Raw genomic sequence first — 60,948 nt, 5'->3', positions numbered from 1 at the left:
CTCCGTACGATGAATGTTCATGGACAGAGAATAAGAGAACAATTAGATTTGAATTTTTTTTGTTCATTCAATTTGTCTCACAATTTTTGCAAAACTTTAATAAAAGAAGAATTTATTGAAATATATACATGTTCATTTCAGAAGTTGTTTTATCAACGTGAAATATTTTTTCGCATAGAGTTATTGTTAAAAGCCAGGGTACGATATAACGTTAATTGTTCTTCGCATGTCAGATTGCCGTCCGAGGAAATTCGTGTACGTCATCATTCTTAGCTATATTCAAAACCAACCGAACCGCATTATAAATGCCACTTTCTGCCTAGTTGCACCATCAACTGGCAAGCATAGACTTGATACGCGTAAAAACAACACATCATATAACTGCGGAGATCAATCTGAACGAGTCAATTAGGTACACAATGTTTTACTTGAATCAATGAAAAAATTACTATAACAAAAGCACCGATATCGTTTTGTGTGAATTACTGGAAATTTTTAATGCAAAATTCCCTGCAGTGCATCGAATCAACGTCATACTGAGAACGCACTCCTCAACATTCTTTTACTCATTTCAATGAAATAACATATCAACATTTACTCATTCAATTTACTCCTCAACATTTACTCGTTCAATGAAATAGCTAGACAAAATTACTAGAGGAAATCGTAAGGTAAAAAGTAAACAAAAGATGAAACTTGGCACGAAGTGAAGTGGCTGTTTCACGACTTAACATCCGAGGAAGCGTACCAATGTATAAGGACTTATACTACGATCTCAGTGGTTTGCAGCTCAGACACAGTGCCGTTTGAAACACAAACACAACAGACTCTGAAGGGCAAAGCCGTGCATCAGACGACCTTCCCTACCCTCTCTTTGGTCTATTGACCGCTACACAGAACCGTCAATATGCTTTAATTTTATGTTAGCTCCAACATTTGACCAGGGATATAAAAAAAATATTACCATAAAGATTTACTAGAAATATTCGAGTATTTACATGACCTAGAAGTAATTGAATGAACAATTTCGCGAGTCATTCTGTGGACTCTTTCAGCGGTACGATACAAGGCGAATTTCGTCACTTTTCATTAATCGAACAACTTACGTTCATGTGTTAGCTGCAGTACCTCAAAACTTCTGTCCATTTTACATGAAAACATGGGTACATGTGAGCTTGTTCATGAAATTTGTATTCGACGTATGGTAAATTACAATCCTAAAAGCACAAAGGATGCCAGGCAACTGAATTTATGGGCCATTTCCGAAACCGCCCTACAGCAGACCAAGCTATAAATATATACGAATTCAATACTTACAGCTTATTTGACAAGACAGATTTCTACTAAGAAGAGCTGACTGATGAGCACCTGAAAAATGCCTTCCAGCTAATGGTGGAGTTATAGTCAATAGCCTCCAAGTGAGGTTGATTTTTCCTTACAGAAACAGGTTACTTTATGACCTAAGGTCCAGGAAGAATAATGTGGACATTGGACAATTATGAAATGAAAACCAATGCAGAGATTATAATACGTCATTTAATACACTACTGTTGTGTTGCCGTTCAGTGCAGAACAATTGTTATGCTTATACTCGCATATAAAATAGCTTGATTTGCAGTTAATAGCTGAACGAGTTATTCTCATTAGTATACCTCTAATATCGCAACCACGTCGGGCATTTGTCTTGAAGCCTCGAATTTCCCTGGAGTATCAATCAGGGATGAATTTCTAATAATGTAATAATAATTTCTAATATGAGAGATTAGGTTATATTGACAGCAAAGATGGAAGTTCACACTCTGCTAATAAAAAAAATTACAGGGCAATAAATTTACAATCGGCATAAGTGCGCACTATTTTGTAACTATTGTACCTAATATGTTGACAATTTATCTCTAGAAAATAGTAAAGTCTAAATTCAACTTGTTTGTTTGGGACGACTTGACATGTCTGTAATACGTACAAAATTATCACTTTTGATGATTAGACCATGGAACTTAATTTTGCTGCTCTCATTTTCTTATTAGCACATTTTGACATCACAACGCATTCACGCCAACATGGAAGCTACAAAAAATTACTATAAAAAATGATAATTCATACAACAACACAAGTAAAACGTCATCTAATGAAGGTGGACGTAGACACACAAAAATATAGAAAAGCTGACAAGAAAAGCAGATTGCGTCCCCTTTCAGTGCCGTGAAGAGCGATGTGAAGAGGCTTCTCTTTCCTCTCGAGTGCGTACGTCTCTCTCCCTTTCTCTGTCCCGCTCGCGCTCCCTCTCTCGTTCCCGCTCACGATCTCGGTCCCTCTCGCGTGGGTCTTCTCTGGGCCGCACTTCTTCTGGAGGGGGACGCTCACGGCTCGAGGCGGGGCGTTCTTCCAAAGACCGCTCGGAGCGAGCACTGCGCTCGCTACGGTAGCGCTCTTCGTAATACCTGCAGTGATCATAAGATACGCTTTTAATACTGCACTCAATTTAGTATTTACTAATGCCTAAATTGATATTTTATAAATATTTTTTTCACCCAACAGAATTATTAATTGAATCTCACAAATAAGAAAACCCATCAATGGTATACAAAAGAAATTTAAATTTTGGTCCTGACACCCAAGCCTCTGAAACTATCAAGTACGCCAAGAAGTAAATAATTTAGGTACATTGTCAACCACCAAGAACGACAATACCGTCGTCCTTGCGTGCTTTTACTTCGCATCGAATTTAGGGGATTTATTCTTAACTCATTTTCCCCTGTACCTAACATTCAAGAAGTCATCCCTCGCCCAATCGACAACGGCCTTTGTCGATAACCCATAAGTATTGCATCACAGTTAGAATGATTGATCTCACCTCTCTCTGTCCCTGTCGCGCTCTCGTTCGCGGTCTCTGTCCCTGTCCCGGTGCCTGTCGTACTCGCGCTCCCTGCTGTACGAGCGATGACTGTCGTAGTCGCGATCTCGGGGCTCGCGCTCTCTGTGGCGGCTGCTCTCGTACTCTCGGTCGCGCGAGTGGCTCCGCGAACTACCATAGAAAAGATAATTTCATCAAGTCTCCATTGGAGCACGGAACACAAGAGAAAATAAGCCAAGAGTTTTTTTGTCGATATCGTGAGCAGCGCGAAAATAGACTTATTAAAAAAAGAGACAGACGAAAATAGACATATTCGAAACCAAGAAAGTGAATTGCTAAAACGCGATTTAATATTCATGAACATAACCATCCAGGAGTTAGATTAGAAACCCATGGAAATATTGAATCAAGACTAAGTCTAACCAAAACCAAGTGACACATCCTTAGCGAAACAAATTATCAATGCGACAAGAATTTCGTTTTATCAGTAGGCTATTTTTGTGAATTTTGAGGAATTAGAGCCAGTTATACACATACATAGTACCGAAGAATTGAGTTCTAATGGAAACACATGCATTTCCCAAGAAGATATGATTAATGAGACGGTTGAGCGCCTCGTGCAATGAATGTCCATTACTGACCGGTAGTCGCGTTCACGAGGAGACCGTGAACGGTGTCGCCGCCGGGGCGAGCGCGAGCGACGTTTGCTGCTGCTGCTGCTGCCACCACCATAACTCTTAGCCTCGATGCCACGAAGAGTGTCCTGCGATCAGATAAAACTTTGGTAATGGCTATCTACGAAAACAAGCCTATAATGAACAATACTCAGAAGCATTCATTAATACAAAAAGCATTCATTCCAATACTTTAAAATCTTTTCGTAACCCTGAGGACAAGATGTCGATTAGATTCAGGGGCAGCGAAAGCATTCTCTCTCGAGTTTTCCGCTCATTTTATTCGGATATTTCATTTTTCATTCAGATCTTTACATTAAAATTTAGTGCAGATTTATGAATGAAAATTCCGGTAGCAAACACAGAAGAAACAATATAGTTTTTATATGTTGTTCTTTTGGTTAGTCGTTACTTGATTGAAATGAGAAGATTTCGATAGCCTCATATTCATTCCCCAACAGTTAATGCAATCTCATTTACTCTTCAGACCCTTGTATAAGTTAACCGTTAGATCGAGTGTTTTTTTTTTCACCGCAACCATTCAGCACAGCAAAATTTTACTCTCCTCTCCAATTTATAATTGGTTCTCGGTGGGACAAAATCTATCATGACATTCAATCATATGTTTTCTATCATAATTGGACAAATATGCACTTCCATTAGCCATAAGCAGACGATAAGGCATTTCAACATCACACATGGCGGAATAATATGGAGATTGCACTGACCTGGAGCGAGCTGACAAGGATCTTGCACCTGTCATCCTGCGCCACTTTGGACTGGCGTATGAGTGAGATGGCCGTCACCAACGTCTCGATGGCGCTCGCGTACTCGCCTGCAACAACAGTGAATAGAAACACCTGGACCCATACTTTCAAAACTCGCTAAGTGAACGTAAGTACTTACGCTCTATTTTCTTGTCTATGATTGGTGGACTTTGCTTGAAAGGCAGTCAATAATTGGACGATGAACTTACAATCTCTTAACTTTTTTTGGAAGTATAGGCCCTGGGCTTCACAGTGAGAAGCGACACTCATGTTCACTAGTAGGGCTGCGAGAGCAACATAGATATAGACGTGGCCTCTCAACCACGGTTATATTCAAAATTATTTTCAGGAAATAGAAATTAATGTAGATTCATGGAATGCTCTCAAATTGACAAGAAAAGAACGTATTCGTTGCGACCTTAGAAGAATTTATTAGGTTGAAATTGGCTAAGTCCTGAATTTCATCAAGATAGGGTAGAAACATTAATTGCAATTATCAAATTGTGATTGAACTGAATTCAGTTCAATAAAAATCTGCACAGCATGGTTTCCTTAGTACGTCTTTTAACAATATTTGACTATCAACCATCACATGATTACAATAACAATTTTTGTACCATTATTGAAGGTCCCTTTAAAAGTAGATATTTTTTGCGTTTTTTTACATGGCTACAAATTAGATCGATGTTCCCGAGATGAGGCACCGGCAACAGCTCTGCTGCTCACGGTCCTGTTCCTGCTCACCTGAAGAGGCGTCAGCAACCTGTCTCTTATACACATCTAGATGTGTATAAGAGACAGAGTCAAGACGGTACAATTGAGCTATAAGCGTGACTGCGTGAGTCAAGACGGTACAATTGAGCTATAGGTGTGAGTTAAGACGGTACAATTGAGCTATAGGTGTGAGTTAAGACGGTACAATTGAGCTATAAGCGTGAGTCAAGACGGTACAATAGAGCTATAAGCTTGAGTTAGGATGATTGAATCAAACCTAGTGTCACACAAAAGGTACCTGCAGCCCCAGCAGTAAAGAGATGCAGGGCGGGGAGCTCAGCTAAGTGCTGCGAGACTAGCACGCCAGTGGGGCCTGTCACCACTGCTGCACACAACCGTGTCCCGTTATCATACAAATATTGCCATGGACTTTCTTAATCTTACTATCCCCAGTTTAATCGATCATTTCTTAAGCCTGATTTCCCAGTGTAATAAGATTCGTAGTAATTGTTTTAGACCTCGCTATTGCTTTATGAAAAAGCAAATAGTTGCATATAACTAAAGTGTATTTAATAATCGTAACCAGCTCCATGTGGTACCGAGAAAGAAACATTACGCGTGATCAACGATTATTAATTATACAAGTATTAATACTTAATATACATCTTATATGCATCAGCGGACTAGTAGTACGTTGAAGTGGTAGCTTCTTCCAAGCAATCTTAGAGCAGTTTGTGGTACTCTATGACTATGTCGAGTACTTACCAGGAGTCAAATCTTCTCATATGGGAAGGAGACCAGGAGTATTGCCTCTTTTCATCCTGAAGCCCACTACAGAATTTGATCCAAAATGACAATCGGCTCGTCGTACTTCGCGAGTTGTAGTGCTTATTAAATTAATGGGTGTAGTTTAATTACTCTAATATCAGTGGTTGTTACCATATGCCGCTACCTCTTCACACGTTTCGACATAAGAATTGGGTTTTCCTACCTCAAGTCTTTGACATGAATGTTAAAAGACAAGGTCGCTGATAGAGCAGGAGAATTTATCAAGCTATGCTCTTCGTAGTTCGTACCTGACGTGTAATTTGAATGATGATAACTACTGCGTCGGGAAACGAGCCCAAGGAGAACTCACCTTGGATACCATATCCTGGGCGAGGAGGCGGACCTCGCTGGTCCATCGCCGAGGGTGGCGGTGGGTGACGCACGGCGGGATGGGAGTGTGGGGGAGGTCCCATGTTGGGAGGTGGGCCCCGTGGAGGGCCGCCTTGTTGCTGAGGTAATGGGTTTCGGTGTCCTGGAGGAGGAAGACCATCTCGAAGTTGGCCTGGGGGGAATGAGTCTAAAGGGGAGTTGTTGGTCTGCCCTCCACTGTACATACTACACTCAAATTATCCGGAACTACACCCACTGTGCTGCATCCAAAACTCCACCCACTGTTACACCCAGATTACCCAGAATGTGAGCCAGGATCTTTTTCAATCATTTGAAGAAGCTGCATTTAATCACCGAATCTTCACGCCATTCACACTTCACTATTTTTTCTTATTCATTTACTAACCACAAGCAGCAGAAACAAATAAAAACATATTGATGATGTTTAAACGGCTACTATTTTAGAAGCATTTTCATGAGAAAACTAATAATAAAGTTTCTATTGAACAGAAGTGGGCAAAATAAAATATATCAAGTAGAAAAGAAACTGACAATGATTATTTCAAATCGTCAATTATATATATTTAAAGATTACTTGGTCCCAGGTAAAAATATTAGTATAAAAGCACAACTCGTAAAACATTAAAGCCTTCAACGTAACTAAAAATACATCAAGACTCAGAACTCAAACTTTCTTTGCTGAGTCGTAGGAAACCATAGTTCATTGTATACTCCACAGGCAAAAGTTTCAATTACTTCCTGTGCTCAGATGGAGACGATGTTCCCCAGGTGCTAATAATGGCACTCGAGTGTTGAAGAAAATCCCTAGCTAATTATTAATAGAAGGCAGCATTGACGGTTAAATTACCAGGCATGGGCTGGGGCGGCATGTTGCGTGGTGGTCCACCCATGCCAGGATGATGGTTGCCAGGAGGGCCATGAGGGCCTGGGGACCCATGAGGCATCCCATGAGGGTGGCCCTGAGGAGGGCCATGTTGGTGGCCCTGAGGACCGTGTGGATGGCCTTGGGGCGGCCCATGTGGATGGCCTTGAGGAGGCCCGTGCGGATGACCCTGTGGTGGTCCATGTGGGTGGCCTTGAGGAGGGCCATGGGGTGGCCCATGAGGGGGGCCATGTTGCTGGTTATGAGGTGGACCGTGAGGAGGACCATGAGGCGGACCCTGAGGTCCATGTGGTCCATGAGGATGGCCATGAGGTGGGCCAGGAGGGCCATTAGGCCTTCCATCCATGCCTGGATGAGGCATGGGACGTCCCATGTGCGGAGGCATTCGGGGCCCGCCGTGCCCATTTGGGCCAGGAGGTCCATTAGGGCCTTGACCAGGTGGGCCATTAGGGCCCATCCTTGGAGGAGGACCTGGTGGGGGCGGCTGCTGCCCCTGCTGGGGACTTGCGCGAGTCTTGCACTGAGACTCAAACTGCAAAAGAAGTTTTGAAGATCAGAAATTTTTATTCAGCAACAACATTGAACATAGGTATAGTCTTTCAGCATTAAAAATAACATTCAAAATTTTTGAGTTTTGAAGTAATAACTCTAAACCCAGTTCAAAAAATTGAAAATTGAGCCAGAGCCATTGTCTAGAATAAAAAATACAACTCAGTACTCACTGCAGTGAGTGACAGAGAGCGCATTTTCTCATCGACGAAAACGTGGTCACAGACAGACAGATGGACATGGCGAGCACAATAGTGCATTTTTTCCATAAATGAGAACATGCACTAAAAAGGTGGAATTGATCAATCAAGAAGAAAGTAGAGATAATAACAGACCTGAGCAAGGGCTTGCTTGGTGGGATAAGCAACCATGGGCAACATGCCATTGAGCTCCTTGCGGCCGAGCTTATCCATGAGGATGCGGCTGCTGGTCTCGGAGCCAACAGTGACGCCACAAAACCCTTTGCTCTGACCATTGCTGCGGTTCTCAAAGAACTTGATCTCGACGAGGTCATTCACACCCAGTGATTTGATGGCACTGGCCACGTCCTCGTCAGTTGTCCACTGAAATAAATTTATCTAATTATTACTTAAATTTGGGCTGTAAAAAGAATTTACTAAATGAGCACAAGCCGCAACTCTCCGATATTTGGCTGTAACTGCCTCTTATTGCTTAATATTTCTTGGATGATTTGAATGTAACAAATAAAAATGCTTATTCCTTTAAATTCATCCACACCATACAACATAGAGTATAGACACCTTGAGTAAAACTGAATGAACTGAAAACCTTGAGTAAGAAATATGTGAAATGTAACCGCCAAGAAGACAAACTCACCCATGACAGGTTGCCAACATAGAGCTGGAAGCGTCTGCCCGCATCACCCCGGCTTGATTGATAAGTTGGACGCTCTTCAGATGAGGATGGCCGTCCTTTTGAGGACTGACTGCCACTGCCTCTCTTAGGGCCTGAAGGTCCAAGCGATCCATTGCGAGACTCGGATGCTTTTGGAGTTGAACTCGGTGAGCCGCTAGCACCTCGTTTTTCTGCTGGTCGGTCACTGTTGCCGCTCGTCAAAACGGCGTCATACAAGTCACCTTCAGCAAAATCTTCCTACAGAGTGATAAAAGACACACACAATCATCATAAAAGTCATTAGTCGTCTCGGTATACCGTTAATATGATAGGATTGGTACAGCATTATCCATCATATAACATACAGGACCACTGAACATTTCTACAGTTCAAGATGCAATAACTGACTTCCCATAGTCCGAGTTCAAGTACACGAGCTTTCTTTATTACAAAACTAAAACGAAATAATACACATAATACAGTCATGGATTCTTGCAGAACACGCTTGCAAATTAGCCTTACAATTGAAGTTATTTCATGGTAGCTTATTCTCAAGACATCACTTGCCCAAGTATAGATACATTTACGCTTATTCTCAAGACAGCGCTTGCCCAAGTATAGGTACATTTACAAATATGAACAAGGAAATCAACTAATCAAAGCAATGAGTATATTCTATCTCCAGGATATCATTGGCGCAAGACTACCTACGCAACATAGAATCATCTTGCAACATAAAGTTCTACACGCATTAAGTTCAAACATCAATGTATGATCCAAGATGATAATTTGATCACAATAGATGTCAACAAAATCATATGGTGTACGAAATAGAGATATACTGGAACTTACTCCCTCCATCAGTATGTACCATATCACAATTTTTTTGCTGTGTTGTTTTAAGCATCAAATCAGAGATTCATTTATATGAGAAAATCTGTAATTATAATCGATACGTATGGCATGGAAAAAAAAACTTCCTACATTAGTGATGGTTTTATAGAAATTGCTAACATACCCGCAGTACATGTGTTTCTTTGCAATAAATCCGATATCTAATAATATTCTAGATAAAGGTATTAACAAATCAATACTGAATAAAAACTAATTCATTATAATCCTGAGAAAATGTGCAAGAATCCATGACTGTTGACTCCAACTTCAAGTTGGAAAATCAGGAAAATTATATATAATATCTTACAAATAGATTGAATCAGAATATCATGTTAAATTGGAATATCGTGTTGAATTGGAATTAGGCCTATTAACTTGATATTGCTTACATAACCATAAAATAATTAGTAAGTCATTGTGCCAATCACAACTGAAATTATCAAGAGGTATATATACTAAACTGCATGTATAACACACAGCAGAAATTTTGCAAAAAGTTTATTCAACAAAATGTCATCTAACCCACACCACCGAGCACAGAAAATTTTTGCAGTTAAAAAAATAAAAAAATTGGGCCATTGATCACACTAGGTTGACATATATACAGGTTTCACGGGAATAGTCAAGGCTAGATTGATCAGTGCTTAGACCAGTGCATTGAACTACTCATGAAATGTATGCGCAAGTCTGAATAATTAATGAATTATTTCGGCATGGTAACATAATAGTGCCTATATCGGAACATAACAATTGAGAAATTGTCATTGATGGCATAGAATAAATTGCTTTTGTTTTGCAAACACCCCATTCTATTAATTATAAAAAAGCAACCAAATATGACAAGAAAACCTCTATTTGATTCCAACTTTTTGCATAAAATGTTCAAAAGGTGAGAAAGCATTGCCAAAACTTGCATCATTGGAAAATGTTATTAGGGATACTCAATCTCCAGAAAAATTTCCTGGAGATGTGAAGGAACTTTCACAAAATAACCAATGAACATAATGCCTAAAGTCCCGGATGTCATTTCTAATATTCTTTAGGAGCTACAATTGCAAAGAAGACCAGGGTAAACCTGTATTACTCCTGTGACAATAACAGCAACTCTCGAGTCAATAGTGCTGTGACCAAAGAACAAGATGGAGCCATAACAACACAAGTTCAGTCCTTTTTCACTTATTAACAACTGAATTGAAAACTAATGCTTTTATCTAAAATAGAAACTCGGACGCTTCATGATAGCCTGGTTTGCAGCAAACCGCGTTGGATCATTAGGTAGAAATTCAATAAGAAATAAGACCAAGCTACACACAGCTGTCCTTTGTGGGGAAAGAAATGCTAGATGTGCAATAAAAAATGTGCAATCATTCAGTACAGCATGGGCAGGAAGGCTCATACGGAAATAATTACGACCCAATGGTAATGTTTTTTAGTCATAGTCATTGAGACTCGATTGAGACGATTCAAACCTAGATGATCAAAACAGATTATTCTAAGCATAACATATAGTAGTGTAAATACATTTAACATACTCTTATGGGCAAAATGATATGCAAGAAAATCAATGTTACAGTTAAAAGAAAATCTTATAACCAGACCACAGAAGTATACATACTGCAGCATGATACAAAACTTGAGGCTGTGTGAGAAAAATACATTAGTTCTTGCTTGCACATAGTCAATATACAGGTAGTGAAGCAGCCATGGTGGAGAGCTCGTTCAGAACCTGTTAGACTAATGCTAAGGTTTTTATGATTCATTATCCAGCATAATCGAGATAAGCGTCTTGACTGTAGAATAAGCACCATGACTGTTGAACTATCAGAATAAGGACTCCTTAGCACATCAAAATACAGATCTGAGTACAAAAACAGGTACTTGTTCCAGAAGACCAACTACCATACACTGTTAGAAGAAACGGTGAAAAAATGGTCCCACCGGCATCCTAGTGGCCAGTCACCCCGTGAAAATAAACCGTTTCGCCGTTTTTATCAGATGTCTTACGGATTTCTGGTGTTAAATTGGAATAAAAACGGTGTTTCTTTTCACGTGCCGACCGGCCACTGAAACGCCGGTAATACCGTTAACGGTCATTTTTCTAACAGTATAGAGTTGCAAGCAATACAAGACATAATTCTCATCCATTAGAATAATTAGTAAGAACTTCAGCAATGCCTACAAATGGCAAGTAAATGCCACACAAAATTTCCACTATTCTTATACATTTGAACTTGTCAATAATCGCAATTGGAGTATAGATTCAAATAGAAAATAAAAGTACAGTAATACCTACCTCACGTCACTAATCTTTGCATAACCAAAAATATTATCAACATTAATAAAAAGTTATAGAGCAAGAATTCATTAGTTTTTAACTTCTTGCAAAGCATCTAACCAAAATAACATTAAAGGGAATCTAGTTGGCAAGTGCTCGTGGCAACTTATTTAAAGTAGCATTGATGTTAATTTAAACTTTACGACCAAGCACAAAGCGAGTGCGTGAGCGAGGTATAGCAGTACAAAGGTTACCAAGAATTGGTCGTCTCAGAAATCTATGGATGCTATTTATTATCAGTGAGCTTTTTTCCAGTCTATATATAAGCTGACACAAGATATTTTACAATGCATCATGTTTATATCATCAACAAACTTATCTGTGCACAAACAAGAGTGATACTTCAATAAAGGATTTAAGGCAATTGACCGTGAAAAGTGAAAATGTGACAGGTCAGTTGTTGAAGACAGCATTCTGAATATTTCATCATTTTTTAATTAGTTTGATAACATTGAGCTTTATATCAGAGCAGAAAGCTTTTCGTTTGTCCTGTGACTTGTTAAAATTAAATCTACAATTGTGAGTACTGGTACCTAAAATGGTTGCTCAATTTTTCTCAAAAAAGGTCAATGAAATAATATTAATTTGAATGCAGCAAAACTATAAGTAAGAAAGGGCCTACAATGGCTTCTATTACATTGACTAAGTCTCCCATTGGCACGTGTCAACTGCAATTGAACTTTTCAGAAAATTATGATACTACCTATCAAGTAACACAGGGATAAACTATCCTTCGATAAATGTTCTAATATTCAAACTGGGAATCAAAACGGTACTGAATAGTACTATTACAATGAGCACCAAACATATGGTCAGAAATTCCAAAATAATGAAATCTAAATTGCGTCACCCAATTTTAAGGACTAGCCAGTTACCAAACTGCAACTTTACTGGTATGCCGGCATTGTCTTGTGTGTGAACGCGTGAATCAACAGCAAGAAACAGTACGTTTCTTTTGAAGGCCGGTGGCAGAAATGCAATGGAAAAGGTAGTGACATTGGCGTGAGTTTGATCACTGAAATGCTTTCAGCATTGACGGCAGCGGGAGCTTTTCTTGTCGGGAATGCTTTGTCAAATTACGCCAGTCTTAGTAGTGTGCACACATTTTTTAAATTAGAAATCGCAATGAAGAGAAAATGCTGTGGAACTTAAGAAATATACAGATTTCACAATATTATGAAGAAATTGATGGCATTAACAACACCAGGCAGCACATCACAGCAAAATGTACTTCCAGGAAGATCTTCTAAGCACACAATAAGCGACTGGCCAATGTCACAAAAGAAAAAAAACATTGTCCCAAAAAATTGAAGCCCTCGCAGATGAACGGATCAATTATACTTAACATTTCCTTCGTTATAGAAACAATATTTAAATTACACTTGATAAATTAATAAAAGCGCAAAACGTCTCAATTGATCTATATTGCACACCCAATGCATAATTTATGAATCAATAGCCTTCAAAATTTTTTGACCAGATTGAAATTTAGCGCAAGTTGAAAGGCAGTGTAATGTGAACTAGTGATCTTCTCCCAAATTTTAGTAACTCTTCAAGAAAATTGCTCTCTATAACAAATCTATTATCAAGTATGCTTAAAGCAGCAGATCCAAACAAAGTTAAAACTTTTTTGCAAGCTTGCAAGTTCAACAACATCCATGAAGGAATTATCCAGAGATAAAACGGGACTCGCACAACAATTAAACTCCTAATTGAATTAATAACGCAGATAATTCATACAAACGTATCACTAGACAACATTAAGCTTATGGAACAGACAAACAGAAGAAATTTGCAAGCATCAGCATAATAATTGCATTAGACGTCCAACTGAAATGTTCAAGAATATAAAATCCATTAATCTATTACATTCATATTGAGAGTACATAATAATTGTGAAATGGTAGTGACAGTGTATGTATGTTGGGGACATCCTTGCTGTTTAAAGGCATTCTTATAATAACGGTTCATCTCTTGTTACATTTTATGGTAAGAGTTACGTCAAAACTAATTGGTTTAACCTGCAGATCAAATATCTAACAATTTTCGAGATTCACTTTAGTAAACACTTAAACTTAAAACAAGACTTCTCAACCCACCTCTACAATGCTTGACAAAGTACCCACCTAGTCTCGCATGAACATTTCACAATATTCTTTAAAATTTTCAACTGAACTTGTTAGTGATAAATTACCTGAAAAAAAAATTAGTAGAAACACTCAACAGCAAGTGATGTTTCATTACCCCATGACAGCAGTGATTGATCATTTCAGGTACGGAAATTAAATTTTGCACAAATAATGTTAATAAACGTTAATAAAACCCAGATTGCGCATCCTGGATGTAAAAATTTTATGCAATGCAGCTACCGCAAGCAATATTGATGCATGGTGATAGCACAGGACACATTAGAAATGACCTAAGCACTTGTGGCTTATAATCCAATGGCACCATCATGTCTTAAGCAAATAGATAAGAAAATATAACTCAGTACTCACTGCAGTGAGTGACAGAGAGCGCATTTTCTCGCTGACGAAAACTTGAGGTCATGGACAGACGGACATGGCGAGCAAAATAGTGCATTTTTTCTATAAATGAGAAAATGCGCTAAAAAGATGGAAGTGCATGGAATGTGATTTAGTTATAATAGTGAAAACTCAAGATGACCATCAACAAATGCTGTTCTAGTTCAAAGCACTGAATGTACTAAGATCATGGACACAGTGCAATGCGGGACAATGTAGGTTAGATGTGTACAATAAGTCACCATTATGCCTAATGAGTGCCTGTAGTCTTTGAATGCTTCAACAAAATTAGATTGGATTTGAAAATATAAAATATTATTAATCATACAGAGGTTAAAGTTATATAGGTATTGGTCAGCCATGTATAATTAGACTCAAATAAAATAATGAATAAGTGCCCACAACAGAACATAATTATGTAACATAATCTAAAGCATGCTCTGAATCAACCCTTCAGCTTATAACTTTCAGCCAATACAATAGTAAGTAGTAAGAACATAAACTCGCATTGTCAGAATATCTTGTAAATAAAATATCAATTGATGGTCTAACTAACTATGTGGTCACCTCAATGTTATGGATATCACAAAATAAAATAGGTCTCTTCACTTGGAAATGTATTTCACAGAATGGTGTTATCAGTGTGGTTGTACTGAATTAAAAAATATAACTCAGTACTCACTGCAGTAAGTGACAGAGCGCATTTTCTCGTTGACAAAAACGTTAAGTCACGGACGGACATGGCGAGCACAATAGTGCATTTTTTCCATAAATGAGAAAATGCACTAAAAATCATAACTCATTACTGATGCGCTAACAAAGGAGCATTTTTGTTGCTCTCCTTTACTTCAGGTGCAAAATTTGCAATAAAATTTCAGTTTTAAGCCATATTTTGAACAAACTTTACATTATTGAACCTACAACATAATCAGACTACCACAAAACCAAGAAATCAAAATAAGAGCTTTGAGCCCACATTTATGATACGCATTGCAGCATGGAAATGATAGCATCTTGCAATTAAATTATTACTTCTTCCTAAATATCAAGAATAACCATGCTTGCACTAGAAAATTTTTAATATGGTAATACTTGTTAATTTTCTTAAAAATGCCAATGACCGCTCCAAATGATTCAACATAAAACGAACAATTGAACATGGCACAATTACGTATAATTTATAATGCAAGAAGACTTTGCACTGTGATCCAATGGCATTGCAACTAACCTATCCCAAACTGGCACAGCTGTTGCACCATGTAGGTATAGACAACTGATGGAAAGAATGAATATAACCTTGGAAAAAGTGACATGAGTAAGAAGTCAGAAATAATGGGAATGTATGTGCATAGCAAAATAGGGTTTGGTTCAATATTGGCTATCAAATTCTCTACCAGCTTGTGAGGCAGATTAACACGTTGACTAAGATTGCTTCATCTTGTACTATTATTTCATTTTTTGTACTGTTTTTAAACACGGTTGCCAGCCGGTCATTTTTTCCGGACAAATTCCGCGATTTAGTTTTCCTCAATTGCGTTGGCTGGCTAAAATTTATAATAGGGGTACTTCCTAATTAGATTTTAAATACTGCAAAAAGAAAATAAATGGAATTTTTATAGCAGAACCTAGAAATAAACTAGTATACATTGAATTATCAGCCTTTTTTGTTCTCTGATTTGTCCAATTTTAGACCACCCTTAATTATGTAAAACTACGTCCTGGAAAAATACATTTCGTGGTACGCATATGTACCACTTCATAGTCCAACGTGTTAATTTGATAGCCAATATTGAATCAAACCCTATTTTGCAATACACATATAGCCAGATTACACACAATATACACAATAGCCAGATTTAGGAAAACTGAGGAATGATGTGTATATGTTGAATGAATAGCCTTCAATACTGAGAGTTACCGCACTAAAATTGGGGTGGGCAAAACATTTTGCGCTGCGTTTTCAGATTGATTCAGTCATTCAACTAACTTCTAGCACAGGTTCTCAAATTAAGCGCAAAAGCAGCAAGACAAATGTGCTGTCACTGACTTGAATCTTAGAATAACTGCAATTGCATATAAGTATACCAGAGCTGCACAATATGTGCAATTAATTTCGTCAAAATGCATAAAATAAACTTCAAACCTATTTGTCACTGTTGCTTGACCATTCCACATGATTTTTGCTTATGGTTGTACAATAGTTACGTGGCAAAAGAATGAGATTTACATGAAATATATTGACACAAAACTAAAATCAATGAAACAGCATAGAACTGATGCAGTGGTATATGATAGCATGGACATGGACAACATGACAAATAGGAATAAAATATTAGAATCCTTATAACGTGGCCACATTAAAAGTTTTGCCAAGACTTAATTTAAAATATATAACGGTTTAACAAGAAAATGGTAATATCCAGTCACCCAGAATACTTAGCTCATTTGCACTTGAGCTGCATTTTTGAATATAAATAATAGGAATGTCTCTATGATGGTGAACATCCAAACAGCAGTTAGTTGCCTTGCAACAGAATTACCTTTCTTACAAATTTTCTTGCTGAGTAAAATTTCTATCTACAAGAAATTGAAGCCGCAAAATTGTAAAATACGTAAACAAACACTATAGACAGTGCTAAGATAAAATCTGAGCCATAACACAGCAAGAATGTCCCCAAAAAAAGTGTTTTGTGTGAGTGGCTACTGAGAAGCTGGGTGGGAGAATCTCTGCATACCTCGAGTCAGGAGCCTGAAATGCAAACCATTGCAGTCAGTAAAGGTGGCTGGCAACCAGACTTAAATTTCCATGATAAGATATGATAAATAAAATATGACAAACAAGATATGATAAATTTCCATGATAAATGCAAACCATTGCAGTCAGTAAAGGTGGCTGGCAACCAGACTTAAATTTCCATGATAAGATATCTTTCAAATGATAATGAGTGATTAGGCATAGTTTTTCCAGAGAAATAGCTACAAAAATTCATACATTGACTTTAAATTGTATGTAGTTATCCAATAGTATATCAAACATGTAATGATGAAAATTTGTGTTTAATTAATGACTCTAGAATTATTAGGCATATAAAAATCAATTATTTTATAGGGTATTCCTAGCACTGGTATTAGAGAACAGAGACAACCATCACTTGTTAAAAATTATGAACAGAAATACAGATGTTATATTTCCATCTACATTGAATGCAATGTAAGTTTGATTTTTCCACAATTAATTTCATTTATTTGATGACCACAAATCTAATATGAATGGAAAATTTATCTATTTGTAGCAGCAGACAGCAGTGATGAGAGCTCATTGTCACTGCCAGAACTTTCATATAAATTTTGTTAGGAGAAGCATAATCACGTCACTAGTCAATGGCAAATGTTGAGTGATGCTAGTTCAGATAGGGATAGTGAAGGGAGTTTCATCAAGAATTAAGAATGAAATAGCATGAGTAATTCAGCCAAAAATAACCTGAAAATAAGACAAGATTACAATTAGGAACATATACACTGCTGGGGGATAACTGCTGCCTCCATGCCACCTGGAAAAGGCAAACTATTAAAAAATTATTAATCTCATTTCTATTCCATTATCCATTACCATCCATCTAGTTGAAATTAAAAGAGCCTCCCAAATGTTCCGTTTCTTCCAAATGTTATCCGATAAGCATGGGAGTAAACATGCCATCAACTGATATCAATTTATGTTATTCAAGGATAGGTAGAAGGCGTTCATATTAGGATATGCTTTCATTGCTTTGGCCTTTATAACTAGAGATATGAGCAATGCCAATAGGCTCTGTCATAGACACCAAGAAATTAAAAAAAAAAAATAGCAGCCTTTCATTAGGCTTCAGCTCAGCACAAGTGCTTATATTTGGCTCCATAGTACCTACACTACAGAACAGTGTGCTCGGGCAGGTGAGGTAACTATATGACGGTGAAATTACTTGCAAATGCTGAGCTGCTCTCAGAGCTTGTCCAGCACCTCTTATACCCATGTAGGCAACTTACCTATAACAACCTAAATCTTATTCTCACTAGGTCCCAAATTTTTGCAGGATAACTGAAATCTAATGCATAACAATTGTTCCATTTCTAATTTTTCTCATTACCAATATTTGCCTGCATATCATTTTGAGAGCCTAAAAATAGTTTTGAAGAAAAAGAAATTTGCATTTCTATAAAAAACATAGCTATTGCAGTTGCAGTACAAAACATTAAATGAAATGCACTGGGCCACTGCCCACCGGCAGTAATAAAAAAAAATCTTAGGCATTGTCATAGTTTTATAAACATAGGTAAATATGTAAATTCAACTTGGACATACTGTCCCTTTGAACACAATGACAATGCTGTTGCTGACATCTTGGCGATGATCTTGCCTTTTGCTGGAGAAATTGCTTCATAATGATAGCTTTAGCTAATCAGTTGAATTCAGTTCTAACTTACGCCTACATTCAATTGGATTGCCTCATCACTGGTGTTAAGTGTAACCCTTCTCATATTAATATTGTAACAAACGTGCAAATAAATTTTCATACTTCAACAAAGTAATTTACATGCTATATAAAAAATAATTAGGTACCTAAAATAGCACTCAATATTTATTAGCTTCCCTGACCATAGCCTACATCTGACCTGGCCGCTGCACCCTGGGTCAATCGCGAGTACAAAATTTTTGCAAAACTGATAATTAAACACTATGACTCATCTGTCATCGTCAAAAAGTTATTATTTAGTTGAATAATATTTAAAAATTGCAACCAACCTGTGAGAAGACTTGCTCGACGTCTCCGTATAGGTCGATATCCACGTCCGCCATGTTGGATGTGGCTAGGCCAGCATTCAGTCTGATTGAGACTCGGTCAGTGAAAGAAGTTTTCCTGAAAATAATCAAATTTTCTGTTTGTTTATATCACAAAAAACACAAATCAAGTTTCACTGAATATAATTATATACTTTTGTATAAGATAGCAAGCCGATTTACCTTGAATTTGACGAAAAAATCAAAAGTTGAAGTAACCACGCCACAAACTGCAATCACGCTCTCCAATGTCGGCAACGTAGACAAACAAAAGCCGAACGGCAAACGCTTTGGTCTCTAGTCAGCTTATAAGAAAATTAATGACGACATTTAATTTTTAAATTCGTCGTTCTGTTCTAAGAAGCACGCAATAGTTTTTTCATATTTTGAAGCGAGTGTGCAATTGGAAATGTATAATCCATTTAAATTGGTATAATTCGATAGAAGCAATTCCTTCCTATAATGCATGACAGGCTACATCAGGCCTACACTTCAGCGCCGAGATCACTATGTAACATGTTATGATTGATCAAAGACCAGCCTACAGGCCTACACTTCAGCGCCGAGATCACTATGTAACATGTTATGATTGATCAAAGACCGCGAATGTATTTATTAAACATTTTCTTAATTATTTCTAGCACTTACTTCCATAAGGTCCCATGGAAATAATTGCTACAAAAGAGGTTCCCACAGGAAATAACTGCTACAAAATAGGTTCCCAGTGAAAATAGTCTAGGGAAACCTATTTTCTAGCAGTTGCAAGTTTTAAGTTAAAGATAATATAAGTTATAAAGATATAAGCTAAAATGTCTTATCAGTGAGTCGAACGAAATTTATTTCTGGCGTATGCAGATCGAAAATCAGGTTACAAAAAGAAATATTAATACAATGAGACGTTTTTAACATGCAGTATTCATTATCAAGCCGGTGAAGAATTGACTTGAAAAAAAATTTGGAATTAGAATTTTAAAATGATAGTACTCGTAGTACAAATAGAGGGTATTGTGGAGGCAGTTCGAAATCAAAACTTGAAATTACTCTGAAAATAATTTCAACGTCCGGACGAATACTGTAGTTTGCAAGTTAACTCGCTCCTGATAATGGCAGCTGCAGCCATGGTTGAATTAATATTTATTCGACTATGGCTTCAGCTATCGCCAGTCTTGAAGCGCGAGGGCACCGCTTACGATGCTGGTGATGGTCTCGTTGTGGGCCTCACGCATGTCGTTTTTAGGTGCTGCAAATTGTAGATGGCCTGTGAGTCAACGGCTTAAGGTGGTGCTAGTAAGACAAATGTAGATATGATTAAGCCTACTTTAATTTATAAACCTGATTGCACTCTATTTATTTTCGACAGGATTCGGGATCCACGAACAACTGAATGCGGGATAACGGGAATTATTATGTTCATTATATCGTGATTCCATATGGTTGGGTTTCTTGTGTCATACTTTCAATTCGAAATTTGTCTTTTATATTCTGTAAATAATACATTCTTAAGGTTCAATTCGCATTATAAGAACACTACGTTGTACGAACTAGTAGGAACGTTGTAGGAATTGTTGTATGAACTTTTAAATGGCATGCAATCTATAGTAGAGGCACATGAAAATAATGTTTGGGCAAAAAATTAGTCTGTGAAAGAAATGCGGTTAGAAATTTGAGAAGCAATCGTATTCATGATACTCAAGGTTTGACCGCTTATATTGCATCAATCCGCGCTGAAACGAATTCTAGGATGTGGAGAGCGAGCTGGTATAGCTCAACACGGACCATGGGCGGAGCTGACGTTGCTGGTAACAGGAGAACCTTGGTTCTCCTCTATGGGTGCCCACACAGTGAAAGCAGGTTGCCAGCGTGCTGGTTACCTGCCGAGGCTGGCGCCTGAAATTGAAATAAATAGGCCTGACGGTTGCCTATTCGTACAGGTTTTCACTGTGAACACTTAAATTATTATCCTATGTTCATTCTTGTGGCAGGTTGGAGCAGGTTGCCCGCGCGGGCAAACCTGCTTTCACTGTTGCACGTACCCTATAGCGGGATAACCAAGCTTACTATTAGTTTGATGGTGTTTACCGTTTTCTTCATTCTTTGTAGCTTTCGTTCCATAATTGTTTGGAAGTTGTCATCCATCTGACGGTATAGCAACAGGTAACTGGAGTCACCGTCATAGAGAAGAGGTCAAGTTTCGACGGAAAACAAACACTGAAATAGAGCTTTGAAGCAGCTGTGTCATCACAACGCAAGCATCCCTTCTAATTATAATACACAAATCCCGAATTATGATATTAGGAACATCCCCAGTCATATGGTGTTATGCTTTCGCCTCACTGCGACATTCCGTTGATCGAGTGTTTGCCATTACAACGTAATCACTCATCAGCAGGTATCACTCATATCCGTTTTTAAATTTAAAACAAAAATAATGAGTATCATGTAAAGAGGGCCAACGCTAATTACCGTGCAGTGGGAATCCACGAATTCGTTTTACATTACATTATCAGTTAATTCATACGTAAATAAACATTACAGTTAAATAATATGGTTTTAATAATTGATATTAATCCTAGATGATTATTTTCCCCATGATTAATTATGAAGTAAACCTCTCAGAATTTCGCTCCCAAATTCAAATCCAAATCGTTCATGAAGAAAACTGAACAATTTTTCCTGATTCGATTGGTCAGGTCCAGTCTTGTGTATCACTCAAAATGGCTCATGAGGGGGACATGGCAATAGCCTCAATAACTCGACGGGCGCGTTTCTGTCCGACTAGTTTAAACATAGTCCAGTCTGTCCTATTGTGTCCAAATACATAAATAATTTATTTCTTCTCACAGAGCGCATTCCCGAAATTCGATGCAAAATTCCAACTAACAATTGTATTATCGACTTAGTGTTTGCGAAAAGTTGGTACCACGATACATGTTTACTTTCGTGTTAGAAAATCTTGAGTTTTCTATGAGTTACAGATTGCAGAAGGAAATCCCAGGTGCCAGTTGCTGTGCACTCGACGCAGTTCTCTTGACTCTTCATCAGCATTCAGCATCGGCAGTCAATCGCGGACCTTTGAGAAGTGCGGTTGCCTGCTGATAAGTGACCGGTATGCTCGGGCGACCGATAATTCGGAAAATCTATGTGAAAAACTAAGTATTTTTGGGATTCATCTATTATTCTTTCCTGTATATTGTCTCTAATTAATGGTTTTGTGGTGCAGATAACATTTGAGTAATCAAGTTACAGTGTCGAAGATGACGTCTTCGAGGACCGTTACCAAAACCAAAGTCGCCAAATCCCGTTCTAAAATGGCCAAAGATCCCATGGCAGTCACATGGACTGAAAATTATAGCGACACAATAGAAAAATATTGGAAGCGTCTCCCGAAAAGCGTGGCAAATATTATTGTGTTCCTCTCGGTCTTCATCCTTGGAGCGACAGTTAGAGGTCGGTGTTGTTGCAATGCAATCACGTGGTCCTAGTCAAGGCAAATTTTAGATCCCTATAACCTCTTTATTCAACATGTACTCACATTAAAAATATTTTTCTAGACTTGTGACTTCTACGCAGCGTTATGATCTATCAAATCAATACTGAAATTATATGTTCGTAATCCTTACATTATTTGAAGTTAGGTTCGTATTATCGTCACGCAAGCACCGATGCGTGACGGGAGCAAATAGTATATTTTTACACTTCGTGGTACTCACTTATAAGCAATAGTTCTCGTGCATGGTGCATGCGTTGTAACATACCGTTGACGATACAATTGTTATGACGCATGAGCTGTCATGCAGCATTATACTCTTTCTTGCACCGCATGCGCCGTCTTGCAGCATTACAGACGCATTTCTCGAACCGCATGCGCTGTCTTGCAGCATTATACTCTTTCTTGCACAGCATGCGCTGTCTTGCAGCATTACACTCTTTCTTGCACCGCATGCGCTGTCTTGCAGCATTATTTCTTGCACCGCATGCGCTGTCTTTCAGCATTATACTCTTTCTTGCACCGCATGCGCTGTCTTGCAGCATTATACTCTTTCTTGCACCGCATGCGTTGCCATGCAGCATTACAGAGCATTTCTCGAACTGCATGCGCTGTCATGCAGCATTATATACGACTTTCTTGTGTCGCGTTCGCCCCGTGCTATGTACCGCAAGTATCACAATTTTTGCAAGACGAAACCATAAATTCATCGCTCACAAGTGAAGAAAAGCATTTCATTCTTCTGAATGAACCTGCAATGCACTATTCATGGTTAAATCCTTGCACCCTCAGTTGTTTCGTGGAATTGTTATTTAATTTTAGTAAACTAAAACTCGTCTATTGACGAGTCCAACCTAAACCGCAAAATCACATATTTCAAACTTGATTTTCTGTGTACTCACTTATTTTACTGACTTATCTGACTTATACTACTTTACTGTATTATTACTTAAACTATTTTTCCTACCATTACTTAACTGACTTATAGTGTACTGACTGACTTATAGAGCTTGCCACTAGTGTGTACTGACATTTCAAAATCTGATATTTCCACCTTGATTTTCTTCTGCATGGACTCCAATAAAATGGTTCGCTCACACAAAGAGCATTTCTCTATGGCATCTGAAAATGTCAAATGTCTGCCAGTTGTGGTGACAGAATCAACAAGCAGTCATCGAAATCAAATTTTGTAAATCAAATCGAAGCTACATTTAGCAGTAATTTCCATTGACGAATCGTTTACAATGCAGTCAAAAGTATATGCCTAGTGAACTGCTTATTGCGAATTTGACCCTTGAATGCTCTTCGCTAAAACAAGGATTGAAACTTATTTCTGCTTACTGATTTTCTTGAGAATGTCTTAAAAAATATAACCCAGTACTCACTGAAGTGAGTGACAGAGAGCGCATTTTCTCGGTCGTCCGTGACGTGAAGTCACGGACGGACGTCACGGACGGATATGACGAGCACAATAGTGCTTTTTTAACGGATTTTCTCATTTATGGAAAAAGTGTACTATTGTGCTCGCCATGTCCCTTCGTCTGTCTGTCCGTCCGTGACTTGACGTTTTCGTCAAGAAAATGCGCTCTCTGCAGTGAGTACTGAGTTATATTTTTTCCATAAATGAGAAAATGCGCTATAAACGCGAAAAATGAAATTGTTATTAATTACACGTTACGAAAATATCCATCCTTCCCTTGTACGCTGATTGGCTTAAGACTCAAAAGTATATGACGCTGAAGAAGGAGTTTTTAGCCAGCCTTGACGCCGAAAAAGAAGTTATTAGCATGCAGTCTCTCCCTCCTCCAGGAGAGTGGCTGCACATCGCTGCTCACTTCTTCAGGGCCTTCTTCGGCGCCGGCGTCAGCAGCGCTGGCACCCCTGACGCCCCCTTTAACAGCTCGGGCCCCGGGGGCCTGCCCCTGTATACCAACCGCCTGCAAAACTGGCCCTACTATTTCGTGGTCTCCGTCATAGTTTCCTACACGTTCTTCTTCGGGATAGGAGGCTTCTTGCACGTAAGTTGTGGTGGTGATGATAACGAAGAGTTGTGGTGGTGATGATAACGAGGAGTTGTGGTGGTGATGACAACCTGGAGTTGTGGTGGTGTAGGAGGCTTCTTGCACGTGAGTTGTGGTGGTGATGATAACGAAGAGTTGTGGTGGTGATGATGACGAGGAGTTGTGGTGGTGATGACAACCTGGAGTTGTGGTGGTGATGATAACCTGGAGTTGTGGTGGTGATGATAACCTGGAGTTGTGGTGGTGATGACAACCTGGAGTTGTGGTGGTGATTGGTGATGACAACGAGGAGTTGTGGTGGTGATGACAACGACGAGTTGTGGTGGTGATGGCAACAAATGAGTGTTGTTATGTATGTCGTTGTAGTAGTTTTTGATTTTTATTCGTTTCAACTCACAATATTACCTTGATAAACCAAAATCATGATTCTTTACATATAAGATTATTGCATGCTAAAAAGTTTACTTATATATCCCTTGCAGTGGTATTACTACGTGAACAACTATTTACTGTACATAAATATTATTGCATGCTAAATAGTTCACTTATATATCCCTTGCAGTGGTATTACTACGTGGGCAACTATTTCCTGTACATAAATATTATTGCATGCTAAATAGTTTACTTATATATCCCTTGCAGTGGTATTCCTACGTGAACAACTATTTACTGTACATAAAGATTATTGCCTACTAAATAGTTCACTTATATATCCCTTGCAGTGGTATTACTACGTGAACAACTATTTACTGTACATTTACTGTACATAAATATTTTAACTGTACTACTGTACATAAATACTGTACATATTTTATTTACTGTACATAAATATTATTGCATACTAAATAGTTCACTTTTATATCCCTTGCAGTGGTATTACTACGTGAACAGACGTGACCGCGCGCACGAGTGGAAGTGTCAGCCGGACAACTGGCTGAGTCCTGAGCTAGAGAGACATGAGATCCTACTGGGTTCCTTCTCGCTGTTTATTGGTGCGACGATATCCTCGCTGGTGTCCTGCTACGTCATGAACGGCGGCGAGACCTGCATCTACTACAACATCGACGAGTATGGCTGGACCTGGTACTTTATCTCGTGGCCATTCACTTTCATATGGCAGGTCAGTAACACTGAGTGCTGGTGTACACTCAAAGAAATTGATGGAACCTTGTCCAAATAGTGAAGCACTTTTGTCAATACGTGGGTCATCTGACCCAGTTTAGCCCTGAAAAAGGACGTATCAGTGCTACAGGCAAGAAGTGTGTCAGTATCTTCGGCATTAAAGAATAGGCCTGGATAGGCCTGTTTGGTAATGATTAACATCATTGGGAATGATGGTAACTATAACTATATGACTATACCAGGAATAACTCTACTTGGTCTCGTGGCCCCTCACGTTTCTATGGCCAATGTGCGGTACATAGAAATATTGTACGTGGAAATATTGTGCTTGGAAATATTGTATCTAATGTTTCAAGTATGAGATCTGGCAATGAGCATCGGCCTTGAGTGATTAATTTCTAAACAAATAAGCTTAATTTTTTGCAAAACAGTGCGACTTCTCTCAATAATCTAGTTAATAAGAACTTTTATCGCTCGGCCTCAAAGAATCTATAAGACATCACACCATATTTGCATTATTTTAATGAAGACCCAGTAAAATCGTTAAATTTATCCCACTTTTCTTTGGTTTGATATTTTTTAAGTGGAAAATTTTTTATTTTTTATCATCGTGGAAAAAATATAGCAAAACGTAGAGCCTAAATGCGGTACCCTTTGTCTGGAACCGTTGCCTAGGACTACCTGACGTACTGGCACCACCGCATGTACCATCACCCGCTGCTGTACCGCCACTTCCACAAGCTCCACCACAAGTACAAGCAGCCAACCGCCTTCAGCGTCACCGCCATCCACCCCTTCGAGTTCGTACACATGCAGGGTGTCATGGTCAGCCCTATGTTCCTCTTCCCCGTGCACTGGAGTGAGTCAGGCTTGTCTTAAGTATTGTACAAATATTAACGTATGTAACTTAAAACTATGTTGGGGAAAGTGGGATACAGTGGGAAATAAGGGAATAGTGGGACATGTCACTTATTTATATACCAAGAAATAATATTGTAATAATATTACCGTATGTAACGTAAAACTATGTTGGGGATAGCGGGGTATAGTATAATATAGACATAAGGGAATAGTGGGACAAGTTCATTATTTTATATACTAACCCGTGCACTGGAGTGAGTCAGGCTTGTCTTAAGTATTGTAACAATATCAACGTATGTAACGTAAAAAAATATAACTCAGTAGTCACTGCTGTGAGTGACAGAGAGCGCATTTTCTCGTCGACGAAAACGTGAGGTCACTGACGGACAGACAGAAAGACAGACAGAAAGACAGACAGACGGACATGGCGAGCACAATAGTGCATTTTTTCCATAAATGAGAAAATGCGCTAATTATGTTGGGGAAAGTGGGGTACAGTGGGACATGGGGAACAGTGGGACACGTCCATTATTTTATGTAACAAAAAATAATATTGAACAACATTTTGAGGTAGTTATAGAAGATAAGTTATTGCATTGGTTGATGTGGGAGAGATACAATATAGAAGAGAAATTGGTGCAAGGAAAAGGTAAAAAAATCTTTCCGGCCATTGCAGGGAGAACAAAAGCTCAATAACTCTATTCATGTATAATTTGGTTTCACTGAGCCAAAAACATCATATTTTGGCAGGATAACAAATCAAAAAGACGAAGATGACGAATTTGCAATATTTTACTTGCGCCATAGAGAAAATACTTTGCGTTTTTCATTTCCTGATGCAGCTGAACTCGTATCAATCAGAAAGAGAGACATCAAAGTCATTCAATGCCACCCTATACTAATTGCGGAAAAACATAAAGACATATTCATAACCTGAAATTTGGCCATAATTTTCATAATTAGGGAAAGTGTCTTAATGTACTCCACGGACTGTCTCATATGGTACCACTGCCTTGGGTACTGTGGGACATTTTATTTCATTTTGTATTTTTTTATTATGACTAGCCAAAAGAACAGTTCTGATCATATCTTAGGTACTTAGCAATACAACGAAGGATTTGATGTTTAATTTTATTTTGAGTTTCGCATTATATAAAGGAAGTTAATAATGACATTTGAAATTTTTTATATTCCAATGCACCCCACTTTCTCCTACGACTGAAGGCTACAATATCAACTAAATCAAGTATATATACTATACACTATGTACAGTTATCTACTCCAGACCCTTGCTTCTAAATGCCGGCTTAATAACTGATTTTATTTTCCATCATACCTGATAACCAATAAGGAATGCCTACACTACCACGGCATCATCGGTTGCTAGCGGTAACACTTAACGTTCTGGTTGATTGCAGCGACGTTTGTGACGCTACTGATGTACCTTTACTACCACGGCATCATTGGTAGCAGTAACACTAACGTTCTGGTTGAATGCAGCGACGTTCGTGACGCTGCTGATGCACCTTTACTACCACGGCATCATTGGTAGCGGTAACACTTAACGTTCTGGTTGATTGCAGCGTCGTTCGTGACGCTGCTGATGTACCTTTACTACCACGGCATCGTTGGTAGCGGTAACACTTAACGTTCTGGTTGATTGCAGCGACGTTCGTGACGCTACTGATGTACCTTTACTACCAGTGCATCATTGGTAGCAGTAACACTAACGTTCTGGTTGAATGCAGCGACGTTCGAGACGCTGCTGATGTACCTTTACTACCACGGCATCATTGGTAGCGGTAACACTAACGCTCTGGTTGATTGCAGCGACGTTCGTGACGCTGCTGATGTACCTTTACTACCACGGCATCATCGACCACTCGGGCATCAACTTCAAGGCATATTGGTGGCAGCCGTGGCAGCCAGACTGCATCTTCCACGATAACCACCACCAATACTTCCACGTCAACTTCGGCTTCAACTGCGAGCTCTGGGACAAGGTGGGTCACGCTGCTGCCAGCTCTGGGACAAGGTGGGTCACGCTGCTGTCAGCTCTGGGACAAGGTGGGTCACGCTGCTGCCAGCTCTGGGACAAGGTGGGTCACGCTGCTGCCAGCTCTGGGACAAGGTGGGTCACGCTGCTGCCAGCTCTGGGACAAGGTCTCTTACACAACTTCGACTTTCCGCCAGACTTGAGCTTTGCTGAGAACGTTTTTCCTTCTCTTTAAAAAGCAGTCATTACTTTTGAGACAATACCTCTAGAAACTTCAAGCAATCGGAAAGTTTCTGTCACACTAGCACCTGTCATACGGGCACAAACAATTTGACCTCTTTGAAAGTCAGTAAGGTTTGCCTTTTATAGGTTATAGTCTTATAGATTATTTTATTGACGCAAAAAAAAAATTACTAAAAATATCTGTGCAAGGATAAAATATCAATTAGCAGCAACAATAAACAGTAAAAAATACAAATATGTCGCGTTTTCATTGTTATGAACATGTTCAAAAATGACGATTGTTGATTGTGTTTTCCTAACTTTGTCCATCTCCTGTATATCTCGAGTCATTGAAGCGTAACAGCTTGCACGGCACTATTTTTGTTCTATTCTTCAAGGAAAAAAGTTTCGCGTTCTTGGCTCAAATAACTCAATTACTTTTTATTTTGAAACAATGTCACCCTAAGTTAAAGCGCCGCGCTGGCGTCAGGATATGCGATCCTAGCGCATCCTGTAGGAGACGTGCTCATGAGTCCTGAGATTGCGGACCGGACGAGTGTACTCTGCGTAGTAAGTATTTAACAGATAAACTAGAGTTTATATCCTTCATCTCCTCCAACGTCGGACATTTAGCGCCGATTAGTGCGTGACATTTTCCGAGGAAAAATTTTTTAGTAAATATCCTTATGTAATAGATGCACTTGTTGGTTTTTATACATAGGAAAGACAAGCGATTCTGTGTCATCAGACAATTTACTCCCCGACATATTCAGATTTTTTCCCATTGCGCTTCTGAATTGTAACACCCGCCAAATCCATTATTCAGATTATAGGATAATATTTTCGCGCTATTGTATTTATGAAATCAAGTCACGGCCGTGGGTCTCCAGCCTATGAACAGATGGGCGCTTACAGATGTCGATGCTTAGCTTTATTGTAAACATATTGGTTGGCCGCAATTTTATTGTGAAAAATATAAATTGGTAAAAAGCTAAATTGCAGCAATTACTTCATGTAAATCATTCAATAAAGATGAGCCGTAATTTCTTTTTAGAAACAATGCTGCATATCGTACAGGGGTAACCTTGATCTCATGCCTATGAGGGCCTCAGGGATAAATAACCTGTAAGTGGCATAATCAGTTTTAGTACGTTAGAACTTATGTCAGTTGCAAGGTAACAGATGTTTCTTATAATTAGTTGAGATAATACAGCCCTACCTCACGCCACTTCTTATCGCCAGCCCTTATCAGTATCGAGCAAATCTTGGTTCAGATCTTTATCACTGCACCCAAAATATATGCATGGTTTAGATCCCTCATTAAACATGAGCGTAATCAAGCAATAAGTGCAAGACAAACAAACTCTTGAGAGAGCGACCTTTACCCTCGGCTTCTCTAGGACATTTTCCCAGACTCGTACGTGCCCTGACCATGCCAGTTGCGATACAAAACCTTGGCCGCCACCCCGATAACGTACGTTATCTGTCGAGCTACCACTGAGTCACGTTTTAACATGGGTGCACATGCAATATGTTACTTCGAAGCCATATTTTAGCCCCTAGTATTGGGCCTGAAGCTTTAAATATCAAAGATTTTTCTAAGAAATTCAGAAAAATAATCCTTAGTTTTTAGCGCATTTTCTCATTTATGGAAAAAATGCACAATTGTGCTCCCATGTCCGTCTGTCTGTCTGTCTGTCCGTCCGTCCGTCCGTGACCTCATGTTTTCGTCGACGAGAAAATGCGCTCTTTGTCACTCACTGCAGTGAGTACTGAGTTATATTTTTATTGTTCATCAGTTGTAATCAAGACTGCGTTCAATTTAATCATGTTTTCCAGACTAAAATATTGTTCTTCACACCTTTGATAGATTTTGTTTGAATCTGAATTTTAGCTTGAAGTTCGCTCACAGGCACTGACTGTTGATTCTCGTGAGTTTCTTATATTCACAAAAATCCAATGTTTAATTCAGTCACCATTAGAATCACTAAACTATTTACAACAGTAAGACCGTCCAGGAAAGCCACACACCATTAAAATCGCTGAGGTAGTATATCTTCTGAAGCCTATATGGGGCGATATGCCTGTTATGTATAATTAATATATCATGTATCTCGATACAAGAATAACTGCCTTGTCATCCTCGCAACGCGTGCAACAACCCGAAGTAAATATATGTTCTGTATGACGTATTATTAATGTTTCCAGATTCACGGAACGTACAGACAGAAAGACAAGATATACAACGAAGAGACAACCCAAAGTAAATAATGTTCTGTATCACGTATTAACTCTTCACGTATTAATTCTTCACGTATTAACTCTTCACGTATTAACTCTTCACGTATTAACTCTTCACGTATTAACTCTTCACGTATTAACTCTTCACGTATTAACTCTTCATCACGTCTTTCCAGATTCACGGAACGTACAGACAGAAGGACAAGATATACAACGAAGAGATATTCTTCGGACAAGGGAAGGACATCGCGGACTGCGACGAGGCTGAACTGGTCGTGGACTTGGCGGAGCGGCGCTCAGAGAACAAGCTCGCCTACCGCGGCACCGTACAGGAGGAACAGGTTCAGGTTCTGGCGAAGAAACTTAATAAGAAAAAGTGATGTCTCGAGGTCCCAATAGCACCGATATATAATTAATCGAGGTCCCAATAGCACCAATATATAATTAATCGAGGTCCCAATAGCACCAATATATAATTAATCGAGGTCCCAATAGAACCAATATAGAGTTAATCGAGGTCCCAATAGCTCCAAAATATAGTTAATCGAGGTCCCAATAGCTCCAATATATAATTAATCGAGGTCCCAATAGCTCCAATATATAATTAATCGAGGTCCCAATAGCATCAATATATAATTAAATTAAAAGATTTCCTACGAAGAAACTTAATAAGAAGAAGTGATGTCTTGAGGTCCCAATAGCACCAATATATAATTAATCGAGGTCCCAATAGCATCAATATATAATTAAATTAAAAGATTTCCTACGAAGAAACTTGATAAGAAGAAGTGATGTCTCGAGGTCCCAATAGCACCGATATATAATTGAATTAAAAGATTTCCTATTTTGCTTCTCTGTTCAGTTAGAGTTTAACTTATTCTAACATCGAACCCTAAGTTACGCAAGTCAAGATGAGAGAGCTTTCAGCCGCTTATTATTACATGGTCTCAGTACATGCAAAAAGAGAATTGTAAATTCTTGAATATAAGGCAACATGTGTATTATTTTCAAAATACATACCTTCTTTTCTTATAGAAGCTCTTTAAATTCAAGTGCAAGTATTAATTAATTACGTTAACCAGAATAATTAAATACACATGGAAGTCAGTATACTTATTGCAAACATGTATGCCCGACGCTCTTTCATTAGACGATAATTTTCTTACCAAGCAAATCAGTCGGCTAGTTTTTGTGAAGAAACAGTCGTCTCTCGATGTCAAAACGATATTCAGCATTGGTTTAATGAGATTTGATTAAACTGAATTCTGTATATTGTTGTTTTGAGCGACAATTCATTAATTGCCTTAATATAACATGCAATAACATGTGGATTAAAAGAATATAAAACATGTTGCATTTTAATATTGGATTCCAATATTTGAGCGTGGTATCTTACATACCTTTGCCGATAGGCTATGAAAATTTTATTTTCAATATATTGGTTATTAATCTTGAAACGATATTTGTAATATACCGGTGGCCATACTTTCAAAACTCGCCAAGTGAACGTAAGTACTTACTCTCTATTTTCTTGTCTATGATTGGTGGATTTTGCTTGAAAGGCCGTCAATGATTGGCTGATGAATTTACGATCTCTTAACTTTTTTTTTGAAAGTATAGGCCCAGCATGAGAAACCCGATAATGGGTGCATGACGGACCGAACCAAAAGACAGCTGTGAGATGGTCAGATGGATGATGTTACGTCCATTTATTGCTGTATTCCTTTCTAAACTATTACAATCAAAGCTACGCGAGAAATATCGCTGAATTTTATCATTAGATAATACAAAACTTGTACAAACTCCGTAGAGTTGTTAAAATTCTTGCATTTATTGAAATCATTCTAACTGGAACCCATCTTAAAGTTCTCACAATGGGCATTATAAATCTTACCATAACCAACTAATAGTGTTTGCTGTGAAGAAAATGGTGTTGGGTGAAAAAGTCTGGTTATAAATTATAAGGCAATTAAAATAAAGCTATTGTAATGCTCTAAAGCGGAAACAGGCTATGTAAAAAAGCCGATGCTGGTGATGCTGACACCGTTCTGTCGGAGAGCCGATGTAGGTGATGCTGACACCGTTCTGTCGTCGTTCTGTCGAAGAGCCGATGTAGGTGATGCTGACGCCGTTCTGTCGAAGAGCCGATGTAGGCGATGCTGACGTCGTTCTGTCGAAGAGTCTATGTAGGAGGATATGGCCTATATTTTGTCCCACATCTGGCATAGAGATTGTTCATCCATCATGCAGTATGTAACCTGTCAGATCGATTAACTTTCGACTTGTGTACAATACTGGCATTTGAATATGAAATTTTACAGGGGATCGCGTTTACCTCCTAACTTTAAAAATGTACTACTGCAGAAAATGAACTATGAGAAAATTCCAAATCGAACATCAGTGCTTTTGAATTCCACACTTAATTATTATCTAAATCGTAGAATATATTTATCACAATAAGTTGTCTCAAATACCCCTTATTTTCTTTGTTACTTCCTCTACACATAAAGGTGGACAAACTTGGCAGGCAAAACCGTGGCAAGATGAGCACGAGCTTAAACTTATGTCAATAAATAAAATAGAAGCAAGATATTTTGCAAGATATTTTGCAAGAAGATATTTTAGAAGAAGCAAGATATTTTGCAAGATATTTTGCAAGAAGATATTTTAGAAGAAGCAAGATATTTTGAATAGAAGCAAGATATTTAGAGAAGAAGCAAGATATTTTGCTTCCAGAACAGCCCGGAACACTGAGTCTATTACAGTACGCTGAGCGAAATTGATTGTTTTATAATCAGTTTCATGCATGGCGGTGAAAGACGCTCCTCCAGCCCAGATCTCTGTCAAGGATCATGGAATTGAACTGTAAAGATAGGCGAGATTAAACCTGACGATGACTAGACACGATTTGTGGTCGTTATTGACCTAACTAATCGAAAAATATTCTTGTCAAACGCCCAGTGTTTAATGAAAAACGCACGTACCACGGACATTTCCATGTGTTTCTTTTGTGATCTTCGCAAACTTCCCTTATTAAAAAACAGTTGTCTCAATTTCAGTTGTGTCAACTTGAGTTTGGTTCTGTTGAAATGGAGCCCGCAAGGTGACACGCCCAGACAACCTATTTCTTTGCAACGTTTAGCAATACTTGTCCGCATGACGTATAGTGCCACTTGCATTACATTATTCACAATATTTGCGTGATATAACTCAGTCAGAAATAGGTCCGAAGTTTACATTTAATTGGCTAAACTTTCGAATTTTCAGTTGCTCTGCCGCAGAACCAACCAATGATCAATAATATTAACAATATTATAATTAATTAAATAATATTATATTTCATTATTATTATAATTAATCAATTAAATAATATTAACAAGAACATAGAAGCTCGGACTGACGCCTGAACATCGGTACCATGCACAGCCCCTGGCCCTCGACTCCATGAGAGACCAGGACCAAAAATGAGGGTAGACCTCTATCATGCATCCCCTTGATATCCCCTCTAGCATATCCCCTTGATATGACATTAATGAGGGTAGACCTCTAGCATGCATCCCTTTGATATCCCCTCTAGCATATCCCCTTGATATGATTGTAATAAAGGTAGACCTCTAGCATGCATCCCCTTGATACCCCCTCTAGCATATCCCCTTGATATCCCCTCTAGCATATCCCCTTGATATGATATTAAATGAGGGTAGACCTCTATAGTACTTACGCTCTATTTTCTTGTCTATGATTGGTGGATTTTGCTTGAAAGGCCGTCAATGATTGGCTGCCGAACTTACGATCTCGTAACTTTTTTTGAAAGTATACCCCAAGGCCCATGCCTGTCCACGATCTCATCTCTACGCACAAATTCAGTTCAGTGGTTCTGGTGTAAACTTAACTGACATCGTACATTCATCTATATTATAGTTCGGACGGATTAATTAATTAAATATTTCATAATTCATATATTGTTAAGTGAAAAATTCTAATTATTTACATAGTCGGAGCTGTGTCTTAAAATTTGTTGCGACATGAAATAATTAAGGCATGATTCTTAAGCCATAATCAAGAGTCACCACTCGAGTAAAATTCAGGGGCCATACTTTCAAAACTCGCTAAGTGAACGTAAGTACTTACGCTCTATTTTCTTGTCTATGATTGGTGGATTTTGCTTGAAAGGCCGTCAATGATTGAACGATGAACTTACGATCTCATAACTTCTTTGAAAGTATAGGCCCTGATACGTAAATTTACGATCTAATATTTTTTGTTTCAAAATTGGGAGAGGCGTGTTCGCTTAGTTTTAACAATGCAAACTGAATTCAAAACTTGACTGACGAGAGCTGCAATTTCGCTACAAAACTTCTGGGTACATGAAAACTCTTGAGACACGCGAAATGTCCATTATGAGCTCGCCGCGCGCGCTGAAAAACATGAAATAATCTACCAGAAGTCAACTTAATATTGACTATCGAACCATGAATCATAAAAAAAAACATTGAACAGTGAACCCCTGTGAATCATGAAAACATTGAACAGTGAACCCCAGTGAATCATGAAAACATCGAACAGTGAACCCCAGTGAATCATGAAAACATCGAACAGTGAACCCCAGTGAATCATAAAAACATTGAACACTGAACCCCAGTGAATCATGAAAACATTGAACAGTGAACCCCAGTGAATCATGAAAACATTGAACAGTGAACCCCAGTGAATCATAAAAAAAACATTGAACAGTGAACCCCAGTGAATCATAAAAAAATTGAAGAGTGAACCCCAGTGAACAGTTCACCCAGTGAATCATGAAAAAACAGTAAATAGTCAACCCAGAAAACCAAGAAAACAGTAAATAACTACCCAGACAAATCATTACAACAGTAAATAGCCAACCCAGTAAGCCATGAAAACAGTAAATAGTGAACCTTTTCATATTTAAACTGAGCAGTTTTGGATCCTGTATTTGACTGGTGTAATTAATGACGGAAGTGGAGTAATTACGTGCGATTAAAACTATGATATGCGATTAAAATTATTATAAAGTATTCGTTTGAAGCTTCAATGAGCGACTCCATGCAGGCAAAGCAGCAATAATGTGACGTCTAGCAGTTCAGTTAAGAATATATTATTTTAACACATCCAATATGCAGAGTTAACGAATGAGTAATTTAACAGCTAACATCAATGATTACAAAAGTTTTGTCACGCACATTTATTAAGTGAGTTCTAAAGGTGTAGCTTTCAATGCCACATTATTCAGTTTTATGATGCTAGATTGAGAGGCTGCTATTGGTCAAACATTCATTCTTCAATTTACAAGTAAGAGAACATGTTTTATGGTCTCGCCATTTCTAGACTCATCGTGCATTAATGAAGAATTGGGAGCCGATAAATGGCTTAAGCTGTTTTAGAAAAATCTATTTAACGTAAGATATACCGAGAACCACAGCCATCGTAAGTATTCTTCAGATCAACCTGAAATAGAACTATTATGGCATTATGGCAGGCGTAAGAGAATAATGTAAGATTAAACTAATTCTAAGAGAATAATCATACGCACTACACTATACTGGCCGTATGTATGCATATACAAATATCAGGTTAGTGTATTAAGCAATACAGCATGCTTAAAATTTTTGGTATATCACTCCTTCAGACTCATGTAAACAGAACTCAGACTTATAACACCAATTAAAAGATCATACAATAAATTTTCTAATTTCTTTTTTAATTTATTGCATTTGTGCTAAATTTTACATTAATACGATCCCAACGATACGATATTTTATGATATTTTAACTACTTACGATCTTAATGGCCATTCCAATAGGTAGAATGTAATATTGTTCTTCTTTTATATGAGCGTCGTCGTAAGTGTCTTTGACTTGAAACGATGCTATAGAGACAATTAATAGGTTTACTCTATTTATTATTTATAGAATCTGTAGGGTTGATTCATACTGAATCAATCCTACGTATTCATACGTATGTTCTAAGTAACGAGAGGTATTTTTAGCGCATTTTCTCATTTATGGAAAAAATGCACTATTGTGCTCGCCATGTCCGTCTGTCTATCTGTCCGTCCGTCCGTCCGTGGCCTCAAGTTTTCGTCGACGAGAAAATGCGCTCTCTGTCACTCACTGCAGTGAGTACTGAGTTATATTTTTTTTAGTTGCCAGCCTCACGCTCATTTTCCAATCATATATTTATACGTTCATATATGAGACATGATTTGATAACTCAATTTTCAATTTAATACTACGATTTTTGGTATTTTAGTTCATATTCCGTTACCGTAAATTTGAATCTGGTAGCTTTTACAATAAATTTTATCGGCATGTAAGGAGTGCACAATATCGAACAATTAGTAATCGATAAGAAAAGAAAGTGAGGAAGGCATGTATACTTGAAAAGCATTTAAAACATTGTCGTCAGAAACTAATTTGGAAAATTTATTATTAGAAGCGAGGCTATAGATGACGTATACGGATGACGAAAATATGTTGGGATGAAGAGGATGGTAAGGAAAAAATAGATTTTTCTGAATACACTTGCAGGCTGGGTTAGTGGCTTTAATTGTTTAAGTTTTATTAAGTTTTAGGACATAGACATTAATTTATATTGGCTGAGAACAAGTATCTAGAAGCAGGAAGAATGTTTTTAATTCATGTGATGAATTCATTCACAGGAACATAGGGTGTAAGTAAATCATGAATGTATTAGACCGAGAATTGCCGAACTTTAAGATTCCGAAACCATATGCCTATACATATAAACATATTTACACACGTGCGATCGATGACCATGAGAATTCGTTGATTTCTATTTTCAGTGAAAGGTAAGATAAACCGTATGTGTAAAGTATGTGTAAACAAGTAAATCCTGCCATTGAATATTAATATAAACATATGTATAGGCATATGTTTATAAAGCGTATATAAACGTTATAAGGCGTACGGTTGCCTTAAATAACGTTGCCATGAATGCCGCGGTTGATGCATAAGGCTCAGAGAAGCTGGCTTAAGCACAGTACCTCGGGTACTGCATTGTAATCAACTATTTACTTCAAAATTCAAAAATAATTACATTGTTCGTGCGTAGAGTTAACGACTTCAAATTGGATCGATTATTGGGACCAGCACTGCACCTCGATCAGTATAGGAGAAATTAAAACTTGATAACTATAGTTATTTAATGAAAAAACACGCGTTTTTAACATAATTTGGATAATTTTACAACACTTCTCTTTAACTTCACTTCTTGTTTGTCTGCTACAAATCCTGTAATAGAAATTTAATACACTTCTACTTATCCTATCGATCTGAAATTTTGCACACTTGTGTAAAGTTGGAGACAATGCATCAATCAAATGTCAAAATAAATGATTTTGAAAATTAAAAAAAAATTCAATATTAAAAAAAATGAAAAAATAATTTTGTCAGCTACAAATATTATAACTGATATTTGACACACTTTTATATGAATCAATTAACAGAATAAATAATTAAAAAAAAAAATATATATATATATATAAATAAATTTTATATATTAAAAAAAAGTGAAAAAATAATTTTTTTAATATTCTAAAATTAACTGAGAAATTCATTGTATATCTGTAAGATTGGAGACACTGGATTCTTTGGAAGTGTTGTCTTTAAAAAGTAATTTTTAAACGTATATTATTTAAAGTTGCGGCTTAGTAGTCGCGGCAAATGTGAGAGGGCGTTACAGGTGTCAGCATACGCTGGACGTATGCTGACTGGACGTATGTCAGCATACTGGTCAGCATACTGGACGTATGTCAGTAGCTGGACTGGTTAGCCAGCCAAGAAAGCAGCGACCCTACATGATACATGAATGCAATAGTGAAGAAATATTCTGATCAAGTCTTATCAACCGAATGACTGAGAATTTAATTTTCATTTCATGCCGCATTCTAGACATAGTGAAACGACCAAAATGATAAGGCAGGATGAATACGCTCATTTATCCAGTAATGCCATACAGAGCAGCAAGGAAGCTATAGTAAACCTTACTGGCAACAATTACATAAGCAAATTATCCATTGACTGAAAGTCTCGTGACAGGTTAATTTACCCTCTATTTCTATTGATGTTATCTATTTATAACTTCACTGAATTCAATAATCAAAAAGCTAAAAAATATTAAATTGTTCATAATGTAAAAATGATTTATATTTTCCCGCTTTTGGTTTATACTAATATAACACACCTTCCGGCACCAGGCACTACATCGAACTTTTGAAGTTTTTCTTCGGCCATTGCGGTCTAGGCCATATTGCCGGTATTAGCTGCACGTTAATCTCACTACAAAACGATAACCAATATTAAAACAATCGGCTAAAGAAAATTATGTCCTTGATTTTTACAATATTAGTATTTCAATGTAATTCTAATTGCAGAATTGTAAATTATATTTCTTTGAATGTAATTTTTAATTCTAATGTAAGACGCTCGCAATGCTCCTCCTGCATTATAGGTGCGCCTCCTATACATATATTCATTCGAGCGAAATCTAAGCTAATCCGTTTCATACCCGCAGTTATTAGTCATCAGTATTAGCACTACTCCTAACAGAGTTTTAAATTCCTTTTTGACATTCGGGATAAGGATGAGCCAAATCATTGTTCTTGTCTTGTAAGGTGAGTGTTATGAATGGTGAGTTATTCGTCATCTGTTAATTTAGTTGCGAGTGTAAATCGCTAGTATATGAGACTATTTTGCCCTCGTTCTATAGGTGTATAAAAGTTGAATATATCATGGCCGAGTAACGTTCGGGGACGGCTGCGTCGATGCCTCAATTGGTACTAAGGGACTTGGAAAGTATGGAGCCAAATCCTTCCTGTCTGGGGCCATACTTTCAAAAAAAGTTAAGAGATCGTAAGTTCATCAGCCAATCATTGACGGCCTTTCAAGCAAAATCCACCAATCATAGACAAGCAAGACAGAGCGTAAGTACTTACGTTCACTTGGCGAGTTTTGAAAGTATGACCCCTGGTCAGGCGGGCGGTCTGTGCTTAATAGTATTATTGCTTGTCAGTTCGATTTGTATTTTGTGGGTAATAGTGAGGCTGTAGAGGGATTTTGGTTTGTTGTAATGTATGTTTGGATATTTCAGCACATGTTTGTTGTATCTTCTGCAAGCATGTGTATCTTGGTTTGTGCTTGTTATTTTATGATTGCTTATGTATAAACAGTGTGTAGCAAGTATCGTGTGGTCTTAGTAGCAATTGAGGTGTTATTTGTATGTTGTTGCATTTTGTGTACAACTGTAGTGGTGTTGAATATGAAATAGCCGTCGTTCAGAATGCGTTGTTATGTGCACAGTTCCGTCGGTCGTGATTTTTAATAACGTTGTTTATAGGCAATGATTACGTGTTGTTCTGCAGTGTGTAATGTGTCATGCAAAAGAACTATTTTGATCAATACTTCCATCGATATTTTAGATGTTAATTGTTCGATGGCTGAGGCGTCGTCTGTTATATACTGCATAAAAGGTGATCGCGGTGTCGGTAATTCTGATAAGTATAGCGTCCAAGTCACGGAAGGTTGTTTAGAAATTCAAAAGTTAAATTCTCAATGTCTATAGGTCCCGAACGATCAGTTTAGATTGCTAACTGAGGCAGTTTGATGGATTATGATGGATGGAGATGAATTAATGTGGATGAAGGTAGACGAGGTTGTGTTGGTAATGCGAAATAACTTAAATTTTGTCTCTCAGTCTATGGACAAGAAATGCATTAACATAAAAATTTATCGCTAATTGGCATAAGAACGAGAGCTAACTCAACAAATTCTATGTAGTAATTTAATTCAGCGTGAAAAACTTAACAAGAAAATGTAATTTCTGTTTTGTAACAGAAAAACTTGAAATTTGTTGTCCATTGTTATATAACGGAAGCTAAGCAACGCCTATAAAACTTGAAAAAATTTGAAACTTGTTGTCCAATGTTATATAACGGCAGCTAAGCAACGCCTATAAACTTGACAATAATTCTTTGCCTCTAACCGAGCTGCTATTATTTAAATACTGTCTATGGTTGATGCCGTCTGAAAGACATTCTCAATGCAGCTTTAATTTTCAACGCTCAGTTTATCATCAGATAACTTTCAACTACAGAGTCAAAGTATAATGTTAAGTTATCACGACAGTATCAATAGTTCCAGTTTTGACGTTGCACAAAATTTTAACCATTTATCGCCAAGTGCAGAATTAGATTTTAATATACAATCTCTGCTTTTCTTTAAATGCGGAAACTAAAGATCTGTAATTCTCAAGAAAACAACCCAGTTGTTTTTATTATTTCTGTATTCTGTATTCGTACTTTGATTTCAAATTTAAACTTTATATAGACCAAAGAAAGCGCTTTTCTGTCTCACGACGAGAACTAAAATGCCTCTAAATATATCTCATTGAATTGAAAGAGTGGATTCCCGAGAGAATTCTAGCAAATGAAGACTTTTAAGAATGACTTGCATGATAGATATCTCAAACTTTGGTTTACGTGTGCCCCTTTTGAATTAAATAGCTTAAATTGATTCTCAGTATTGTTTTTATCACTTGGCTCAAGTGATTTGCCCAACAATTATTATACTACGTTGTTTGAAATTTCAGTGCACGTTTACGTCTTTTTAGCGCATTTTCTCATTTATGGAAAAAATGCACTAATTGTGCTCGCCATGTCCGTCCGTCCGTCTGTCTGTCTGTCCGTCCGTCTGTCCGTGACCTCAAGTTTTCGTCGACGAGAAAATGCGCTCTCTGTCACTCACTGCAGTGAGTACTGAGTTATATTTTTTTATCACTTGGCTCAAGTGATTCGCCCAACAATTATGATGCTACGTGGTTTGAAATTTCAACGCTCGTTAATGTCTTTCTTTTATCAATGTTTGGTCTTGTTACAGCTGCTGCTATAGCGACGTCGAGGCAGACCTCCGCTTCTAGAAGACTCCATCTGCGGCCAGAGAAATAATTGGGACGTTGAAGAAGTTTCAAATGAAAACAAAAATGACCCGATTGTACAATTAAATTTGAAAGACTAAATAGTTGATTGTACAATGAGCATTTCGTTCTGATTATTTTAATAAAATGTTCCTAACAACGAAAAAGGCCGAAAGATTGTTCTCATAACATAGATCTAACAAAAGCGATTTCCCTAATACCTTCCCATATATTTACCCCACTAATAAGACGATACTCACATTCAGTCTTGGGAAGCTAACCCAAGGCATTAGTGATAATTAAACGCCACTGAGAACACCTAAAAACAGAGATGGAAGTCAATAAATATTGCCATAACTTCCTGATGTTGCTGGTTGTACTCGGACGAGTGACCGGAAGCCAAATATCCGGCTACTTCAATAAAGTGAGTGTTTATTCAATCTTGAATACCCTGATAACCATATGGGGAGCGTCGGGGTAAAAAAAATGCCTGTACACTGTTAGAAAAATTACCGTTAACGGTATTACCGGCGTTTCAGTGGCCGGTCGGCACGTGAAAAGAAACACCGTGGCGCCGTTTTTATTCTAATTTAACACTAGAAATCCGTAAAACATCTGATAAAAACGGCGAAACAGTTTATTTTCACGGGGCGAACGGCCACTAGAATGCCAGTGGGACCGTTTTTTCACTGTTTTTTCTAACAGTGTATTTACTAACCGATTTTTATGAAAATTCATACACACATATAAACATCAATGAAATAACTTTTTATTTGTAATACTTTTTTTCGGAAAATGAAGAATAATGTAAAATGCATGGAAAACGGAAATAGAGCGACTTTTTTATAAATCTATCCCCTCGTTTGCTTTACCAGCATCGAGAGACGTATCTTTCGATTCGAAATGCAAATATCTAGTGACTCTAGAGGTCATTTTTCAACTTGTTTTAAGGATTTTTTCCTCAATTTAACTCTGTCCTTCCACCCACTCTACCCTAGTTTTTACTATATACACACAAACAACAGATAAATAAGAAAAAATATTACTCAGTACTCACTGCAGTGAGTGACAGAGAGCGCATTTTCTCGTCGACGAAAACGTGAAGTCACGGACGGACGGACGGACAGACGGACATGGCGAGTAATTTTAATAAGTCAAACGTGTTGGTCGCCGTCAAGATCTGTTATGAGATGTCAGGATAGCGAAGTTAACGATAATAACAAAAAATGTAACTCAGTACAGCAATGAGTGACAGAGAGCGCATTTTCTCGTCGACGAAAACGTGAAGTCACGGACGGACGGACGGACAGACGGACATGGCGAGCACAATAGTGCATTTTTTCCATAAATTAGAAGATGTGCTAAAAAGGCTTCTATAGCCGATAGATATTTTTTTAACAAATCAAATTGAATTTTTCTCAATGTTGTAGCTTGAAAAGTGTATGAGAAGATAGACTTTAAATGCGGCGAAAAATGTCACTTTCAATTGTTCAGGAGAGCCAAATAAGTGAAATGGAGAAAAAATAAAGAAGCAAAGGCTAAAAAATTTACTTGATAATCTACCCCACAGCTTTTTCATCTTCCATGACTCGTATTGAGGATACTATCATACGCCGCATGACTTATTGTTGTACACTCTAACACGAATAATAACCTATATAAATATAATTTTTATTAACGAAAGCTCGGTAAAGAATTGTAAAAAAATTTAATTTATATAAACTTAAAACTGTCTCGCGAAAAAAATGACGCACGCACAAACATCGGGTTTAGTTTACCTCATTAAACGCTCAATTCCTGCAGCTTTAAAACAAGCCTAAAAACGAAAAAGTATGCTCTTTTTCCACTAATTACAATGAATTGATAACTGAAAATCATTCTGTAATAAATGTTATTTTTCCAATCATGTTTCTAATTGATGATAATTTACCAGATTCGTGGCACTGTCGTAGACAAGAACTGCTCACTCGATGTCCTTGCCTTGACTGAGTTAAAAAGTCTACGGACTGCTTGCGGCCACTTTTGCCAGCGAACGGCGGACTGTCGTTTCTTCTGCACCCTGAAAAGTGTGTAACTTACTTCTTTATTCTCACCAGTGAATTTATTTAAATAATTATATTGCCTAGACGATTTACTTAATACAATTGGTACACGATTACCATTACCAATTACCATTACACATTACCATTATTGGTACACGATTACTTACTTAATACAATTGGTACACGATTGGCATTACACGTATTAAAATTGCATTCATGCAGACTAGATGCACTCCTAAAATTGCTTAGTTGTTTAAAATTATACCTTTAGGCTTTCTTTCTATAACATTATCTTCATGTACTAAAAACTTGAACCATAATATAAGTGGTATAAAGGATATTTTTGGATATTATGATAATTCTACCAAAGTTCTCACTCCCAAATGTTGTTACTTGTTTGTTGCAGGCTACGTATATGTATAGGCTATATTTCTCTCAAAGACTTCTTTCATTTCCGATCAGAAGTCGCTATCGACTGTGAACTACTATATAATTTCTGCACAACAAGATACACATCGTCTTCCGTGTTACTATAATACACACATGTTATGCGCGAATTGACAAAATTACCTGAGTTACGACAGAGAAATTTATTTTCATAGTTGAGTGTCTGCACTGTGAAATGATGGATAAATTTGAAGCGATTTTTATTACAAAAAATACAGCAAAAGTTTTGAATTGTCTATAATTTTATTTGATTGATTTACAAAGAAACAAACTATTGAAAAACTTTAATTAGGCCGAAAACTATACAGGGTCCGCCATATTTATGGCAACGCATGTTTTTTGTTAATTCTCAATGAAACAAACAGGTGCATTGTTTTTTATTGGATGAGCTAGTAGCCAAGAATTACCTAAACAATTCTCAGACATATTTATTCAATATGTCCACCCTTATTCCTAATGACGGCCTCTAATCAACGCGGGAAAGCTTCACAGGAGACACGCAGCATTTCTTGAGGGATCAAGTCCCATTCTCGTGTCAATTTATACTTCAAACTATCCAAAGAATCATGAGGTGTTCTGCAGACCCTACTCTCTAAAATAGCCCACACAGAAAAATCGAGAGGATTCAAATCAGGGCTTCTTGAGGGCCATTCATTTTTGCTAAAGAACGCTGGGATGTGACCCTTAATCCAGTTTTGGGTCATGTTTGAGCCATGTGATGGACAGAGTCTTGTTGAAAACTACATGATGAGCCGTTGAAGTGTTTACGGGCCCAAGGTAACAACACAGCTTCCAAAATGTCCGAAATGTAACGCTGACTGTTCAATTTCACTCCTGAGGGGACAAAAACGAGTGGGGACCTCCGAGTTGCGGTTACCGCGGCCCAAACCATAACGGACATGAGATTTTGACGTCGTGTTGGTGTTCTGGTTGCCACAGATCCATCCCGACTCCAAACTCTGTCATTTTGACGGTTAACGCTTTGTTCAATGTCAAATTTTTTCTCGTCACTGAACACCAACTTGGGCAGCGTGCCATCCTCAATGAGATCCAGAATGTGCTGGCATCTTTCAAACCTCATTCGTTCATTACGGTCTGTTAGTTCATGCCTTGTTTGCATCTTGTAAGGGGAGGTTTTGAGGTCATCTTTGAGGACTCTACGCATTGATGTCTGACTGACTCCTGCTTCTGCAGCCAATTTTGCAGCTGAGCAACGAGGGTTGCTCCTCAACTTCTCCCTCGTGTTTTTGACCAATGGTTTTGTTCGGGCACTTCGTTTCCTTCCTTGACCAGGTCGATTGCATGTTTCACCAGTTTCCTTAAATTTTTTTTACCACCTTCCACACAGTTTCACCACGAATTTGTAGCTTTTTTGCAATGACTGAATTACTCTCTCCCTTTTCATGAAGGGTTACAATTGCATTTCTATCTATATATACTGCCATAAGTAATGGTAAATTTAGATACCTTAGACTTCTGCAATATAAAATAGATGAACTGATAGATGATATTAAGCTTCATTATAAAAGAAAAGTCTACTAGAACCAATTCATTTTTATATATCAAACACCCGTTGCCATAAATATGGCGGACCCTGTAATTATTTGCTGATATTTCCTATTAATAAAGAGGAGTTATTAAATGAATTTGGCAATTTACTCTTTAGAACGAATTGAGGTTGTAAAAGTACAAGACGATTGTTTATTTACCGTTAATTCTGTTATGCTCTTCAAGCTTATAATTGCAATCATTTACACTGTCAACAGGCACGAGGCAATGCGCCCTGTACAGTTCCTTCGTGGCCGTGCGGTGGCAGGGCAATGTTCCGTCTACAAGCACCACAACTTATGACGCTTGCTACACCTCTTGGGGAGACCCTCATGACATCGTGAAGACAAACTCACCCTTCACTTACTCCTCCCTCCATTCCGGTTCCAATTATGCTACCGATGGATATGCTTGCGGTCCTGGGAACGTTTTCGTGAATCATTATCAGCTAACCAGCTTCTCACAAATTGACCTGGAACAAATCACACGAGTTAAGACAGTAATCTTTGCTACCTCATATGTCAACTACATCATAAACGTGGATGTGATCCTCAGCAACACAAGCGATTATACCATCGGTCAGAAAATTGCGCATGTGAACGGCATCCCGCCTGTATGGTCGACGGTAAGTGTCGACACGAACACCAGCGTGGCGGGACAGTACATCACGTTCTTCTTGGATATACCGGCTAACCATGGCTACGCCGACGTGCAAGTTATTCCACTGCCTTGAGTCTCCTCTGCCCGGTACACGGTGGGAAGGCACATTAGTCACTCTACGTACATTTATTAACTAAAGGGTTAGGTTAGGTTAGGACACCAACACGAGCGTGGCAGGATAGTAAATTACGTTCTTCTTGGATATCCCGGCTAACCACGGCTACGCCGACGTGCAAGTTATTCCACTGCCTTGATCGAGTCTCCTCTGCCCGGTGCACGGTGGGAAGGCAAAATGAATAAGGAATTTCATTAGTCACTCTACGTACATTTATTAACTAAAGGGTTAGGTTAGGTTAGGACACGGATACAAGCGTGGCAGGATAGTAAATTACGTTCTTCTTGGATATCTCGGCTAACCATGGCTAACCATGCATAGAGTTAACTTATTATTCCACCGCCTTGATCGAGTCTCCTCTGCCCGGTGCACGGTGGGAAGGCAAAATGAATAAGGAATTTCATTAGTCACTCTACTTACAATTATTAACTAAGCTGATCTCCGATTTTTTGCGGTTATGATCGAAACTGCTTATCAAATTATTTTGAAGGAAGAAATTTAGCCTAGCGTCACAAATTAAAAAATTTATTGCTCTTCTAAAAGATGCACATTTGAATCAGATCAGTGAAAATGGTTTTACGACCCAATTAATTATAGTTTTCCCCATAACTTTTTCGCACATACGGGTAAAAATTCCCGAAAACTTTTGGGTGAAAATTTCTCATGATTTTTGGAACTTATGATGGAAAATTCATGTCGTTTGGTGACATTTGAAGACCATTTAAACAAATCGCTATTAAGTATGTTGTTTGCGTCAATTTAAACGATATATCATTTTAATTTCATTATCTTCAAATCACACTCCTATGCAGATTCTTTCCAATTCTATTAGGAATCCGGTGAATGGAGATAAAAATTTACTGATGAATGCAGCTTCAATTGAAAGAAACTAAACGCTTTTGTTTATCACGCAGAGCTCGCATGACACTTGCCCAGGGGCTATTGAGTATGTCAGCTTGATGTGCTTCTGGTATAAGCACTGTACTTTGCCTAACTGGCATGGCTTTGATTTGGTTGGAACACGAGTCATTACCCGTACTGCAATGTCTGCAATGAATGACACAAGCGTAATTTTAGCTATAATTTTTAACGTGAAATTCGTTGTAGGAGACAACGAATGTCACTCGGAGTAAGTTAAATGCATGCTACAAGGAGAACATAGAATGTAGTAGGCCTACATGCTAATTTTGTTTCATCTCTCATCAATCGTGAGTAGAAAAGCAGCATTCATTTTACATGCATCGCAGGATGTAAATTAACATCGCCATTGAATTCGCCTCGGTATCCTCGGCACCTAACATGAGAAATAATTTGTTAGTATTAAGAAATCACGAATCTCGAAATGAAACAGGGTTTTTCGTTACTAACGTTTGAGAAAAAAGCGGAATAGTTCCCGAATGCTGAACACCGAATGGGAATCGTAGTTGGCGTATATATGAACGACCGTGGGGAGTCAAAGTGGAGTGAAAGGTGAGCGAAAAATCTTCTTCTTTTTTTCAAGATGTCCACGTTGGGTGGACTGAAAGCCACAGGACAACCACAAGGATGGCCGTTGGGCCTGAGAGCTTATGTTAGGTGAGCGAATAAGAGGTCAAATACGGATGACTGGAGTGGGGGTGAATATACTTCCTATTTTTGGCCTCGAAATGGGCAAAAAGTGTAGCTCAAACGCAGCTTTCATGTTCATTTCTCATGCTAGAGAAACATATTCTTTGTATTCTCGCATTTTTGAAAATCTTCGTAGAAAAAAAATCATATTCTTCGTTATTCAAAAGTTTAAAAATCGTGGACCATATTACCCCACGTCCACGAAGTTGAGCATGTTTCAATTTCGTTGCTTTACAACATTGGGGAGAGAAGTTTGCACTTGTACTGTCTTCAGTCTGAGTTAACCCTCTACCGCCGTATGTCACTCTCCGGGAACTGAATTTGAATTGAATTATCCGTAAAATATTGACTATAGCAAACCAAGGACGTTTTTACGCAACAGAGAACATTTTAAAGTTGTCGTACGTGGTGGCAAATTATACGTAAACTATTGAGTGTAGCAACCTGAGGACGTTTGTACGCAACAGAGAACATTTTAAAGTTGTCGTACGTGGCGGCAAATTATACGTAAACTATTGAGTGTAGCAACCTGAGGACGTTTGTACGCAACAGAGAACATTTTAAAGTTGTCGTACGTGGCGGCAAATTATACGTAAACTATTGAGTGTAGCAACCTGAGGACGTTTGTACGCAGCAGAGAACATTTTAAAGTTGTCGTACGTGGCGGCAACCATCGGTGCAAGTCATTTCGCGCTCACTAGCAACGTATCCTTTTTTAGTAGTCTTGTGTGATAATGTTGCTCGGTTACTCATGTCAGGCGGTAGAGGGTTAATTTACACCTGCACAATACATTTACATTCATAAAATGGTGGTCGTATGTAGGAACTCAACCACTTTATTTAGACAATTAAAATTAGAGGATATTGTAATGCTTCAACTATAATTGCAGTGTTGTTTGTTTTAGAGTTATTTGTAGTTGTAAGTTTCGCTCTAAGTGTGCGTTTTTAGGTATAACCAAAGCTATGCACCTGGAAAATTGATTTTATTGATGCATGGCGAACATATGCGAACAAAATCAGGAGCGGCCTCAGCTCCGGATTCAATAAAGTCTTGAGCCCATTAAAGGGTTTAATTAGATGGAAATTAAAAGATGGATGAAAAAAAAGACAAGGCAGATCCTGGAAAGAGAGCAATTCGGAAGCTGACACCATGACCATGATGGTCATAGGATGCCCTCGAATGCTGAAGCAACATAGAAATCGTACCACATATTTCTACCAATTTCAATTTTATTTGGCAAATATGACTATCAATATTACCAAACAAAAGTGTATTTTTTCGTATTAACATTTGATTCAATAGCCTATAGACAGCGAAGGAATATCAACGTAATATCGTATAATATAAATACTTAACTAATGTAATTAAAAGTCATTGAAACGTCATTCCAGAATCAATCTCATGAGTTCCTGTAACCTTTTCCTTGGAATTTGACGTTATGTTCTTTTTGCATTCGAATATTAGACTCGTACCTCAAACTAATCATTTCTGTTTACGGAAGACGTTGCCTTGTGCGACTGACGTGGTCTAAAAAATGAAACTTGCCACAGAAATGGAACAATGCGTAAGAAGGCCTTATTCTGGGCTGTTATTCTGTATTTTTATTTCCGATCTGTAGTTATGCATACTTTGGTATTCTAGCCAGATTACGTAATCCAAGCACTTTATCGAATCACTTAATAGTTATTTAATCGAACAAATCACTGGTATAACCAAATTTATTCTAGAGCATGGTGTTTTGAATTAGCTGTAACCTTTACTTCTAGATCTTTTTCTACTCTTCCAATATCAATTCCTATAATAACCTTTCTTTATCCCGTCTAATTAAACTACCTACTTTTTAATTTTTTTAATATTGAAAAAAATTTTTTATTACTTTTTAAAATAATTTATTTTGACATTTGATTCATGCATTGTCTCCAACTTTAAACAAGTATGCAATAACCTTTCTTTATCCCGTCTAATTAAACTACCTACTTTTTCTAATTTCTTTAAATTCTAAATTTACTAGCTTGGCCATTTTTACTATACGACGCACCATAAAACTCGGGTTGTAAAATTTGTATCCATCCAATCCATATATTCAGGTGATAACTTGTTGCATAGATTTATCTTATTAATGTCATAGAAAGAATCAATCTGTCAATTATTGAATTAAGTATTTCTCTGCCTTACTATATTCTATTAAGAGCCTGTGGCTCTACAACGTTGAAGACTTTTCATGATCGTTAACTGCGATGATAATCTCTTCATTTGAAGGTTTATAAATCGTACATATGTATTTGAAGGTTTATAAATCGTACATATGTATTTGAAGGCTTATAAATCGTACATATGTATTTGAAGGTTTATAAATCGTACATATGTGTTCGTGTACGATATAATTGAAATCGTATTCATCGTACCCCAGTTTTATAAAACTATTTGAATGACCAATTAATATGAAATTAAAGATCAGCTTACCAAGAATTAACAGAATGCACCAATTTGAATACATATCATTCGATTTATTTCTTGATTTATTCTGTCCTATTGTGTGCCAATCTAATTTTCTCGCATTAGCTGTGCAAGAATAATCGCTAAGCAATCTTCAACACGGCGCTCTACCGTGCAGTGCCCAAATTCGGGAAATTCTGGTCAAATTCGGGAAATTCAGGTCAAATTTGGGAAATTCAGGTCAATTCAAGTCAAATTCGGGAAATTCAGGTCAAATTCAAGTCAAATTCAGGAAATTCAGGTCAAATTCAGGTCAAATTCAAGTCAAATTCGGGAAATTCAGGTCAAATTCAAGTCAAATTGAAGTCAAATTCGAGAAATTCAGGTAAAATTCAAGTCAAATTCAAGTCAAATTTGGGAAATTCAGGTCAAATTCAAGTCGAATTCAAGTCAAATTCGGGAAATTCAGATCAAATTCAAGTCAAATTTAAGTCAAATTCGAGAAATTCAGGTCAAATTCAGGTCAAATTCAGGTCAAATTCAAGTCAAATTTGGGAAATTCAGGTCAAATTCAAGTCAAATTTGGGAAATTCAATTCAAATTCAAGTCAAATTTAAGTCAAATTCCGGAAATTCAGGTCAAATTCAAGTCAAATTCGGGAAATTCAGGTCAAATTCAGGTCAAATTCAAGTCAAATTCGAGAAATTCAGGTCAAATTCAAGTCAAATTCAAGTCAAATTTAAGTCAAATTCGGGAAATTCAGGTCAAATTAAGGTCAAATTCAAGTCAAATTCGAGAAATTCAGGTCAAATTCAAGTCAAATTCAGTAAATTCACGAGGTAATCACTTTATATTTTTGGCATCAAAGCGACGGCGATGGAGGCAGGATATATTTCAGATTAATAAGTTCTGAAAACGTGAAAAATTTTCCAAGCGCCACCACATACACTTTTATTTCAACTTAGGTGCTACTCAATGCATTGATGTTAATTAAACTTATAATTTATCAATTCACTGTTGTTGCGTGATCGTGAAAGGATGCGATTTACCGCCTTGAAAAACAGCAAGTGAACTCAACCATGATATGATTTGCTTCACATTAAACCCAAATATTTTGATTTTACTGAATGATTTCTGCACTAAGTTATGAGGAAATTGGACCGGAGTCGAGGCACAAGCAAATTTATCAACTGATGGACTCTGAAGAAACCTCCACTTCTCCCAGGCACCTTCCTCTTTAGCGCCATTTCACGTCTGTATACAGAAAATGTAAATTGAATTAGATTAATGTAGATATTACATACAACAATTTATATTAGAATTCCAAATATGTTAATAATGAAATGATCAAAGACGATGAAGCTTTTGTTTATTGGAACGTACTCAGACGATCGGAATCTAGTATTATACTATAGAATTTCCAATGAATGAGAACCCCGGAAAATCGAATAGTTAAACCGTAAATTATAAACTTACTCATTTAAATATCGAATTTCGTTTTTTTTACAGCTTTTTTGTGTGCGTATTTGGCCATTTTCTCCGGTAAACATTTGACAACTTGTAATCCACCTTTGGCTAGATTCACTACGTGGTGGCCATTACTTGAATAAATTACATGAATACGATCAATTTAGCTTTACAATTAGCCTTGTGTGATATAAACCTTACAAATTATAAAAATATATATGTGTGATATTATCTCGTATTGCTCTACGTAGATGAAGTAGGTTCAGTTATGTCAGTTAATGTTAAATTTTATCAATGTTGATTGTGAACTCAAATGTTATCCTGTCAACAATAAATAAATATTATCTCCGTTAGTGAATATCAATCGCAATTTTATTATATTGGAACTCGATAATAATAGTGATTTTGTATTCGCCTGTTATCCAAAAATTAAATATAATAAAATTTAATGTCTAGTTGGCAACTCTCTAAGGCGGGAAGTTTTTGTGACGTCATCCGCCTAACACGTGGTTCCCAACGTGCGAAGTTTGAACAATACTTCTTTGTTTACGGCGATGGGGCATCAAAATTATATATTTTGAGTACATATGATGTTATTGTGCCGTTAGTATATAACTATTTGATAAAGACTTTGTGACTTGACTTTATTATTGAACGTGGAGACAACAAACGTTCGGATGAACGATGACACGTTCATCTGCGAATTGGTTTGCTTAGTCATAGGCATAGCGTGAACACCGCACTGCCTTCGCGAACGGCAACTCACTGAACTCAGTCAGTGAGTCAGTCTCCGCCTGACCCACGTGGTGACACATCTTAGCGCCTGCTCGCTGCTAAACTGAGTTTCTTCTTGTCTAATCAAATGGAGAACAAAGTGAGTGTAAATGAATAGCTTTACCAACATGTCATCTGACGTTGAAATAACTCTGATAGAACGTTGTTTCAACGTAACCAATGTTGTATCAACGTCATAACATAGTGATCTCGCCATCTCGGCGCTGAAGCGTAGGCCTGAAGTGGCCTGGCGCCGATTCTTTTCCATTAATATAATTAATTCCATTCATATAATCCATCCATTCATATTCATATAATTAATAATTTTCCATTCATAACATAGGTGCATATAAATAACTTGTTGCTTGCTCATCCATCGCTAAACAAACCCGCGCCTCCCACCAACAATGACATATTATGGAATGTCTGCGTACCTATTTATTAATGGGAACCTTGCCTTCATGCAGCTTACAGTTTTTGTTGTCTTTTTGAATTGTAAAGCAAGATTTTACTGTTCCGTGGTCGCTCCCCGTTACTTATATGATTTTTTATTATTATTTTTTTGTGAAGTTAAAAATTTTGTCATTTTTAATTGATGGTGAAGCTGGTGATGGTGCTGATGATGGTGGCAGGGTGCTGATAATGGAGCTGATGATGGAGGATGATGGTGCTGGTGATGGTGGCGGGGGTGCTGATGATGGAGGTGATGATGGTGCTGATGATGGAACTGATGATGGTGCTGGTGATGGTGCTGATGATGGTGCTGATAGCCTGATGATGGAACTGATGATGGTGCTGTCTGCATGAGTGCTGCATGAGTGCTGCATGAGTGCTGCATGAGTGCTGCATGAGTGCTGCATGAGTGCTGCATCAGTTAATTCTCCTCGTGGTTATTATTAAGAATAAACTAAAAAATATGTTTATCCAGGATTAGATTGGATTAATTTTTTTAAATAGTAAAAAATTCGCCGCTCAATCATAAAATATTATGAATTTAATTTAATTATTAATGTTTTGAAAATATTTAATTTAATTTAATAATGCCAGAAAACTAGAAAATCCCTGATAATTTGAGGTAGAAAAAAATTTAGAATAGTTACTCATGTTTGCTGTGATAGAGAATATTGATGTCAGCAAGTGTTCAGTCGAAAAACAGATAACTGATGAATTTATTACGAAGTGAAATTATTTAAATAGAATAATTTCCTTTACTGTGTTTATCTTTGTAATTGCCAATTAAATAAGTTAATAACAAATCTTGTCATTCAGACATAGATGATTTAAAGATCAATATTACTATTATGAATAATAATATTATAAATAGAAATATTATTATAATATAAATATAAATAATAATATTATTCATATTATTATTTTTGTATTTTTGTTATTGCTATTACAAGAATTGAAGTTTAAATAACAGGGTGAAGCTGAATCGTGTAAGGTCATTGCCCCTCGTCTTCTGTGTGAACACAAGCGTTTAAAATACACAGCGTCAACACAGACCTGTGTGCGCGGTAGCTGCGTCCTGTGTTACAGTAAACAACTTTGTGTACAAGATTATCTTTACACATTTTAAACTAGTACTTCCATGAAACAATTTATTCCACAGTTAAATAATGCCATTGATCATTTTTTATAAAACAAATCATTATTATAATACTTCTTACTCAGAACAAACGTTTTAAAATCCCTTGCTTAATAATACCATACACCATTAAACCATTATTATAGAACAGATCATCATTATAATACCTGTCTCTTATACACATCTAGATGTGTATAAGAGACAGCATCAGGCCTACTCTTTAGCGCCGACATCACTATGTTATGTTATGTTATAATTACTGCGGAGTTGAATCGATTGCGCTTTAAATTATTGGGCCAGTTCTGTTAATAGAATAGTTATTTATCGTTTGTAGACCGATAAAAAACAGCGACAGAAGTTCTAAGATTGCATAAGCGACATTGCCTTCTAATTGATTTCTGAGAATGGTGCCCGAATAACAATAAATTGCTGTAATTTTAGATCCCCAGTGGCACCAAGTTTACCATAATGTAACTACTAACGAAATCGTAATAATGGATATATTGGGAATAATTCCCACATAAATACTAAATCTAATTCTATGTATGTAACATTTTCCTAATAATGAATAATTTGCGCAAAACATCAAGTATTCCGAACATAAAATAAAGAGAACAAAAATATCCCTAAGAATCCCTAACTTACGTAGGACTGAATACAATAATTAAAAAAAAAAATTATGAAGGTATCATCATGAAAGGTAATATAAAGATATGAGAATACGCAATATAGATCNGCCTACTCCTGTCTCTTATACACATCTAGATGTGTATAAGAGCCCGCCCTCTCCCCCGACGAGTTCGCAGCAGAGATACCGAGTAATTATCATTTATATCATTATTAAAAATATTTTATTTGCCATAATTATCATTATTATTGTCATAATTAGCATAATTATCATTATTAAATTAATGCAGATAAGCTCACTTCTTACCTATCAATGCAATACTAACAAACGAATAATATAAATATATATATATATCATTAAATATTTTAAATATTGGAGAAATTTCCATTAAGTAACGAAACAATGTCTATTAAAAAGTGTCCATTAGGTAATGAAAAAATTTCTATTAAAAATGTTAATTATGCAAAGAAGAAATATCTATAAACAATGTCTATTTAAATTGATGCATGCAATGGAAAATACTTATTATTCACTGTACTTTTCACAAAATTAATTTAATTGAAAGTGGGTGGATGAATTTCAATGACGATTGAACAACATTTTCAGACTATTCATAATTATTGAAAGGAACTGAGTTTGAGCCTCAAGCAATAACAACTCTTCACCTGCTTCACAACACCGCATCATGTTCACTGTCAAAAACTGGAAAACATTCATGTATGATGCGATAAATGAATACGATTTCAGTTTGATAAAGAGTTCGTAGGCTTCGTAGAGGAAGGGTTAATTGCTATCTATGCTCCTCATTTATTAATGGTAATTAAATAAGACCTGAGGGTTGATCCGGTTGTATCGTGATCCGAGGATATTGAGAAACAGCGTAAACGATTACTTTATATTATTTATGATTAAATGTCGGCTTACAGTTTAGGATGATCTAAGAACAACTGAACAATACGATTAAATTCAGGATCACATAGACAGTTACAGAATATGTCAAACTAAATTATTCTTACACCGCGCGACCAACCATATAATGGCCAGCTGCGTTGAGGCTTATGCCTGCAGAGAGCACAGGCAAAATGTCTTATTTTTTACATTGGTTAATTACAGACTGAAAGTTAAGACAGCGTTGGCACCCACATCGCATGCAGCGGTGTTAAAACAGAGAAATATGTTCACCAAATTTCTCTCAGGGCTTATTTATCTTTCTGTGCTGGTCAGGAAGTTGATGTGTTTACGTATGATTTTAGGCATTAGTATAAGTCCAATTTTCAAGTGTGGGATATTCGGAAACGTGCACTCAAGTAGGGCACAATTGAAATTATATCATGTTTAATAGTTCAAATTTAAATTGTTTTGAACGCACGTTACTGCGTATTCGCAAATTCTGAGATGCAAATGCGGCCTCACGAGAGAAATGCGCGCCAAATTTTGCCTTATCTTCAACCCTAGCCGTCAATAGACAACTACGGGATCAAAAATATTTCAGCAGCTAAAGGAGCTGCGGCCAAGCAGTTCATAGTTCAAGATTTGTCTCCCTCTATCCGCAACTACTGCTCACTACGATTTGAATTATAGCTTTAGAAAACGGTTGCATTGACAACTGAACTATTTTTGTTCAAAATTTCGCAAACAGCACGGCCACCAGCTACTTTCATCAAGACTACGCAGATCAGACTCGTAATGAATCATTTTATATATTGAAGCATCAATTCTTGTAATATAGTGTTAATAATTTGAGCCTGATACGTCAGATGTTGTTACATAAGTAAATGAGTGCTGTCATTAAAGCATAATTGACGACATAAAACCTGTGAGGTGACCAAGTTCAACATGGACGCGTCTGCGCGATAAAGTATTCGAATGTTTTGAAAATCACATGGTTTTATTTAAAGATATAATTTAAAATTTGCCTTTTAGCAGATATTTTCCCTTGATTATCTAGAATTCACTAATTCACGTTAGTTTCCGTAGGCTTCTTCTCGTTTTCTTCTCGTTCGAAAACCGGTTTTGTCTTCCCATCTCTAGAGTCGAAAATCGTTCCTTGCAAATTACATCTCCGCTCTGTATTTGTCAAGCAAAATAATTATTTCTATTACAAAATATATTTCATTTCACATTCCTAATTTCATATCCTAAATTTGTCAAGAGATTTGTGTAAGGATGTCATCCGTATTGCAGAGAGACATGGAACCTCACGCACGGCCCAGCCAAGCCATCGAGAAACGCTTCATCTCATGCGTCCCTGTGAAGCAGTTGCCAGATTGCTGTGGAGCTATTGCCAGGCACGATTCTGCAGCTCGGTGTCTTGTTATGTAAATAGTGTTGGTAAGGATTTATTTGTGATAATATCATATCAATGCTTTATAATCCGATAATCATGTTTATTAATTCGTTTATTTCATTATATATGTCGGGCAGAGCGGAGTCACTCTCCTCTCTCCTGCCTCTTGTCTCACTGAAGTTGGACGATGATCTCACTTAGCGTATTGCTCATGTGTTTATTATGAATAAGTTTAAACGGGAATGAATTGGACTCGTTGAATTTTAACTGAATTTCTATTAAAATAATCTAGAGTGAATACTCATACTACAATGTAAAATTGTGCATAAAACAAGCAGTAAAAAGAAGGAAACCCCTAAATCAATACAGTTTTATAACTCGTGTGTCATCAATATTTGGGGAAGAACTGAAATTTTAGCTCATTTTATGAGGGTCAATATTATGTAACCCAGAGTTGCTGCCCAGCGTCAGCCACTCCCTGAATAATATTCAGCTCGGGGGCAGCGGGGGGAGCTCGTCCTGACAGCGCCGTTGCTGTCCCGGCCATCGTCCCGCGTGAAGCAATTTGGTGCGCGATGAAAAGATTATTAATAAGCAAGTTATTGAGATGCTGGGACAATTTGTCCAGCTAGTCATATCACCGCTCCAAGGAGAAAGAAATAAGCCCACCATTACTTGTTGATGGTTGCGTGAGTTGCCAATAACCTCCCCTCGACGTCCAGAATGTGGCCCACTAATAATTATACAAATTGCTCACAATATCGAATTTATGCTATTGACGAAACACGNTCTTGGAAGGAGGCTTTAATTATTCCCATAGCTAACCCGAGCGCAGTTATTTTTAATGCACCCGAGCGCAGTTATTTTTAATCTTTGATGAACCATTTAATGATGCAAGATTACAGCTAGCAAGAAATTAATGCTCTGTGCTGGCATGGAAAATGTAACGGCGTTACATTAGTCACTCATGGCGTTCTTGAATGGGGATAGAGAGATAATGAGCCTGATGAAGAGGTATGCGTTGGCTGTTTTACCCATTAACCATAGTGGAATACGAATAGGAAAATTAGCTGCTATATATTTAGTTTATGTGTTAATTGTCAACTAGCTCTTGTTTCAGTAGCAATCTAATGAATATGTGTACAAAGATTGCCCGAGCTGCGTTCATTAATTTGGGAGATATTCCTCGGTCATTAAATTTGGAGACCGGCCGTGAGACCGGCCGTAAAATTGTCCGACACGGCATTTGCAATCGCAGCGATTAATATTTGAATGCCGACTTGAGTTGTAAATATCTTAGGATTGCACAATATTCTCCAGATATATGCAGTTGAAGAACCATTCAGTCACCCATCATCTTTTTTTCTAAGTATTCGAATAACAGAAAACGAAACAGGGTATAGTGTACTAAAATATTTCAATTACTGTCGCGCTTGACAGATGACACTTAGAATATCAGAAGTGTTCATCTAGTTAACATAATAAAAAATTCTCCGTCAGACGAATGGCCTTTAGAAAGATAAATCTCGTGAATATAAATCCGACGTTTGCTCATATATGTGCAGCCTCTGAGCAAGTGTCCAGCAACGGTCAGGCGCAGCGTCAGGCGCAATGAAAACTTTAATCTCGCCTCAATAACATGAAGTTGCCCTCAACCTCCCCTCGACGTCCAGGCTGTTGATTACTATTGTTGACATTAAAATTGCTCAGTGTTTGGAATAGCTTTTGTTGACATCACAGCTCCGGATGCAGGGCGCTGCTTCGGGTAGCTTACTCAGAAAACATTTTTCCCCCGTATGGGTTAGAAATTTTATTATTTAAATAGTGTAACATGAATGGTTTAGCGCAGGAAAGTAATTATTCCTATAGGAGCAAAGAATTTGAACTCAGAAACACTGGAAATTGAGCATTTAATCTAAAAAGAATAATATGATTGATCTAAGTAAACCATTCTATGATAGAATTGAACTGAAGATATGGTGACTTTCCTAGAGACTTTGTATGAGATTGAATTTTCAGGTTTTAGGTACGAGACAGCATTAATTCAAGTAGTGAAGAATTTATATACGTTCATAATTAAAATTTAATGCATTTATTTTCATTTCCCGCGCGCACTTCTGCACGTTTAGACGCGTGAGCCAACACTTCTGTCGAAAACAAGTGAATGCGAGTTCCCACATAAAAAATATTTCGTACACCTACCGTCTTTTCGACAGATTATCTCTTAAAATAGAGTTAACTTACATTTTCATTCTCAACCGACCCGTCTACCATATTACAGGATCATTTGACCCCGATCCGAGACCACTGAACACACGGTAAAACTCGACAACTTATGGAATATTTAATCATCAACTGAAGTATTCTATCTCCAAGCAGTTCAAGCTTAAGTTATTTGCTCGATAAGACTGGATTCAGAATCAAAACTACTAAGGAGAGATACATACACATAATGAATAATTTGATGCATTGAAAAATTAATTTTAGTATTTATAAAAATATTAGCAGTTAATTTGTCGGCCACGTTGTTAAAAAGTTAGGGAAATGACATTATGGTCTGTTAAAAAATTAGTTTTGTGATATACCGATCCTGATGGAACATCTTTCACATTTATAGAAATTTAATACAAGCACATGTTATCGTGAAAATAATTAAAAAATGACGTAAAACAAAGAGGTGTAAACAACTCAATAAAAAACGTAGGATAATCCTAAATTAACAATTTAAGAATGGACAAAATTTCAAGAATTAGTATGGAATGAATAATACTCATACCTATCGACTCAAAAACTAATTTTTTATCTCCCCGCCTCCTTACTACTTATCCTATAATATTATATTTTCTATATTTTCTCATTTACAAGTAGGTATATCAGGAAAAAAAGCTTCTACCGTCGATATATATTCATATTTCTCATTTTGAATGATATGTTTCTTAACAATGAGCTCGTGAACCGAAGGAGTTCTGAAATTCATAAGCTAAAAATTTCAACTGTTAGAAGAACCAAATAACTGAAACAGGCAAAAAAGGTTAAAAAATTCCGTGCTGCTTTATACCTCGCTTGACCATCAGTCGCAATGAGGGTAGCATCGTGCGCCACGTGACTCATGGCTGTCCAGTTTAGCATGAAAAATAATATATTAAGAAATTATTTTTAAAAGAATATATGTACTTTTTCTCATAAAATGCACATTATACAAGTTAGAAACAGCCCTAAATACAAACTGATGCACTCACACATAAGGTTGGCTGCATTAGAAGCGCCATGTTGTCAGTTGTCGTTATAATTTAAATTTAAGTTATTTTTAGTTTTTATTTAAGTTATAATTTAAAATTTGCCTTTTAGCAGATATTTTCCCTTGATTATTTAAAATTCACTGATTCACGTTAGTTTCCG

At 37.4% G+C, this 60,948-nt stretch overlaps 2 protein-coding genes across 5 annotated transcripts; one reads left to right on the top strand and one right to left on the bottom strand.

The window, feature by feature from the left end:
- Window positions 1-960: 960 nt before the first annotated feature.
- LOC108666777 (cleavage and polyadenylation specificity factor subunit 6) lies at window positions 961-19,320 on the bottom strand. Its single transcript, XM_047882062.1, has 12 exons — window positions 19,229-19,320; window positions 19,010-19,124; window positions 8,458-8,733; window positions 7,956-8,183; window positions 7,036-7,603; window positions 6,148-6,354; window positions 5,287-5,394; window positions 5,040-5,075; window positions 4,257-4,363; window positions 3,496-3,617; window positions 2,855-3,025; window positions 961-2,441 (listed from the first exon to the last, which is right to left on the bottom strand). The coding sequence occupies exons 2-12, from the start codon at window positions 19,061-19,063 to the stop codon at window positions 2,195-2,197; spliced, it is 2,124 nt and encodes a 707-aa protein (XP_047738018.1). The 5' UTR covers window positions 19,064-19,124; window positions 19,229-19,320; the 3' UTR covers window positions 961-2,194.
- Window positions 19,321-22,052: 2,732 nt separating this feature from the next.
- LOC108666790 (delta(7)-sterol 5(6)-desaturase ERG3B) lies at window positions 22,053-32,342 on the top strand. Of its 4 annotated transcripts, none has more exons than XM_047882060.1 (7): window positions 22,055-22,492; window positions 24,342-24,550; window positions 25,425-25,673; window positions 26,351-26,534; window positions 28,367-28,539; window positions 31,172-31,384; window positions 31,687-32,342. In XM_047882060.1, exons 1-6 carry the CDS (start codon window positions 22,300-22,302, stop codon window positions 31,373-31,375), a joined length of 1,212 nt encoding a protein of 403 aa, XP_047738016.1. In that variant the 5' UTR covers window positions 22,055-22,299; the 3' UTR covers window positions 31,376-31,384; window positions 31,687-32,342. The 4 variants fall into 4 exon arrangements, with proteins under 4 accessions (XP_018009205.1, XP_047738016.1, XP_018009204.1 ...); XM_018153715.2 differs by lacking the exon at window positions 31,687-32,342 and adding an exon at window positions 31,417-31,655; XM_018153714.2 differs by having other exon boundaries at window positions 22,056-22,492; window positions 31,172-31,416; window positions 31,609-32,342.
- The last annotated feature ends 28,606 nt before the right edge of the window (window positions 32,343-60,948 follow it).

The sequence above is a fragment of the Hyalella azteca genome, unplaced genomic scaffold (genome assembly GCF_000764305.2).
Source record: "Hyalella azteca isolate HAZT.00-mixed unplaced genomic scaffold, Hazt_2.0.2 contig9563, whole genome shotgun sequence".
Classification (NCBI taxonomy): domain Eukaryota; kingdom Metazoa; phylum Arthropoda; class Malacostraca; order Amphipoda; family Hyalellidae; genus Hyalella; species Hyalella azteca.
The sequence above is the reverse complement of the archived record's forward strand: the minus strand, read 5'-3'. Positions and strand labels throughout refer to the sequence as shown.

Coding starts and splice junctions, on each gene's coding strand:
- LOC108666777 (XM_047882062.1), bottom strand. CDS start 19,063: ATGGCGGACGTGGATATCGACCTATACGGAGACGTCGAGCAAGTCTTC. Junction 3,618..4,256: donor TCCTTGTCAGCTCGCTCCAG/GTCAGTGCAATC, acceptor ATCTGATCGCAG/GACACTCTTCGTGGCATCGA. Junction 3,026..3,495: donor CCTCGTGAACGCGACTACCG/GTCAGTAATGGA, acceptor TTTCTATGGTAG/TTCGCGGAGCCACTCGCGCG.
- LOC108666790 (XM_047882060.1), top strand. CDS start 22,300: ATGACGTCTTCGAGGACCGTTACCAAAACCAAAGTCGCCAAATCCCGT. Junction 22,493..24,341: donor CCTTGGAGCGACAGTTAGAG/GTCGGTGTTGTT, acceptor TCCCTCCTCCAG/GAGAGTGGCTGCACATCGCT. Junction 28,540..31,171: donor ACTGCGAGCTCTGGGACAAG/GTGGGTCACGCT, acceptor ACGTCTTTCCAG/ATTCACGGAACGTACAGACA.